The 72089-nt window shown below is 42.7% G+C and overlaps 2 long non-coding RNA genes across 2 annotated transcripts; both read left to right on the forward strand.

The window, feature by feature from the left end:
- The first annotated feature begins 32158 nt into the window (after nt 1-32158).
- On the forward strand, nt 32159-37470 carry LOC124506400 (uncharacterized). The gene is made up of 3 exons (XR_006960746.1): nt 32159-32323; nt 32903-33026; nt 34916-37470. It is a non-coding gene; the product is annotated as an uncharacterized LOC124506400 (long non-coding RNA).
- Nucleotides 37471-44765: 7295 nt separating this feature from the next.
- LOC124505516 (uncharacterized) lies at nt 44766-49915 on the forward strand. Its single transcript, XR_006960671.1, has 4 exons — nt 44766-44830; nt 46701-46854; nt 47874-47996; nt 49495-49915. It is a non-coding gene; the product is annotated as an uncharacterized LOC124505516 (long non-coding RNA).
- The last annotated feature ends 22174 nt before the right edge of the window (nt 49916-72089 follow it).

A 72089-nucleotide genomic window follows, 5' to 3' on the forward strand; every position in this document is an offset into this window, starting at 1 on the left:
TATTATTCATCTTTATCAGACATTAACTTCTCTTCCATTGCCTGATCTGTCTGTTTCTAAACCAATACCACACATTTTTATTATTGGTCTTCCAATATGTCTTAAAATCAACGATAGTTTGGTAAGTCGTGAGCCAATGTAAATGTTAGAACATCAAGTTCCTGAAAAACAATCCAACTGGCGTTTTAATTGGGATTGCATTAATTTTACAGGTCCTTACCTGAAGCCCAGGAGTGTTTTTGGCTGTCGGTGACCTTGTGACCGTTGGTAATGGGCCGGAGGCCGTGCTCGACATTAGGGGAAGGGAGCACATCTGGTGAAGCCTGCCCTTCAAGCCGCTCCTCAGGCTCCTGGAAATCCTCACCAATAGGGATGACTCATGGTTTCGTCAAAAGCTGCTGATCTCACCAGTTTCAGAAAAGATTGCATGGCTGGGCAGGGCCTCTCAGTAGATGCAGTGCTGACCGGGTGCCCCTGCAGTAACACCTCACCCTTCTTCTCCTAAGGTGGTGAAATAGCCAGAAACTGGTTCCCATCCAAACCCTGGAAACCACCGTGGGTGAGGTCATTCCACACATGCCAAGACTTTTGTCAGATTACTATCTGCAAAGTCCAGAAAAATCACTTTTCCATCGAACGTCCTTGTTGATTGATGGAGAAAACATTTCTCCAGTTGTTACTGTCATTGTTATTACTAAAGCACTATGTGCTGTATCACACATGCACGCACAGACACACACGTCCAACACACTCAGAGGAAAAGCCCAATTATTTCATATTCAGGAAAAGACCGCCCTTCTGAACAACAACAAAAGGAGAAAAGAAAAAGAAATTCTAGAACACCACCACCAAGATAAATCCATACACCCAGAGATCATCACTGTTAAAAATCATGATTTTAAGGGCACCGATGGCTCATTTAGTTAAGCGTCTAACCCTTGGTTTCAGCTCAGGTCATGTGAGATCGAGCTCTGCGTCAGGCTCTGAGTGGACAGTGGGAAGCCTGCTTGGGACTCTCCTTCTCTCCCTGTCTCTCTTCCCCCCACCCCAGAAATGAATAAACTTTTTAAAAATCTTGATTTTACTTTTCCTTCTGACTTTTAAAAATAATTGTGGATATTTCAAGCATATAGAAATGTGTAGAGTGTTGTGGGGTGTTTTTTTTTGTTTTTTTGGGGGGGAGAAAATAAAAGATTACAACAACAAATAACAGTTGGAGACCCCTGTGTGCCCTACCCCTAGTCCTATTTTCTTTCTTGGTTCCAGAGAGATAAGTACTCTCCGGAATTCCCATGCTCAATTTTATACTCTTGCTCTCTGTGTATCTATTCCTAAGCTGGAAGTAGCAGTTTTGCACATTTAAAAACTTTGTGCACATGGCCTTACTCTGTCTGGATCATTTTGTAACTTACGCTTTGTCCATATGGGTCAATGTCGCTCACTCATCTTCATTTTAAGTGCTGACTAGGGTTCCATTATGTACATAGATCACCATTTACCCATTATGCTTCTATTGCTATTTAAATATTTCCCAAACTGTTGCTCCCACGAAAAAGTTGCAATCACCAGTCTTGCACATACCTCCTCAAGCACATGTTAGAATTTCTCCCGCATGCTATACTAGGAGTATGGGTGTCTTCTGTGTTCCTAGAGTAATGCCGAAATGTTTACCCAAAGCAGTGATATCAGGTGAGCTTCCTACCAGACGACGTGAGTGTTACCGCTATGTCCTCACAAATACTTGGCATTGCCATAATTCTGAATTTTTATAAATGTAATGGATGGGAGATCATATCTCATTATTATTATAATTTGCATTCCACAAAAGTTAATGAGGTTGAGCACACTTTCGTGTATTTATTATCTTCCCAGTTGTTCTTTCTTGGAAAAAATGCCTGTTAATATTCTTGACCTATTTCATTGAATTGATTATTTTTCTTATTGCTTTGTATGAATTTTTAATATAGTCTGGATATGGACTGTTTTTGGCTACATACATTGCATGTTTTTATATTTAGTAGATGGCTTGCCTTTTTAAAAAATAAAGACCAAAGTTTTTTAGAGCAGCTTTAGGTCCACAGCAAACTTGAGAGGAAAGACAGAGTTTTCTTATCTACTTCCTGCCCACCCCCCATGCACAGCCTTCTCTACTACCAATATCACCCACCAGAGCGTACATTTGTTCCAGCTGAGGAACCTACATTGACACATTATCACCACCCAAAGCCTATAATTTACCTTAAGGTTTATTCTTGGTGTCATGATTATTAGATCATATGCTAGGAGTATGTTGAGTTTGGTAAGAAAACACCAAACTCTTCTCCAAAGTGGCTATACAATTTTGGATTCCCACTGGCAATGAATGAGAGTTCCTGTTCCTCCACATCTTCACCAGCATTTGGTGTTGTCAGTGTTCTGTACTTTGGCCATTCTAATACGCGCATAGTAGTATCTTGTTTTAATTTGTATTTCCCTGATGACATATGATATGGAGCATCTTATCACATGTTTATTTGCCATATCTTCCTTGGTGTATTTGTTAAGATTTTTGTACCATTTTTAAATCAGGTTATTTGTTCTCTTATTTTTGAGTTGTAAGAGTTGTTTGTATATTTTAGATAACAGTTCTTTATCAGATGTGTCGTTTGCAAATATTTTCTCCCACTCCATGGCTTGTCTTCTCATTCTGTTGACATTGTCTTTTGCAGAGCTGAAGTTTTTAATTTTAACACAGTTCAGTTTATGAATTATTTCTTCCTTGGATTCCATCTTTGATGCTCTAAAAAGTAATTGTCATATTCAAGGTCATCTAGGTTTTCTTGTATGCTATTTTGTAAGAGGTTAATAGTTTTGCATTGTATATTGAAGCCTGTGATTAATTTTGAGTTGATTTTTTTAAGAAGTATTTATCTCTGTTAAGTTTGAATTTCAGGTAAACAATGAGCAATAGTTTGAGGGTAAGTATGTCACAAATATTGTCTGGGACATATTTATACTAAACATGGTTTCTTATTTATCTGAAATTCAAATTTAATTGCATATCCTGCACTTTATCTGGCAAGCCTAGTCTTGAAGCAAAGGAAAAAAGATCCTGGTGAAGTACACACTGGCTCTGAAAGCTTCCAACTGACCATAACACTTATTATTCCCAATTATATTTCAAAGACTGAAGAAGTCAAATAGCCAAGCCTAATGTCAACAACTCAGAGAAGTATTGTTATTCCAAAAGGAAGTCAACTTCACCAGAAGCAAAAAATATGTTGAATAGGATTTGAACATGTCACACATATGTAACCATAGGTTTTTTTCTAATAAATTCTAAAGTTAGTCAACACACTGTATGTCTACCCTTTCATACATGAGATTCAGAATTTAGCACATATTAAACTTATTTATTGCAAATTCCTTATCTTGTTTGTGTTCACTGAGTTTTACTTTGACCTGCTAAAATACACAAAATGTAATTCTATTGATTTGTTTATTCATTTATTTATTTATTTAGAGAGCAAGCAGGGGAGAGAGACAGATGGAGAGAGAGACAGAGAGAGAAAGACAGAGACAGAGAGAGAATCCCAAGCAGGCTCCACATTCTGTGCAGAACTGAAAGCAGGGCTCAAACCCATGACCCTGGGCTGAATTCAAGAGTTGGACACTCAATTGACTGCACCACCTAGGTTTCCTGCAAAACACAATTTTAAAGTAACAGCTAGTTAGTTAAATTTATTGGCATATCTTACAGTCTTGTGTTCATCATCATTCTCGTATCTTCTTTATGGATTTGCTTACCTTCTTACTGAAACATATCCTTTAATAGTTCTTAGAGTCTGTGATGTAATTTCTCTTGGTACTTTAATGTCTAAAACATGCGGTAAAATTTCATAACACTAGAGGTAACTAAAAATATTAAAAGCTACTGAAAAGAACAGTCTTAATTTTGCCCTCACTCCTATGTAATTGCTTAACTGGTTATAAAAGTGATTTTTCCTCATTAGGTTGAAATGATTACTATAATGCTTTTGGAATCAATATTTCTAGTGACTTGCTCATTTGTGGAACTGCATCAGAATGACTCGAGTCAAAATTCTATTCTGACTTACAATAGCACCAATGAGCCCTCCATGAAGTGATTCTCCAAAGGAAGCTGGTAGTCTGACATCTACATCTGGGTTGCAAATATTTATCTTTGCCCTCAGAATTTCTTTTTTCATTTGAGTTATTTGCCAACATTTAAAAATAGAGAGATTTTGCATTTTAAAAATATGATTTCTAGCTTCTCTTAAAAAATTCTGAGATCTAGCCACATGCCCCCATGGAAACATTTCACAGGAACATACAGGGTAGTAACTGCTTCCTCTAGACAAACGCTGGGCCTTCCATTCCCCACAGTCTCCATGCAGCCATTTCTTTTATATACACTATTTTTTATACTCCAGTAGTTGAATTCAAGATCTCTTCCCTAAAGGCTAAGCACGGAACTTCTTGATAAAGATAGAAAAATGAAGCAATATCATCCTCTTCCCATTACTTAACAAAATGAATACAAAGGAGATTTAAAAGAAGCAAAAAAAAATCAGTAGTTATAAATAAGAATATAATATCATATTAGAAAACATACATTATAAAATGTAAGAGGTAGAGGCAAGAAAAGAAAGAAAAATTCCTGAACAGCTCAGCATTATTCTAAATGTTACCCCTGCCCTGAATAAACAATTCTGAAGAAAGGACGTGAGCAGACACATTCTTGGGATGTTTTTACTATGATTCTTCAATTTAGGAAGAAGCAAAATGGGTCAGTGTAAGACAGTCTCAGGAAAGTTATGTGAAACACCAACGAGAAAAGAGGTCCCTGTCTGCCTCTGCATAATCTTAGGACATCAGGAAAGGCAAGTAAGCTCATAAAGATTCACCATTTTTCAAGATGACACATTGACCTGAGAGAATGAATTCTGTACCTAGAACTCATGTAATGATAATAACATGCAACAAAAAGAAATAAAAAGCATACAGAGTGGATGGAAGTTGTGAAAACTGCATTTTAGATGAAAATTTTTCTTACATAGGGAATCCTAAGAAATCGACAAAATGACCATTATAATTAATGTGACTTTAGCAAAGTCACAAGATACTAGGTTTATATACCAAACAAACAAACAAAAAGTGTTTTATATAGTAAGAACAAACAGTTGGATAATAACATTTTTTAAATTTATTAATGATAACATGAACATAAAATTCTTAGAACTGAATTTAACAAAAGATGTACAAGAACACTACATCTCAAACTATGTAACACTGCTGAGAGAAATGAAAAAAAATTAAGTACATGAAATTATATACCATGTTCATGGACTGGAATCTCATTATTGTTAAGACAATCCTCCCCAAAGTGATCTGTAGATTCTGTACAATCCCAGTCACAATCCCAGCAAATGTTTTTTTGTGTGGAAATTGACGAGACAATTCTAAAATGTATATAAAAATGTAAATGATTTAGAATATCTAAAGCAATCGTGAAAAAAATCAAACAACACATGACTGACACAAAGTTTTTAGACTTTATATAATAAATAACAAAATTATGTGTAAGGATTGTATTAGCTTTCCAGGGCAGCTGTAACAAAGTACCATAAACAGTGTGGCTTAAAACAACAAGAATTTATTGTCCCACAGCTCCAGAGGCTGGAAGTCTGAAATCAAGGTGTCAACTGAGCCATGCTCTCTGAAGGCTCTAAAGAAGAAATCTTTCCTTGTCTCTTCCTACTTTCTGATGGTTCCTGGCAATCTTTGGAAATCCTTTGACTTATAGATGCATCTCTCCAATCTCTGCCTCCATCATCACTTGGTTATTTTCTTGTGTATTTCTCCTCCCATGCCATCAGAGGATATCATATTGAAGTGCTGGAAACCACATTACTTTTTGTTACTATTATTTAGTACACAAACCACAGTCCATTTCCATGACACTGCTTTTAGATGCAAGTGAGAGGGGCTCTTGACCCAGGCTTATCCTTTTTGAAGACTCCGCTTTGGCCTTTCTCTGGCTATTACTCTCTCTGTAAGGTGAAGGGGACCAAAGGAAAGAGCTCACCTGAAGCTCATATCCTTCCCTCAAGACCATGCTTCTAGACCCAATAATACTATACTCAAATGATCTTGGACTTCTTTCTGGGGCCTGCATAGACCTCTTCCTTGAATCTATTCTCCTGAGGATGGATGTGTCTCTAGGAGAGGAAGCCAATGGGGACAAATTTGTGAGAGATGGGCCAGGATATCCATATATGTATGAAGGACATTTTTGGTGCAGGATAGAGTCAGAGAAGGGAAGAGAAGGAGAAGCATTCTTGGAGAATGGTGGGGGCTAATTCTTCTTGGGCCACCGTCTTGCAATGTGCTAGAGAATTCTAAATTAAAACCTGGTCTTCTATGTTATTTTCAAGGTATATTTGTCAAGGTAGTAGAGTGGAACATATTTTTTTAACTATATATGAACTTAATTTACACACTTTAAATATTTGGGAATATGGTATGTGGGTCTTCGTTTTCGCTCTTGCTTTGAGCTACCTGAGTGTCCCACTCCAAACACCTTGTCTTCCAACCCAACATGATTTGGAGCAGATAGTCCTGGAGATCCATTCCTTACAGAGAGAGCAGGGAAGGGGTTAACCATACCATACTAACTCCCTACCTGCAAAGTTTAGACAGTTTGTGTTACCCAACAAGGCTAAATCAAGTTTTGTAGTTCAGGGCTTTTTATTTTGTGCCAAATCAGTGGGTTAACAGCGTTAGGGAAGCTTAAGGTCCTGAGTCTTGGCTACCTGTCCAAAACCCTGTGAACCTGTGGTTTGGCATGATTGATTTTTCAAAAATTCTTCTCTTGGTAAACCAGTTTGAAATTCTTTTCTGACGTCATTGCGGTTTCTGGTCTGGCACAATCTGGTTGTAACTTTGCCACAGAAGTAAACTGTGGCCAAAGTGAGATTCTACATAGCAGAAACTTACCAAGCTGAATAAAATATATCCCTTGCCTTCAACGTAGTTCACATACATAGACAGTGGAATTATGAGATCCCAAGGGGGGGGGTAGGGGGAGGAGGCAGTAGTATAAATTCCAGCCCAAGGGAGACTTCATAGACAAACCTTTGGAAAAGAAGTGGGATCTTGACATTTTGACAGAGGTGGTGGAGGATAGCCGAGTAGTGATAAGTGGAGATCAGACAGAGGAAACTGGTTGAGCCTGGGCATCATCGTGGACATGTTCAGGGGACCATGATTGGTTCCTTACTGTTGTATAGAATAAATGAGAGGATGAGTTGTTCCATATGCCCCGGATGCTGTTCCCATCAGCACACCACAACAGTTTGCAGAGCATCTCATAAGGCTTCTGTCTTTCCTTCATAACACGTATCACAATATAATTAAATAATTATATAATTACTTAACATTTGCACTCTCCCCACCCCCCCCTTTGCTAACATACTTCATGAAGGCATAGATTACATTTGTCTTATTCAAGGGGATATTTCCACTATTCGGCATGGAGTCTTCAACATAATAGGCACTCAAAACATACTTGCATAACAAATAAACGTATGAGTGACAATAGATAACTGGTGTATTAATTAGCAATGCATTGATTAATAAGGCTAGAAGAGGAGGTTGCCGTTAGATTGTAGAAATACCTGAATGCTAATGAGTTTGGACTTCATTTGATAAACAATGATGTCTTATTCATTTCCGTACTCAAACTCGAATAAATACCCATTTAACTGTTTATTTTGTGTTAGACACTGTGTTAAATATGGAACATAAAATGATGATTAAAACACTCTGCCAGGATCTTGCAGAACAGTAGGAGGAAGCAGATAAGAAAATAACTATAATAAAAATGTGGGAGATCTTTATTAGAGGTATGTTCCAAGTATATGAGAACACAAGACAATGGACTCATTTATTCTGCTTTGGCAGGTGAGTGGGACAGTGAATCCTCCCCAGAAGAACTGACACCTCAGTGAGTAATTTAAGGATGAATGAGGGTTTCTAGGTGAGAAAAGCTGGGGGAAGGACATTATAGAAACATTAGATTTCCAGCAATACAGAGAACGGAATAGTGTAAAATATTCCTTAAAAAAAAGGAGAAAATTTTAAATGTTGGATAAACTATAAAGAACAAATCTTTTAAGGAGCCTAGCTGATATTTTAAGAAGAGAACCTCTCAGATTCTAAATCTAAAGTTGGACTGCAAACCCATAGACAGAAGTAAGCATGGCAGCTTCTCCAATAATCGACACTCTTAATGTTCTGTCTTATTTTATTTTGTGTTTTTTTTTAATTTAATGTTTATTTATTTTTGAGAGAGAGAGCACCAGCGGGGGGCGGGGGGGGTGGGGGTTGCAGAGAGAGAGGGAGACACAGAATCCGAAGCAGGCTCCAGGCTCTGAGCAGTCGGCACAGAGCCCCATGTGGGGCTCAAACTCACAAGCCATGAGATCATGACCTGAGCCAAAGTCAGAAACTTAACCCACTGAGCCACCCAGGTGCCCCTCATTTTATGTTTTTAACAGCTGCACTTGTAACATCTGAAGATAGGGACAGGACTTGAGAATGCTTAAGGTGGAAGTCAAAACAGAGATTCGTACATAAAATTAAGACCCTGAGAAAGCTATTCTGTCAAACAATGCCTAGGAAAACAAAATCCACTCAGTAAGAGGGTTGGTGAGGAAGGAGGTGTGTCTGTTTTGGCTTTGAGTAGAGAGAAAAATTGCTTAAGAGTTCGTATCTATAAGCAAGTCCTCATATGAAATTGGACTCAAATTCATACTCCCTATGTGGTACAAAATACCTCAAACAAATATCAAAAGTAGTTCCCGAGTTAGTTCTCTCAAGTAACTGGCAGGAGCAAATACTAATCCTCTCTGGTGGATTGCCATTTAAACCCAACCACAAAGAATACCCATAGGTAATGTTTTTATGCTCATATAAATAAAATCCCAATGTACATGAGAAAACAAGCCACAATAAAGGTGGAATAGATCCACAAAGAATGAAACTACTTGCCTCACAGATATAGAATAAAAATTGAATATTAAAAATATGATGGGTGAGCACGCCTGGGTGGCTCAATCGGTTAAGCGTCCGACTTCGGCTCAGGTTATGATCTCGCAGTTTGTGAGTTCGAGCCCCGTGTCCAGCTCGCTGCTGACAGCCCGGAGACTGGATCCAGCTTCGGATTCTGTGTCTCCCTCTCTCTGTCTCTCTCTCTCTCTCAAAAATAAATAAACATTTTTAAAAAGTAAAAAAAAAGAAATGCGTGAATATGATGGCCAGGCCGATACGGATGATAACCAAGTAGGACTTCAAGGAATAAAACAAAAACACTCATAGGAGTCAAAATCCTTACAGAAAGTAAAATCTGCCTGAGGAGTTAATTATTTGACTTGAAGACAGATCTAAAAAAATTCCCCAGGTATATAGCAGAGACCCAAATAGGGAAAACATGAAAGAAATATGAAGAGACATGGAAGGATGCAAAGGGAAATTGAGCCGGTGCAACACTGGAAAATGCTAACATACATCTGACTCAAGCTGCAGAAGCAGAGAAGGATTTGGAGAATATTGAGAACTAAGAATTTTCCAGATTTTAAGAAATATACCCTATTAGATTCAGAAAGTCCAACAAATCACAATCAGGGACAAATATAACAAAATTGACAGCTAACTGATTGTGGTAAAGTGCACAGATCCTAGGGAGAGAAGACAAGATGGACGATGGAAATAGGAAGGAAGCCCCCAAAAGGTTAGAAATGCCAGAAGGGAGCCACACCGAGATTAGCCAAATCTTTGATGATTATAAGGTAAATAAAGTTGAAAACACATAGACAAACGGGCCAAAATTATAAATACCAAAAAACGCAAATCAATAAAACCAGTTTGTGGATGAATGAAAGATCTGAGTTGCTCTGTGAACATTAAAGAAAATAAATCAGGAATTAAAATTTTACCCCCAAAGGAAACATCTAATACGAGATGGTTTTATAGGAAATTACGTCAAACATATTGAAGGAACGCATCATTCTAATCTTCACACAAACTTTTCTCGAGAAAAGGCTAAGATGTGACACGCATCAATTCATTTTACGCAGCGGGTATAACCATTAATACCAAAGTCGGATAAACGCAGTATGAGAAAGGAAAGGACAACTGATTTCACCCGAGTAGAAGCGGTGTTCCAGTAAACCACATGTATAAAAATGATACGACTTCGTATCAGAAATGCAAAATCGGCTTAACATTAGAAAACTGCTAATATAATTTAGAACATTAACAGATTAAAAAACAAGAACTCAAGATAGCCTTCATAGACACAGACTAAGCATCGATGCAATTCAACATATATTCATGTATAAAAGATCTTATTAAATTCAGTCCACAAGGGAAATTCCCTAACCTGAACAAAGTTTATCAGACCTACATCTACAGCCAACATCTTATTCAATGGTCCAATCAGGAACAAGACAAGAGTGCCTCCTGTCACCATCTCTACTGCAATATTTTATGTAGGTAAAAATAAATACATAAATAAACACATAAATAAATAAATTACAAATATTCAAAGACAGAAACACAAATGTTATTATTAGTCTATGATAGGATTATCTACCAGAAAACCCAAAAGCATTTACCAACAAATCGTTAAAATCAATGAGAATGTTCAAAAACATCGCTGCATTTAAGCCCTTAAAACTTTAAAAGATAATACAGGAAAATATTGTATAACTTTAGAGCAGCAGAGGGTTTTTTAAACAAGACACAAAGAGTAGAACCCTTTAAAATGGATGAATTCACTAAATTAAAAAAAAAAAAAAAAACAATGTTCACCAAAGGGCACTTATAGAGTGAAACATAAGCCATGAACTGAGATATCTTACAAAGAACTTCCAAAACTCAAGAAAAAAAGATAAATAACCTAATAGAAAAGTAGTCAGAAGCTATGAAAAGGTGTTTAGTTACGGAGGCCATACAAATGGCCATTGCCTATGAAAAGATGCTCAACCTTATTAGTTATCAAAACAATGCAAATCACAAGCATGGTGAGATACCATTTCACATTACTAAATTAGAAAAAATTTTAAACTTTCACAATGCCAGTTTTGGGCCAGGAAGTAGAGTAAGCAATGGTTCCCCATAGGCCACAGGGAGCTGTATACATTGGTCCTACTTTACCTAGTAAAGTTGAAAATGTCCATCACTATAGGAAACAGAAATTCTATTTCTAGGTATGTAATGTAGGGAAACTCTTGCTCACAGGTTCTATGAAAACATGAATGAAGTATTTTTGAGTAAGGATGGCTTTTAAGGGTTTAACTTTTAAATGAATGGGAATTTGAGAATAACTAGTTTAAAAAAAAAAAAAAGAAAAGGAAGAAGGTACCACTCCACAGCTTTTGTGTGTTATGACAATGCTTCTTTTGTGGCCTTTCAAGATAGGCACATTTGGGTTTGAATCCTAACCCACCTTTTACCACCTGAATGACCTTGGATAAATTGAGTCTGCTCTCTAAGCCTTGGTCTTTGCCTCTGTAGACTGTGGATATGAGACTATCTTAAGATTATTGTGGGAATTAGGCATATTATATGCAAAACACCCAGTGCATAGTAATGTTCCACGGATGTCAACTATATTACTGCTCCATTGAATAGATTGGACAGTGACCCATGAAAGAGAGAAAGGAGAGGAAGGGAGGCAGCTACTAACTGGGCATCACCAGCATCTCAGGCACTCTCAAAGGGAAGGGAAGATAAAATCTTTAGGGCTCGGAAAATTCAAGTTAGAAAAGAGTATTCCCTCCAGGTAAAACGTGAGGTGCAGGGATGAGGGTCTGGTGGAAAGAGCACAGAACTTGGGGACTCAGGATTTGCCTCTGAGTCCTACCACCATCGTGGTTTGGATCTATAACTTTGGGCAAGACTTTGAAGCTCTGTGGGTCCCAATTTCTTCTCTGTAAAAAGGAAATAATAATGGAACAGGCTGCCGTGAAGATTAGGAGAAAAAGTATGCACCCAAACTCCAATCGGCAAAGGGTCATGCAAAAGTCTTAATATCAATAGTAACCATGTTTCTTCCTAATTGTCACCCTCTTTGGGGACAATTCCCCCACTCTGAAACTTTTTTGGTACCCTACATTCTGTTCAAGTCTCATATGTCAAGGTCTTGCTAGAGCGCAGGCTGATTTGATGAACCAATGTGCATTGGTCTATCAGGAGACAGCCATGGATTCCTCCACACTTCTCTCATCTTCTTATAATGTTGGCTATTAAGTAGTCATTTTAAAGATGAGCCCTTAGGAGGGAAAATCCTTTCATGAAAACACTGACAAATGCTCAAAATTTTAGGTGCAGTGGGAGTCTGTTGGGTGAGATTCACTTTACCAAATAAGGCTCCTTCATAGGACACTCCAGAAGCATCTTCTTCCTCTTTAATTCATTATGTCAAGTTTAATGACTTCTCTATCCTCAAATAAAGTTTGAGAAAACTTCCGGGAGAAATAGAGTTTCAGACCTTGACGCTGAAAATCACAGTAATAGAGATAACACCCAACTAGCATTTTATGCTGCGCAAAGAACTTTTGTATGTGATGTCTCACTCAATCTTTACATCAATCCTGGGAGGGGAAAACTGAGATACGGGTTTGTGGTCCTCAGTTTTGTAGTTGAGGAAAGCTTGGCTCAGGAGGTTTCATCCAATATCACACATCTCTCTTGGCTGAGTTTAGTCACATCTTTCTTGGGCTCCTCTTCCCTTCTTGGTCACCAGAGTACTTGGTCACACCTGCCACCTGGGCCACACAAGAAAGGATGGTAGGTGTGGAGTCACCACGGACCAGTTCCTCTTGTTAGTGCTTGGTACTCCCGATTCCTGGGGGGGAGCTAATTTCCACGTCAGGTCCTGGTGAAAGGACCAACGGCCCAACCAGAAGTCCAGAAAGCCCATTTGGACCATTGTTCTTCACACCGCCACCATTGGCCACCATCGTCCCAAGGTTGGTGCTCTGGCTACAGAAAGACCCAGGTTTTCAGCAAGGTTGAGAGCGAGCACTGAGGGCTACCCTTGTATCCCTTCCACCTTCCCTAGGCTTTTTCTTAGCTCTCTCAAGGCTCTTCCCATCTAAAGCAATAGGTGGTTGCCACCTTCCACAAGCAACTTTTGAAATGATAATCAGTCTTCCTAATGACTTAATAATCATGCCTTGCATGTCCTTAATTAGTTCTGCACCTAGGTGCCCCGAGCTGAAGGTCACCTTGATCGCCTTCAGGGTGGGGCTGAGTCACCTAGACAGGACAGGGATCTGCCTAAGGTCACCCAGCAGCACGTGCAGCTCAGCCACCAATCATAAATCAAGGTTATGAGGTCAGTTCTGCTCACACCTTCCTCCCCAGGGTCCAAGGGCCTTGCTCCCCTTCCCCCTTATCCCGGTAAAGCCTCCCATCCACACGCATGTGCCCTGGGTGCCCCGAGGGCCATGTTAAATAACAAAATAGTCCAATGCAATAGTTTACAATTCTGCATTACTAGTTAATAGGCCTTGGGTTTTTTTTTTTTTTTTAAGTTATTATTTATTTATTTTGAGAGAGAGAGGGAGAGAGAGAGAGAGGGTGAGGGGCAGAGAGAGAGGGAGAGAGAGAACCCCAAGCCAGCTCTGGGTTGACAGCAGGGCTCGATCTTACAAACCATGAGATCATGACCTGAGTCGAAATCAAGAATCAGATGCTTAACCAATTGAGTCACCCAGGCGCCCCAGTAGGCCTTGTTTTATTCTCCCCCATAGGTATGTGCATTTGAACAGAGGGTCTTCAGCTCCAAAGCTTTTATCCACTTAGAGATGAAGTTCTAATGGTAGAATTCCAGGCGCTTGTCACCACTGGTAGATAAGCTACTTTAGCAGTGGGGCTTCGGGGGCAGAAGTTCCTCACACAACTCTGCAGGTCAGGTAAGCTTGAGGATCTTGCTGGTGCTGCCCGCCCCCTCCCCACCCCAAGTCCCTTGTCTTGCTCAGGCTTGGTCATTAGATCACTCTCCGGGGACTAGAGAAAGGAACAGCAAACTTGGTTGCAGGCACAGCACATTAACTAAGAGCTGGAAGTCAGTTCTTCCTTAATTAAACCCAACTGAAGTTCCATCCCCCCCACCCCCACCCCGACAGCCAAGCAGTGTGCCAAGCCACCCTTCACCCTGGTGGGCCAGCACGTGGTCCTGGGTCTGGGGATACTCAGAGACATGATTCACACGCATGCACATGAGTGCGTGAGCACGTGCCTGTGTGCGTACACATGTATGCACCTGTGCGTGAGGCTGAGCGGCAAAGATGGCCGACCACCTGGGGGATGAATCCTGCCCAAGCCTTTACAGTTGGGAGGCCTGGGGGAACCAAGTGAATGAAGTCTAACAAAGTGCAAGATGGAGGACAGGGACAGTCGGTTCTCGTGTGCTCTAATGTGACGCTAGGGAGGCACAGGGATGCCGCGGCCAATCTCGAAGCATCGACACAGGGTTTAGGAGCAACCAGTTGGTTACCGGAAGACTTCTTATTTGTGCTCCAGCTCTTATTATTAAAAAGAAATTGGCTGTGATTGGAAATCAAGAGAGTAGGCAGGACTGGGGGTGCCCAGGGTTGGGGAAAGCCATTCTGAATAGTCGTGGGAAATTTCCTTGCAGCTTCTTATCCAAAGGGGAGGCTTGGGGCAATTAACCCCGGGTGGAAACAATTGGCCCCCAATCAGTCTAGCTGCTGCACTAAGACTCAGGAGCAAACCGCCTTATCCTAGACTAGAAACCTCCCGTGGAATATTTGCTTCCCCCCCCCCAACCCCCCACTCATCTTTTGGGGCAGCACTGGGATTGGGTTTTGAATCAAATGAATGTGAGTTCCAATCCTGAACTCCCCCCTTATAAGTTCTATGGGTCGGATAAATGTCTTCCCTCTCTAAGCCTTGGTTTTTTTTAATCCGTAATGATTTGGCAGGGTTTCTGTGATGATTAAGCGAGATAATAATGATTATGATTCTTGTTTATGATCATTATCATAATTGTCAATGTGCATTGAATTATGTTTACATTTATAATACCAGTTTACAGATACCCTGTGAGATACAGAGCAGGAAACAAGGGTTCAGGGAAGCGACACACAGACGTGTAATGAATATTCATTTTCTCAAGATAGTATGTGCAAAGTCATTCCACTTCAGCTAAATTGGAAAGCGTGTGGAGATAAAACAGAAAGGCCATTAGGAAACATGAATTGTGGTTTTATCTAGCTAGTGGTCCACACGTGAACCTTACTTTTTTCTTGGTTAGCAATCTGTATTTTCTAAAATTATTACTCGTTACTTGAGTAGTATGAAAAAAATCATCATTGGTGTGGAGAGCTATGAGCAAATTCTCTCTCTTCCCTTTAACATGCCAGCTGGAAATGTTCAAGATGGCGGTGTTCTGGAAGCTTGCAGCCTCTAGCCATTTTGGTGTGTGGCACAAATGAGAAATAACTGTTTGTTTCAGCCTCTGAGATTCTGAGGCGGTTACCCCTGCATAATTGAGCCCATCGGAACCCATAAAGTTCGTTTTCGCCTTTCAGATCCTTAATGTCTTTGGAGAGGGAAGTAAAAACTACGCACTTAAGAGTCAAAAATACGCACAAAACGTTATATAGAATAGTCATGATGGAATTAACTAAACGTCAATAGCTCGGTGTGTATCCTTCAGACATGCCCACATAAACATACTTATAAATGGGTAAGCCTCCAAAAACTAACTTCTTTTTATGAAGATGGGATCATGTTTTACAGGTTATTTTGTAATCTGACTCATGGACATTCGTGCGAAAGGGCAGTGAGCTGTCATAACACCGTAGAAGGCAGGCATTGTCCCTTCTTAACAGATGAAGAAACTGAGTCTCAGAGAGGTTAAGCCACCTTTTTAAGGTTACTCAGCTGATAAGTGATGGAATTGGGACCTGAAGCCAGGTCTCTCTGGCTCCTCAGAGTCAGGCACCGGAGACAGCGGGCATGGCGGGGACCCAGCCTTGGAGGTGGGAATGCTCCGGAACAAACGGCAGCCCTGGCTGACTGAGCTTGAGGGCTGAGGTGGGAAAAGATGGACTCCAGCTTCAGAAGACTTTGGGCTAGGAACTCAACTCCTACTCCAAGGCTGAGATGAGATGATGGGGCAGAGGGTGGGGTAGGTGGAAGAAAAGTTACAATTCTCCCTTAAAGTGATTTCACCAGCACTGACCTTGAATTTCACTCATCCACGATGGTCCGGTACGTCGGCGTGCACCTAGCGAGACCCAAAGGAAGGGAGACACAGCTCCTGACACAGCTAAAAACAACAGGATCCATTACAGGGCAGTACAAGGTTGATGCTTGCATGTTGGCTATCGGCAGAAGGGGGGAGGGTGAAAAGCAGGCTTGTGCACGTGGGGTGACACAGACCAAGTTCGAACCCCAGCGCTGCTCCTCCGTATGAGATGCCGGGCAAATCACTAAGCTCAATTTCCTCCTTTGAAAAATAGAGTTAATAACGTCTGTTTTGCAGAATTTCAAGGACTGGGAAACAATGCAAGTGGGAAGTCTAGTATGGCGTATGGTGCATAGCACGTGACCCACAAAAGGCAGTGATGGTATCTCGTTTTGAGAATAAGTGGTTGGTTTTGGGCAAATAGTGCCACGTTGCCCAGACTTGAGCATGGCTGCGTGGAAGCTGCAGGCCATCTGGAAGACAGGTGAAATGCAGTTTCGGACCGTGGGGTGGTTTCCAGAATCTGCCCTCAGGTAAAACCTCCTCTACCAAATCAGCACTTTTGGTAAGGGCTTCTGATGGAAGATGACCTCTCTGTGACCTCCAGGCTCAATGCCTGGATGCTTCTTGCAACAGCACAAGCAAGCCCTGACTCACCGACATTATGTGGGCGGCTGGGACCCTTGCGGCCACCGCCAACACTTAATCTCCTGGCCACCTGCAGCCAGGTCTGTTCAAGCCTATGCTACAGAAAGCCAGAAACCGTGAGCTTCTAGAGTGATAAGTACAAAGAGGTGGCCTCTTGGGGAAGCCTCCTTCAAGATTGGCCCTTTCTTCTTTACCCGGGATACTCAAAATAAGTTTTATTGTTGTCTTTCCTTACTACAAAAGCAAAGTAGGATCATCGTGGAAGATACAGGCAAGCAAAAGGAGAAAAGGAGGAAGAGGAAGAGGAAGAAGAGGAAGAAGAAGAAGAAGAAGAAGAAGAAGAAGAAGAAGAAGAAGGAGAGAAGGAGAAGAAGGAGAAGAAGGAGAAGAAGAAAAAAACAAACATTATTCTACCCACCCAGAGATAACCACTCTTAACTCTGGTATTTTCCCTATCAATCTTTTTCTGAATATGTGTGTGTATATATATATATATATATATATACACATACATGCACAAAATAGTGTATATTATAAAAGTCTTTCCACATCAGGGGACACATTGCTTTCAAATAATTTTTAGAGACTGGATGGTATTTCGCTGAATGAGGGTACTGCTCACATGTTTAATCAGGGACATATTTAGTCTGTTTCCAGTTTTTTGTTTCATTGCAGTATTTCAGTAAATATCTTTAAGACTGTATCTTTTTTTCCCACGTCTTTTGTTATTTTGTAATTTCTAGCGGCAAGTTTTCCTATCTTCCATTATTTTCTTGGGATGGATTCTAGCAGTAGTGTTGCAGGGTCAGAAAGGAAACACATTTTTCAAGACAGCAGCCTTTCATGTTGACGAGATTCCTTTCCTGTAATTTCAGTGACTGGTAATGAAAAACACGTCTGGGAACCACAGCAGAAGTGAGTGCTGTATCTTAACGTTACTGAGTCTCTCGCACGGCGCTAGTGTTCCAAACAGCCTTGTTAAAGTGGTATTTCCCTTCCGGCTTCAATGGCAACGGTAACAACTAATATTATTATTGTACTTGCTGCTATTATTACTGTCTTCTGTGCTGTTTTCCTGCTCTGAGATCCCCTCCGGTTGGGCTCGTGAGGGAGACGTGGGTCATTTGCTGAGAGCCCTATTGACCTCCCATGGAGCATAGCACAGACATTCTAGTACATTCCTCACCTGAACAGGTGCGGTAAGCTTTTCCTGACCCCACAGAGCCCCTCAACTCTAGACAATAGGTCTTCTATACTGTTTGCCCAGTGACACCTGCAAAAGTCTGGTGGTTCATTGTTATGCCCTTCTCTTGGCAGGCTCATCTATTGAGTTTGGCTTCTGCTGACTAAAGTCAGGGAAGCTGACCCAGTTGAGGAGAGTAGCTTGAAAGAAAAGTCTTAGTGTTCCTATATGGCCTGAGGGCTCCATGTGAACCTGTCAAAATAAATCCATATGAATTAATCATCCCAAATCAAAACAAGTCCCAGCATTGAGCACAGTACACGGCACATCATATTAGGCACTTTTCTGTGAGTGTTTGCTAAATGAAAATATGGCCAGTGGATGAAGGATGCATTAATTATCTCTTGTCTTATCTTGCTATAGATGGCATGCCATGTATCCAGAGTCAGATATTTATGTCTCCAGAAACCCTCTCACAAGAGGGTTGGAAGATCATGCCTCTTCTATAAAGTTAAACGCATGCCTATTCTTCACCTCTTGGGCAGACGAAGAGCAAAATGCATGCTTGTAACAAGTCCCATGAAGTTTATAGAAAAGAAAAGGATGACCTGCCAACTACGAGTTGGGTGGGCCTGCAATAAAAATATTTTCCGATATGTATGGTCTCAAAAAAATCGCTTCTCAAGCAGCTTTTCTTGGGAAGCTACAGGAGGATGTGTTTTACCGAAAAGGGGGGAGCAAACCAAGCCGTGGAATCTAGTATCCAGGGAGGGAGCCCAAGAGACAGGTGCAAGGGATTCTCAGGATGACTTTGAAAGAAAGATCTTAATTCTAACAGCATAGCAGACTTGCAGAGTGACCTGCTCAGACTGTCGAAGCACGACCCAGGGTCTCCAGGAGGGAGGTATCTGCCCCCCTGCCCCCACAAAGAAACTGGAATCCTTTGATTCCTGGAAGAAGTTTTTTTTTTTTATAATTTTTTAAAAATGTTTATTTATTTTTGAGAGAGAGAGAGAGAGAGAGAGAGAAAGAAACAGAGCATGAGTAGGGGAGGGGCAGAGAGAGAGGGAAACCCAGAATCCGAAGCAGGCTCCAGGCTCTGAGCTGTCAGCACAAAGCCGATGGGGGCTCGAACTCATGAACCTCGAGATCATGACCTGAGCCCAGGTTGGACGCTTAACGGATTGAGCCACCCAGGCGCCCCACTGGGAGAAGTTTTATGGCTCTGTGTGAGAGTTGGGGGATGAATTAATGTTAGGTATGCAACACGGCGATGGAAAAATGAGACAACTGTTAACTATGGGAAAAAATATACAAGTAAAGAAATCTAGCCATAGTATGTTACATGGCTCATCTGTGAGCCACGTTTTCACTGATGTTATCAGGTAAAGAGGATTGGATTATTAACAAAGTATCGATGTGTTGCATGTGATTGAATGGGGAGGCGAAGTGTATGTGTTGTGGTGGGGTGGGGGGGGTGATGCAGGAGGAGCAAAGGAAGGTTGGATAAGGAGCTGGATCCTTACCCCCCATCACAGAAGAACGAAAGATAAATGTCTCCGATTGAAAAATCAAGAACTAGCAGCATAAGCCTGTCATTTCAAGATAGATAAATTCCCAAGAAATAGCTAAAAAAAGTCGAAAGTTAATTGCCTTCTAGGGGAGCCGCTTAAGGGTAGGAAGGAGGAGAGCAGGTGCGGCTGGTTTTCACCGTAAGACTGACTTTCCAAAACCGATGCACATGTATTATTTCAAAAAACTAAATTAACAAAAAGGGCCAGAGGATGAGTAACTGAGAGAGTTGACTCAGACTTCTCTCGGGGGCTTTTGGTAGCTAAGCCTGTGTTTTGAATGATTTTGTTTAGTTTTATTTAAATTATGTTTTCTATTATCACGTTGCTTTGGGGACGTTCACCGAGAGAAAAGGGGTGGCCAAGAAGATGCGGCTCTTCAACTCTTTCATTGGTTTTATGTGTCAGCATTGCTGGTGAGATTTCATTTTAATGAAAAGATCAGTCGCTTTGAGGAGCCTGGGTGACTCAGTCATTTGAACATCCGACTCCTGATTTCGGCTCACGTCATGATCTCACGACTGTGGGACTGAGCCCTGCATCAGGCTCCATCTGAATGTGGAGCCTGCTTAAGATTCTCTCTCTCCCTCTCTCCGCCCCTCTCCCCTGCTTGTGCATACTCTCTCTCTCTAGAATAAAATATTGTTTAAAAATTAAAAAAAAAAAACTAAAAGAGCAATTGCTTTAAGAATTTTTTTTTTTTTTTTGAGTTAGAAGGTACAGACCTAGACACAATTTTCCAGGGATTTCTCTTGATAGCCCAGTGGGTCCATTGCCAACCACAGGGACTCCCTTACAAGATGAATGCATTGTCCTCCACGCAGGAGAAGGACCCCTCTCTCACCACAGGGGCCTTGAGCTTTTCTGTCCAGAAGGAAGAATGGATTCATGATGCACGGTCTGCATCATTTTATGTATTCCTTTCTAGGACCAAAGGTCTGTGTCTACGTCTGGAAATAGGAGCATGGTGTGATTCCAGAAAGAGACTGAGCTACCAGACGGACCTGAGGTCATGAGCTCGCACTCTGCCTCAGTGTCCTACCACCCTACCCAGCTGAGCCACGCCGCTGTGAGTGCAAACCCAGGAACACGCCAACATTGCTCCCTAGCCACAAAAAGCTAACAATCCTTGCATCCTTGTAACTTGCCGGGCAGTGTTCTGAGCACTTCACAAGCACTGACTCCTCTCTTCATCCCAGCACACCAAAAGTGCTATTCCTCTTCCCATTTTACAGATGAGGAACCTGAGGCACAAAGACGATGAGTAACACGCCCGGGTCACGTGGCTAGCAAGTGACAGATTTGAACCTCCTCAGATGAGCCCAGAGCTCATGCTGTCAACAGTTTCACTCCTTCCTCCGTGACACGGGCTCTGATATTCCTTTTCCTTAAATGCGCCCATGCACCCTTTCGCGGAGACCTTCAATGAGGTAATTCTACGCCCTTTCCCTTCTCTCGCCCATCTGGTTGGCTTTTTATTAAGCTGGGGCTTCAGCAAACATCAGATTCACCTACAACCAAAGCCAGGAGAGAAATCCTTCATTGACAAAATGTCTGGCACACACAGACAAGCCATTTGGAGCCACCGGCAGCAACGGGACACCCGTGTCGTAATGGTTTGGAATCAAGAATTTAAGTCTCACGCCCAAGGGCTGACATCCAGAGCAAGCGCTCACCGATCTCTGTGCGTGGTGCTTGGGCAGGGACGTGGGGGGCTGGATTTCTCCTGGAGAGGCCACTGGAAGCCAGAAGCCCCTCCACACACAGAAACCAGAGACTCTCCAACCCAGCCCCAGACATACTTTAACTGAATGGACCCCGGCACTCAGTGAGGGGCAGAGCACTGTGGCTGGGGGGGGGGGGAGGGCAAGAAGGAGGCAGGAGGTGGGCCCTGCCTCCATGATCTCCTGGCATGCCCCCCCCCCGCCATGCCCCTGTCGTTCACCCCAGCCTCGATGAAACCTCTTTGTAGTTCTCTGACATGCTGGGCTTGCATTCGCCTCCAAGGCTTTGCACCTGCCATTCCCTAGGTCTAGAATGCTCTTCCACTGCCTCCTTCCCCTCGCATGGGGTCTCACCTCGATGTTACCTGTTCAGAGAGGCCGTCCTGTCCCCACCAATGCAGAGGAACTACATACTTCTCATGCTTGTTTCTTCCCCATATCCTTTTTTTAGGGAAAAAAGCGCTTCATAGCGCTGGTCACTAGCTGAATTGATTTATTTTGTTTCTGTATTTATTGTAGGCTTCCTCCTCTGCCATGAGAGCAGGGACTTTGTCTTGTGTCAATTGCATTACCGTAGGGCCTAGAACAGCGCTGATAACAGAGCAGAAGTCCATGCCTGTTCCTTGAACGAACAAAAGGATGAATGAGTGGATGGTGTCCACAAACTAGATAGATGGGAAGTCTCGGTCTTGAGCCCAAGGACTCTCTAGTGGGGAAATTACTGTCCTCGTTGGACTTTATCTGTGATCTCCATTTCTAGTCTTCCCTTCTGCTTACCCAGCATTGAAGACCTTGCTTCCGCACTCGGGCAGAGGGTGTGAAGCCTTCTTATTGGGAACGTCTGACTTCTAGGGGATCAGGACTATGACCACGTCTGGGCAGCGTGGGGTCTGAATCTCATTCGGGAGGAGTGAGTTGGGGGTCAAGGCCGTCCTTCATGGATGCCTCCCCAATCTAATGACTATGTAATCCCATGACAACCTGGCCTATGTCGTCGATCCTGGGCTGCCCATTCAGTGCTTTCCTGACTTCTGTTTTTCTCTTCAGAGGTCTCTGGCTAAGGACACCTCTAAGCTGGTGAGCAGGGTCAGGCATCTCTCGAAAGGAGGGCTGAAACTTATTCACATGCGTAGATGGTCCTCTCACACTAGCCCCACAGTGAGAACACTCATCTCTAAGACATTCCCGCGTTGACCGGATTATGGGGACCATGATAGTAGGGGAGTCAAGCCTGGCTTTGGTGGGGCGTTCAGCTCAAGCCTTCTCCTTCCCTCCCCTCAAGCCGCACCCCAGAGTGGTGCAACCCCATCCTAATGGGTCACCGGACTGGTGAAACCTGAACAGTTGGAGGCCAAGGGAAGCACTTGATGACAAAAGGGTAGGGAGGTGAGCCAATGGAGGAGGAGTGGGGGCTTTAGGAGAGGGCCTGGGAAGGGAGCGGGCCAGGGAGAAGAACGGGGGCTATTTATTTTCAAATGGAGATGGATTTTATATTTCAGCCCCACTGTTTTTATCATAGTGAAATCTTAGGAGGTTCATGTGAACGGGGCCCTGTATTCATTGTTATGCTATTTGGTTTTGATAAAAAGTGGCATTGTACAAGATGTTCCTTGGCCACGTCAGACCTCGCCGCGTAGCTAATGGTGGCATAGAGCCATACCACAAGTTGTGCAAGGCAGGGGCAGGGAAAACAGAGCTGCTTCTGAGGGATTAAGGCCGGTATTTCAATTTGAACTTTAAGAAAGAGATTGAAGGAACAGGAGGAATAGTAAGAAAGAAAAAGCAAGAGGGAGAAGGGAGAGATGGAAGGAAGGAATGTAGGAAGAAATGAAAGACCAAAGGCAAAAGGAGAATGGTCCCATTTAATGGGGGACCTTCTTGTAAAGGAGGAGAGAGCTGGTAGTTTTGCAAAGAGATGATATGCCTTCGCTCTTTTTGCAACTTTCTTTCCTGCCCACCTTTGTTCCAAAGCACTGCTGTGTCTCTAAGTGTGTTCCTTTCTGAACTTCTTTCCAGTTAAGAGGAGGAGTCAAAAGGTCCGAGGTGCTTCTCTCAGTGTTGTGGGCTTGGAAGAGCCTAGCAGTGTACTTTCATCAGCTCCCAGACCCGGACTTTTCCCCTCACCTAAAGCTAAACCCGGAGCTGGGGTGTTTGCTTGCAAAACTTGTGGGTCATTGTCCTACAAAAAAACGACTTTATTTCTTAACCTGTAACTGCTGATGTTATGCTTAAGCAATGAACTTAACAGTCCCTAAAAAAAAAAATCTGACTCCATTTCTAAGGAAAACTCAACCAAATGTCTTCCCCCTTGTGCTGTCTATAATGACCATGATCTGATTTGGAAAGAAATCAGTCTGCTCATAGTCAAATCCCTAGAAAGCCCTGGAGAACCGTGCCCACACCCATCACACACAACGGAGCTATGATCCGCCAATGTCAATGGCTGGCCGTTGAGTTGGGACATGGTGGCTTCCTCTTCTGTTGTCCCCAGCAACTGTGCAGCATCTGGTGTGCCCCTTCCCTGAGCAGATCAGCGTTTGCTTGAAGAAAACCCGTCCAGGACTTCTAGCTCCTACTTTCACCGGCTCCACTACGTGGTTACAGTCCTACCACCTTGACCTAAGTGTGGCTTCCAGATTAGACAAGGCTTCTGCACACGCCCAGGCATGCTGCGAAAGGCCCCTCTCTCCCACCTCTATCTGGCAAACACCGACGCATCTTCCAGCTTCAATTGCTCCGTGCGGCCTTTCCAGACTCCTCCCTGGAAGAACCCACCCCGTCCTTCTCTAGACCTCGAATGTACCCTGAACAGACTTCTCTCATAGCCCCTGTGCCTCCTTCCATTCACCTGGAAGCTCTTTGAGCTTAACGTCAATGTCTGTTTCATTTCTGCATCCCTAATACCTAGCGCCTTGTCTGGCACCCAAAGCAGATCAAAAATTGATTGTTGAATGAATAAATGAATCAAGGAAAGAGATCTTCAAAAACATCTACTGAGATATTTAAAAAAGCGAGAGGCCAGTTTTAGCATTGAGTTACTTTACCTTTGTTATAATCGCAAAATCATTTGAACTCTCTTCTAATGAATAACCAGCACCAGCAGGAGGCAACAGTCCTTGCCTGTATGTTGTATGTTTCAGTAGACATCGAAAGCTAACCAAAGCAAGTCTGCCTTTCCATTCCAGAGGCAGTAAGTAGGATTCTAGAAGTTGGGAGTGTGAAGGGTTTTAGCGGAGCATCCAGTCTTACTCCTTGAATTTACAGATGAGGAAACTTAAGCTCAGAGACATGGAGTCTTGCCCCAGGTCACCCAGCAGGTGATGGTGGAGGCGGGATTCAACCTCAAGTTGAGAGCTCAGCCTCGTGAGGCTGCAGGACAACGGTTTCTGAGCAGTTCAAGGCCAGCCCACCACAGTGTCTGGGTCAGGTTTCCGTGCGCGTGCAGAGGCTAGCACCAGAGGTTGAGGACAAAAGCAATTAAAGAAATTTCCGAAATCAAGCAACTTTCAGCTGATTCTGGGAAAAGGGAGAGAGTAGCTGCATATATGACTGGCCCAAGTACTTTTTTTTTTTTTTTTACCCTCTTAAACAAATACTTGTGCACATCCAGAAAACACTATAGATGAAATTGCCATTTTAATTCATTACCCATCCCTTATTTTTCACTTTGGTGTTAATATGATGGTCTTTTAAGGTGCATTAAAAGATTATGCAGTTATTCTAGTGAATTTAGTATTTCCTTTGTCATTTTCCACTAAGTGATAAATATTAAAACAATTCATGAAGAAATTTTCAATTTAAAAAAATTTTTTTTAATGTTTATTTAATTTTGAGACAGAGACAAAGCATGAACGGGGGAGGGTCAGAGAGAGAGAGAGACACAGAATCTGAAACAGGCTCCAGGCTCTGAGCTGTCAGCACAGAGCCCGATGCGGGGCTCGAACTCACAAACTGCGAGATCATGACCTGAGCCGAAGTCGGACGCTTAACTGACGGAGCCACCCAGGCTCCCCTTTTTTTCAATTTTTTTTAATCCAGTGTTTTGTAGAATTCTTGTTGGCTGTGGGGGCACCTGGGTGACTCCGTTGGTTAAGCGTCTGACTCTTGATTTCTGCTTAGGTCATAATCTCAAGATTCATGGGTTCAAGCCCCACATCGGGCTCTGTGCTGAGCATGGAATCTGCTTTGGATTCTCTCTCTCTGCCCCTCCCCTGCTCATGCTCTCTCTCTCAAAATAAACTTAAAAAAAAAAACCCATAAACGATTTCCTTTTCTTAAGTCAGTTTTATTGAGATAAATTTAAATACAGAATTCACACTTTATAGGTGTGCATCTATAGAGTTTTTGAGAAATATATACATGTATATATAAATACACTACAACCAAAATACCAAATATGAAAATATTTGTATACTCTGCTCATGGTCCTTTATAGTCAATCCTGTGCTCTCAACCCCAGGTGACCACCAATCTGTTTCATGCCCTTTTCCAGAACGTCTCACAAATGGAATCATACAGTACATAGCCTTTTTGTTCTGGCTTCTTTCACTTAGCGTAATGCTTGAGAGATTCATCCTTGTTACTTACTTTTGTGATCCCACTTCACATAATGAGGAAACCAAATTCCAAGCTGCTTAAGTGAGTCACTCGCTCTTGTGAGCAGTGGAGTCAGAACTCCAACCCAGCCAGCCTGATTCCAGCCCTGGTGCCCTCACTCAAACTCCACCCCTCCGCGCCTGGGGTCAGGGCTCTCCAGTATGTCATCACACACTGCGGGGTCTTGCTAAATGCTTCACTCATTCGGATTTTCCCCCACTGTACAAGCACGATGTCTGTTTTACATACGGACGCCCCAGATGTTGTGCAGAGACATGAGCCTCTTTTTTTTTTCATTTTCAGGTTTGACCAGAAAATGTTCTAGTTATAAAGCCGCGGTGGAACAACTTGGTCAAGGAAAATGAACTGTTCACTTGCTCCTGTAGGAGGGGTGTTTGCCCCCTGGCCCTGGAGTCTGATTCCCAGGCCTTAGCCCTGCCTGCCACGCAGTTGGAGGTGAACGAGTATTCACCGAATGGTGACGACTATTCCTATCCAGTGATTAGCTCATTCAGTCCCTTGCTAGCTGGGTGACCTTGAGCAAGTAACTTAGCCTCTTGAAGTCTCTCACCCATAATATGGGGCTCAAAAATGGGGTGTTGAGTACTAAGTGAAATAAGGCACATGAAGCCCAGGGCCCAAAATCTAGCAATAGATGAGGCCCCCAGCATGAGGCCCTTCTAATTTTCCTTTTGTCACAATGGCCACTTGAATTGAATTAAAGTTCGGGTATGGGGGCGCCTGGGCGGCTCAGTCGGTTGAGAGCCCGACTTCGGCTCAGGTCACGATCTCACAGTTTGTGGGTTCAAGCCCCACATGGGGCTCTGTGCTGACAGCTCCGAGTCTAGGGCCTGCTTCCGGCTCTGTGTCTCCCTTTCTCTCTCCCCCTCCCCCACTCTCTCTCTCTCTTTCTCTCTCAAAAATAAATAAACAGATACAAATTTCTTTTTAATTGAACAGCAAGTGCTGCCAGGGGGTGGTCGCCATAACGCACAGCTCCTAGGATATACCATTGTCTTGGCTGTCACTTCGAATCATAGCCCTGGAGAGGTGCAGGGCGGGGCACGCACAGCCTATGGGACAGCCCCGGCTGCCCAGATGAAGGCGAGGGCTCTCCTTGGCAAACTAGTCATCAGAAAAGAAACGCTTGACACCAAGCAGGTTCCTAAGAGATAGTTGTTGAATTTTTTGTTAAATGAGCTTGGCTTTCTGTTGGTTCGAGCACTCACCCAAGAGTTTACAGTCTGAGACCAAGACATCTGTGCTGGAGAGATAGAAAACAAGCGGTCACTGTAAGAGCTGAGGTCACCAATTCCACCTGAGCTCAGCAATGAACCCCTCCTGCCCAGGCAGAGAGCCGGTGTTGCTGAGTTTGAGTAAGATGAGGAGGAAGGAAGAAAATCACATGACTTCCTCTTAGTCACAGGGGGCTTCCTAGAGGAGGTGTGCTCCTCAGAGAGCTACGAGAGTGGGGGAAGGGAGGCACTGATGAAGCCAGAGAACTTTTCAACACAGAAACACAGTGGCAACTGATATGATAATTTCAAAAAAGGAGAATCGTCCAGGATTCCTTTATAAAGAAGAGGACTCTCCTTGTGAAGAGGAAGAATGAAAGAGAATTCCTCTACCCTTCTTCCACTTTGTACACGTAACCTTCCCTTTCTGTTCATTCATTTCTTCCTTCAGTCAGAGATTCTCAGACTTTTCCGCGAAAGGGACCCTGAGTGTCTCAGTAAGCTTTTCAGTGTCCTAAGGCAAAAGAAATACCTCACAGTTAAATTACAAAGTAGTTAGGCACGTGTAACTTCATAAACATTTATGTGCTAACAACCTAGTAGGTGTTCAAAAAAATCACACACATACATTGAAAGAAAAAAATGTTTCATTCTTTTTTTTTTCTTTTAATCTTTATTTATTTTTGAGAGAGAGACAGAGCGTGAGCAGGAGAGGGGTAGAGAGAGAGGGAGACACAGAATCTGAAACAGGCTCCAGGCCCCGAGCTGTCAGCACAGAGCCCCACGCGGGGCTGGAACCCACGAACCATGAGATCATGACCTGTGCCGAGGTCGGACGCTCAACCGACTGAGCCACCCAGGAGCCCCCCAAAAATGTTTCATTTTCACAATTACTTACTGATGAGATGTATGTGCCTTTTAGGCACGGCACAATTTCTCAAACTTGGGGATCAGATAGGAGGCCACCCCCCGAATTCTCTATTCCACAATGACTTCCACAAAACCCAGAGTATTGTACAATCTCAGATCTCCCACGTGGAGGCAAGACTGCAGAGATGGGGGGGCAGGGGACTCTCCTGACCTAACATCCATAGGAAAGTGGCTGCAGGCATTGGTCCAGAACTTCAATCACGTTAAGACTGTCGAGGTGATTCTTTTGTCCTTTTCTTCTTGTTTGTAAGCTGGCTGCTATGGTCCCAAATATCAGAACAAAGCGGGGAAGAGGGAGGAAACAGTAGTGTCAAACTCATCTGATCCCTTTAAACAAGGAAGCAAGAGGGGCGCCTGGGTGGCGCAGTCGGTTAGGCGTCCGACTTCAGCCAGGTCACGATCTCGTGGTCCGTGAGTTTGAACCCCGCGTCGGGCTCTGGGCTGATGGCTCAGAGCCTGGAGCCTGTTTCCGATTCTGTGTCTCCCTCTCTCTCTGCCCCTCCCCCGTTCATGCTCTGTCTCTCTCTGTCCCCCAAAAAATAAATAAACGTTGAAAAAAAAATTTAAAAAAACAAGGAAGCAAGAGCTATTTCAGAGATGGCTTCCCACCCCAGAAGATGTCCCCCAGCAGACCTCCTGGGCCAGGAACTGTGTCGTATGCTCATTACTGACTGCAGGGAAGGCTGAGTGAGTCAGCATTTAGCTGGGTACAAAGTACTCCAAGTCAGGGCTCAGTAGCAAGGAAGGAGGGGTGGCTATGGGGTGAACGAACAGTCTCTATGAGACAGACACACTTACTCCTCCAAAGATCAGTAGGATAAGAATGAATTCCTACTCTCAGTCACCTCAGGTCTAACCTGGAGACAAATGTGACCTTCTCCAAAATTTTGACTACCATACAAAGTGATAAAGAGGCACCTATTGCTGTGGGAAGGTACTCGATTTGCCCGGGAGGGTCAGAGAAAGTTCTAGAAAGCAGCTGACCACACCGTAACAGAAAGACACTGAGGAGGAGGAACAGCAGGCACAGGGGCCCAGGGATGTGAAGGAAAAGATGTAACATGATCTGAGTAGTCCATGATCTGGTGTCCAGAGCCCAGGAGGGATGGCGGGAGGATGGCGATGGCAGGAAATGGTATGGAACAGATCATGGAATCAGCGAGGGCTGTGCATGCCCCTGGCTCTGTGGAGAATAGTGTGAGAAGGGTAATGGACATCTACCACTTTTCTCTTTTCCTTTGGGGAAATGCTCCTCGCACACTCTGCGTGTCTGTCAATTACATGCTTCAACCTTCCATTTCCTGCCAGTGGACCTCGACCCAAGCAGAACCAGAGTCGTTTGTAGGGGGATTGATATGGATGCTGAATACGACTCCATCCTAAGGAAGATATAAACCTGGAGCTGCTATAGCCATATTTTGCTCCTGCAGAGAGAGCTTTGCCTGGTGGGGGCGCCGGGGGATGGAGGCAGAGACTGGTGAAATCGCTCTAACATCCGGCCGGGATCGAACAGAACTAAAACCACCAGGAGTTACTTAAGCTAATAACATGTCTGTTTCTAGGTAAGCCAGCTGAAGCTACTTTTTAGGAGGCTAGTTTGAGTTAGGTTCTTATCTCTTGGCAGCTGGAAGGGTGTTGACAGAAGGACTATGATTTGGAAGCAGGACAGCGCATCGGGAGGCTCTCCCCACATTCTCTTCTCATACCTGGCTACAGGCTGTGGGGTTCACGGGCTTCAGGGCCAACTGCCCTGGCTGCCAGGGAGAGAAGCCTCGCTTCCCCGCAGATTTCCACTGTCCCCATCTCAGCCTCCATGTGCAATCTGACAGAGGCATTGATTCTCGCCCAGCTGGCTAGATGGCACCCACTTCCTGTCCTGCAAACCTGGGCTGCCTTCCTGGGCTGTTATCTGACTCCACTATCAGCCCGTGGCGTCCAGGAACACATCGGACTTCTAGGAAAAACCATGTTCTACAAGAGCAAGCGCATGCAACCAGAGCTGACGGTAACTCTAGCAGCCGCGCACACAATGAAGCCCTGGACTTTATTCATGGCCTCTGGTGTTCAGGAGCCAGGCACGAGCTCTGGCAGTCAAGATTAACCAGGGCGTTTCTGAGCTGGTAACTCAAACCGTCCCGGTCCAAGGCTGTAGGTAAGACCTATCGTTAATTGCAAGGGGTTTCACCTGCAAGGTGTAGCGCGTGCTTCGTTACGTCCCAAACCGGCCACTTAGTAGCTGAATGAGCCTGGGAGAGTCACTCCACCTCTCCAAGTGTCCACTTGTTTCATTTTATATCAGCATGGGAACAGTGGTGGCTAACAGAATTGAGCACCGACTAGGTATCAGACATGCTAAGTACTGCACACGCAGTCACTTCCCTCTGCAAGGACTGGCACATTTTGAGATTTTAATGTGCGTTTGTCATTGTTACCTGTGGTTCCATGGGGACCGACAGCTTCAGTCTTCTCTGTCAATGAGGAAACTGACATCAAGAAGCAGTGACTGACTTGCCTAATAATCATACGGCGTAATCAGTGACAGAGCAAAATCCAGAACCCAAGTCTCATCCACATTAGGGTACATATCAAAAAGCCACAAAAATTATAGGGTATCTAGAAATTATTTGATCTAGAATATACGTGACTTCTATGGAGAAAACTTTATCTCATGAAAAACATAAAAACCGATGTGAGTAAGTGGAGAATGGAGCTATTCTATGCTCTTGAATGGGCAATTTCACATTATAATGGTAGTAATTATTCTCAGATTAATTCTTAAATTAAATGCTAATCAGAAACCAGTTGGGCTTTTTGAGGAACTTGAAAAAGGAATTTTAAAATGTCTTTGGAGGAAGAGAGGGCCATGAATAGCTAAGTTAACTTTAGAAAAGAAAACTAGGGGAGAATTGCCTTAACCAGTCATTGAGATGTATTGCAAAGTGATTGTAATAAAAAGTAGTTGGTATTGGTACAAGACTGGACAGATCGGTGAAACATTGTAGAGAGGAGACATTCAGACCCTAATACATGGCACAGAAGCCATTGTAATCCTGTAGGGAAAGACCAGATTGTGTAGCAGAGGAAACTCGTTCCCTATTTGGAGAAAAATAACATAGGGTCCCTACCTAAGATGGTTCTGGGTGAATTAAAGTTCTAAGTGTGGAAGTAAAAATGTCAAATGTTAGAGAAAAAAAAAAAAAGCGAAACATTTTTGTGACCTAGAGGAAGGAAAAGGCTTCATGACCAAAAAGAAGGATTACTTTTCAACAAAGAACATGTGGACAAAGTCACTAGACAGATGGCAGGAAAGATAAAGATTTTTGTCGTGTCTAAAACTGAACAGGCATTTACAGATAGCACTATGATTTCCTGCTACCCAACGAGATGAGGAGAGCAGCCCCTGTGGGCAAATGGGAAAAGATTGCCTAATGGGTAATTAAGAAGAAACCTTACAAATAAATAGATAAATGAATAATGCTCCAAATCATAATAGTCAGTAAATGAAAGTTAAAGCACTAAGATGTCCCTTTAACCTAGTGACCAAAAAACGGGAAAGCTGTAAAATGCAAGTGTTGTATAGGTACAGGGATAAAGGAACCCACATGCACTGATGTGCACTGATGAGAGTGTTATCTGGATTAATCTGAGTTATTTAATGAAATTAGGGCTATGCATGCAGCCGGCATCATCCAGCAATCCCACTCCTGGGCATAAATCCCAAAGAAATTCTTACTGAGCTCTGAGAGTGGTAGACTTTATTATTATTTGCAATTATTTGCCGCCTTTCCCCATACAGGGTCGTCCACTCACCTCCACACGCTTTCCAGCGCCTGTCTGCAAGACGCTGTATTTCTCCGCTTCCGGGTCAGACTCAGCCACGTGACTTGCTTTGGCCAGTGAACCAGGCGTGGAAGCTCTGCGTGCCGCTTGAGGCAGAAGCTTCAAGCGCTGTTGCTGGTTTCCTCCAACTCTTTTGCTTTTTTTTTTTTCTTTTTTCTCCTGCCAGGATTAGGGCTTGTCCTAAATAAGGGCTTTCCTCAGTGTGGACGCTGCTGTGAAGACGCAGGGAATAGGAAGGAGCCTGTTGCCAGCAGCAGGAACCTGTGGCGTGACCAAGAAAGGAACCTTTGTGGTTGGAAGCCACCGAGGTATTTTGTTTTGTTTTCATTATAGCAGCAGAACTGACTAATACAGGGATCTGTGAGCTAATTGTTCATTGTGGTGCGGTCCCTCGTGGCAGAGAGTTGGGGGTGGCCTCGGTGCGTGTCGCTGATCAAACGGGGCACACACTGTGGGGTATTAGGCGGTCGTAACATGCAAGAGAGTATGCGTTCCCATAAAAATATGGATGAACCTTAAAAATACAGCGCTTGGTGAAAATACGAAGAAATGGGATCCTATGTGACCAAGGAACATAACACAAAACTACGTACTTCGCACAATGCACCCAGATGAAACGATGAAGACATTGGCGTGATGTCTAGGGATGAGAGAAAAATGGAAGTGGGATGTGGAGATAAATGTCTGATCCGTTACAAATTTTAAAGAGTATCATGAAAAAAACAAAGAAGGAAAAGGGATCCACGGCGAATGACAATCTGTTCAGTGCTTTTTCTCTCCTATTCTATTGCTTCATGTATTATGCACGCTCTCAGAAAAGCAAGAATACCTTAAATCACAAATTGCTTCATGTGTTTTAACCTCAAATTTTCCTCTGACCCCTAAAGGACTCCATAATACAAGGACAGCGGATGTCACACTTCTCATTTAACACACTTTTGAATGGGGCTAGAGTATCCGATGGTTTCGCTGGAAAGAGATTAATAGTGACTCACCTCGACGTAGCACACGGTATGTGACAGGTATTCTGAGCATTTTGTAGGTGTTAACATATTTATTTTTTTAATGTTTATTTGCTCATTTTGGAGAGAGAGGGAGTGGCTGAGGAGCAGAGGGAGAGGGAGAGAGAGAATCCCAAGTAGGCTCTGTGCTCTCAACATAGAGCACCACACGGGGCTCGATCCCAGGAACCGTGAGATCATGATCTGAGCCAAAATCAAGAGTCAGACGCTTAAGCAACTGAGCCACCCAGGCGCCCTACGTATTAACACGGTTAAGTCTCACCACGATTTCCGGGATAGTTCCTATTACTATCATTGTCTCCATTTTACAGCAGGGGAAACCAAGGCACAGTGCAGTGACTTGCCGAACAAATAGTATGTGGGATTTGAGTCTGGACATTCTGGCTCTGTAGTTAAGATGATATCATATTTAAAACCTAAACTGAGGGGCGCCTGGGTGGCTCAGTCGGTTGAGCAGCCGACTTCGGCTCAGGTCACGATCTCGCGGTCCGTGAGTTCGAGCCCCGTGTCGGGCTCTGTGCTGACCGCTCAGAGCCTGGAGCCTGTTTTGGATTCTGTGTCTCCCTCTCTCTGACTCTCCCCCGTTCATGCTCTGTCTCTCTCTGTCTCAAAAATAAATAAACGTTAAAAAAAAATTAAAAAAAAAAACTAAACTGAGACAGTTTTTTTTTTATGTTTATTTATTTAGTGTGTGTGTGTGTGAGAGAGAGAGAACACAAGTGGGCAAGGGACAGAGAGAGAGGTGGGGGGGGACACAGAATCCGAAGCAGGCTCCAGGCTCTAAGCTGTCAGCACAGATCCCGATGTGGGGCTCGAACTCATGAACCGTGAGATCATGATCTGAGCCGAAGTTGGAGGCTTAATAACTAGGGTGTTATTGCTAATTAGTCCTGGACTGTATGTGTGCACTAAGATATCCTGGAAGAGCCGGGACACATGACGCCCCGTCACACCCAGCTTCCAGATGCTCTGCTGTGCTGCCTCGCAGAAGAAGGTACAGGCTCCCTGAATTCATAGGCAAGTGCCCTGCATCACAGCAAGACTTTAAAATCTGATCTTGCCAGTTGCTAGGAAAAATAACAGTAGAAGTTGGCACACTGGGTATTTGAAAAATGCAAATGGGGACTGTGATCTGGTTTCAGAGCTAGAAAGTGGTTGAGTTGGGCCCTCGGGGACTTGGGTTAGAGTTGTCACTAGCAGGAGGACAAAGCCCCAGCCAGGTTTTGGCTCTATGTCAAAGGAAAAGAATAAAGGATCTGAAGACATGAGCTTTCTCTCCTGATCTGACGCTAACTGGCCTGCTTAGCAGGAATCACTTTCCTCTAACACAGTCTACTCTGCCCCTGATAAATGAAGATATTTCTATTCCTTTCCTTTCCCAGACAGTCACCTCAGGAAGTATTAATTACACTGTAATAGTTACATTAAGCTGATGCTTACAGAGTGGCAGTATTCATTCATTTGTTCCTCACAAGAACTCTATGAAGCAAGTATTATTATTATTATTATTATTATATCCATTCTACAGATGAGGAAACTGAGGCTAATGGATGTTCAGTGCATGCTGAAAGTTACACATTTTGTAACAGATCAAGGCTTAATCTGCCTTAGAGCCAGTGCTCTAGGATATTGACTCTCTATGTGAATTTAATTCGTCGATTCTCCTCCACCACACAGAATTATATCTGGTAGACAAAATGGGATCAATATTCTTCCTTCTAACCTGTGTATGAACAGGCAGCAGGGGTGATTCCAAATATGAGCTTCATTTCCCCCTCAGTTTTCGGGAAATCTATACACTTTCAGACTTGAAATATTTGCTGATTGGAGTAGAAACAAATATCAAGAGAACCTTTTGGACATTTTTTTTTAATACAGACAAAAGTGGGGATGAATAAGGAAAAGAAAGTCTCCTCTCAGGAGTGAAGAAAAGAAGGTGCCCTGATGTAGAGAAATTGAGTCACCGTAGCTGGCATGAGATCAATGCACCATGCTGGTGAGAAACGCTCCCTCTCACAACCCGGGTAGCTATTGACTCCGGCAGCCCAGAGCCCTTGGGCATGTTCATCAAATTACTGGAATTATTAACAGCTTCTTGTTGGCAGTTCCGAAGAATCTCATGCGACTCCAGTCTGACTCCTGAAGCTCAAGTCTTTATTAACCTGCTTTTGAAGATGGATAAAAAATGAGAGGACTTGACGTGAGAATTTAAAGCACCTTAGGGAGAACTTTTCCTTTGTCAGGCAGCGATGGTCTGCCTCCATCATCCAGGCTGCATCTAGGGAGAGTCCAGAAGCATCTGCGTCCTCTCGCCTGGATGTGAGCCTTTGCTCCCGCGTGATTCACACTGAAGACAGACCTTCGACTCTCAACTCTTTGTTCGCTTCATAATTTTGTTTCACTTAAATTCAGATCTTAACATCTGAGAGATGGAGAGAACTGTGGCGGATTCTAGCTCTGGCCCCATCATCAACTCTAACCGAGTGACTTAACCTCTTTGGAACTCTGTTTCCTTATCTTGCTTCAATAAGAAAAGGAAAAATGAGACTTTTTTAAGGCTCAAAAAAATTCAGGGAGAGCCACTTTGAGAATCCTTTGGTTGCTTGGGGGTGTATAAGATTAGCCTCCTAATAACAATTTTTGGCAGAGTTCCTCAGCCAACTTAACTGAATAAATAGCTCAATGATGTGGTAACGTGGGGGTAAAGTCATGGTGGCCAGAGAAAGTATAGGGCAGCTGCCAAGAAAAACACACAAATTTATAAAGGCAGTACTGACCCTAAGCCATACTGGTAGGACAGAATTATTATTCCTCTTCATGCAACTTAACTTTCATAATACTCTTCAGTGTTGGGAGATTAGCTTGGCAGATGTCCAAGAAGAGAAGAGCAGAGCCAGCTTTTAAGGTATTGGAATTCCCAAAAGGTAGAGCAGAGGAAAGGTGAGATCCCAGGGTCAGAAATACCCCAGAGATAATACTACATCACGGATGCATTTACACCATGGACAAGCGAACTTCTCTCTGAATCACCTACTTAGGGCTACCTTTCTGAAGATAAGACTGTTGGAAGGTACGCTTTATTCTAATGTGGGATTCCGTTGGTTAGGACCTTACTGACTGAAGAAACCTCTCCCAAGGCACAAGCATCCTGTCTCCTATTCTCTTCTCCATTTGCATGTTAATATCTCCAGAGCGCAGGGGCTAAGAAGACTTTGTAAAAATCAAAGTCTTGGATTCTAAGGATATAGCAGGATGAATTTGAAAAATATAATTTATTATTTCTCTTTCCCCAAGCATTGGGGCCATTCATTCCTCCATTGGCTGAACAGGGTTGGGCCAAAATGGGCAGAAACAGCAACAACTTAGATTTATTGAGACTTTCCTAGGTTCCTGGCATTGTTCTGACCCCTTTACACCTAATCTCCTCAACGACCTTATGAGAAGAACTCTATTATTATGTCCATTTCGCTGACAGGGAAACTGAGGCACTGAAAGTATAAATAACTTACCCAAGATCAAAGCTCTGGGAAAGGTGGAGCTCTGAGATTTGATGTTCAGCTTTTGCCTTCCAAACTAGGTTTATCGCAGAGAAGATGGTTATGAAAACAAAAGCATTCGATTTTGTCAGGGAGGGAAGATTCTTCCTCTACACTCATGGTCTTCCAGCTGGACTAAGAATTAAATTTATATGAAACAAGTTTACAGGAGGGAAAAACCCAAAGTTTTATTACGTGTGCGCTGAGGCCTGCTGGTGGACTCAAGGACTCGAGGTTTATTTTATAGCTTTCTTGACTTTCAAGTCCCTATCTCTGGTGATAAGGATGTCTTTTTACTTCTTCGTACAAGGAGGGTATTTTTCATATGGAGATTCGTTTGCTGCTTTCAGTAGGGGTTTGGGGCACAGAGAAGGGTCTGAGTGTCCCTGTACCCGTTGTTGCCCAAGTAGCTTTAATTCAAAATAATCAATATGCCTTTGTGGCAGCCTGCCCTGGGCCCCTACAATTTGCAAGTGCTTGGCTTAAAAAAAAAAAAGAAACCTGTTTGTTGAGTTATAACATTCGCACATACCACAAAACGCACAAATGAACGGTATAGATCGGTGAAGCCTTGCAAAGTGAACAGTCCCATGGAAGCAGTACCCAGAAATCTTCCCTCTGTCTTCCTCCAATTTCTGCCCCTCGCCAGTGGTTTGACTTTTAAAAGCAGTCAATCTGTTTTTGCATGTTTTGGAACTTCTTCTAATTGGAATCATACACTGCGTACTTTGTGTGTGTGTGTGTGTGTGTGTGTGTGTGTGTGTGTGTTTGGCTTCTTTCCCTCATATTTTTATGGTGAAATCCACTCATATCATGGTGTTGTGTCAATGATGTATGGTATTCTATATACACATACAAAAATGCATTTATCCATATTACTACTTTTTTAAATTTTTTCATGCTTATTTATTTTTTGAGAGAGAAAGATAGAGTGCCAGTGAGGGAGGTGCAGAGAGAGAGGGAGACACAGAATCTGAAGCAGGCTCCAAGCTCCGAGCTATCAGCACAGAGCTCGACGCGGGGCTCGAACTCACGAGCCGTGAGATCATGACCTGAGCCGAAGTCAGATGCTTAACCGACTGAGGCACCCAGGGGACCCTATCCGTTTTACTATTGATTGACATTTGGGTTGTTTCCAGTTTGGCGCTGGAGTGAATAGTGCCACTATGACTATTCTTGGGCGTTCTCTTTTGGTGGACCTAAGGACATATTTTGTTGAAAATACATCTAGGAATGGAAGTGCTGGCCTACATGTTATACCTGTGTTCACCTTTATAGATATTGCTCAGCTGTTTTCCAAAGTAATCAAAGCACTTTCTACACCTGCTAGATGTATGTGAGCATTCTAGTTCCTCTACATCCTCACCAACAGCTGTCTTTTCATTTTAGCCATTATAGAGGGCAAGACTGGCTGTACAGTTTGTGGAAACCAGTGAAAAATGAAAATGTGGAACTTCTTATTTAAAATTATCAGGGGGGGCACCTGGGTGGCTCGGTTGGTTAAGTGTCGGACTCTTGATTTCTGCTCAGGTCAGTATCTCACGGTTCATGGGTTCGAGCCCCCCATCGGGCTCTGAGAGACAGTGCAGAGCCTGCTTGGGATTCTCTGTCGCCCTCTCTCTCTGCCTCTCCCCTGCTTGTGCTGTCTATCTCTCTCTCTCGAAATAAATACATAAACTTAAAAAATAAATAAAATAAAATTATTAGGAATTTCAAGGCAGTGAGAGCAAAGCAGTAAACCAAGTGCAGGGTCCTTTTAAGGGCAAGCTCTCTGTGACCTCACAGGTCGCCTGCTCAGGAAGCCATTCCAGGTGATGTTAATTACATTTCTTTGATGATGAATGAAATTGAACACATTTTCATGTGCTTATTAGCCACCTTGATATCTTCTTTTAAGAATAGCCTATTCAATCCATTTGCCTATCTGATTTTTTTAAATTTTGCCTTTTAAAAAATTAATTTGTAGAAACTGATCGTATTTCCTGTATATGAGGTTTTCATTAGACCTGGATATGGGGATGTGGATATTTCTTGGATACGTGGTCTTGTTACACATAAAAATATAAGCCTTTGTGTTTGTGTGTATATCGATTCCCTCTCCCACTCTGTGGCTCATCTTTATGCTTTTCATGGTGACTTTTTTGAATGAGCTATTAATTTTAAGGTATTTTAACTTATATATTCTTTCTTTTGTGATTAGCAATTTTATATCATACTTGAGAAATCTTTGCTTATTCCAAATTCATGAAGACATTATTTTCTGTTTTCTTCCAAAAGCTTTATTATTTTACCTTTCCACATTCCAATCTAAAACTTTATCTGGGGGCGCCTGGGTGGCGCAGTCGGTTAAGCGTCCGACTTCAGCCAGGTCACGATCTCGCGGTCCGTGAGTTCGAGCCCCGCGTCAGGCTCTGGGCTGATGGCTCAGAGCCTGGAGCCTGCTTCTGATTCTGTGTCTCCCTCTCTCTCTGCCCCTCCCCCATTCATGCTGTGTCTCTCTCTGTCCCCAAAATAAATAAACATTAAAAAAAAAAAAATTTTAAAACTTTATCTGGAACTGATTTTTGTCTGTGGTTGGAGAAAGATTTCTTTTTATCGGTACATATGACTATCTAATGACTTTTTATCTGGCATGACTTTTTGAAAAGACCATCTTTTGCCCCTTGGCATCATAGTAATACCTTTGTCGTCTTTGGGCAATTATATGTGGGACTCTTTCTAGATTTTCTGTTCTTTTCCCTCAGTCTCTTTGCTACCCTCCTACCAATACCAGCCTGTCGTAAAAATAGGCCTCAATATTTGGCAGGGTAAGTCTTCCATATTTATTCGTTTTCTCTAAGATTGCCTTGTTTATTCTTGGCCCAGTGTATTTCCATGTAGATTTCAGAATCAATTTGGTGTTTGACTTGGGATTATATTCAATCTGTAGATCTATCTGAGGAGAACTGACATGTCTACAACATGTTATGTCCCTCCATTTATGTCTTTGATTTCTCTCAATAGAACTTTATGTTTTAATGTAGCAGTCTTAGATATCGGTCATTAGGTTTATTTGTAGGTACTTGATATTTTTATGCTGTTGTTAGTGGTAATGTCTTTAAGTTCATTTTTTATTTGTTGGTGGCAAGCATATAGAAATTCAACTGCACTGGCTATAGTATCTTGTACAATGTTGAGTAGAAATTTGGTAGTGTCTTTGTCTCATTCCTGACCTCATGGGGAAAGCTTTCAATATTTTACCATTAATTATGTTGTTTTTTTATTGGCTTTTTAGGTATTCTTTACAAATTAAGAAAGTTACACTTTATTCCTAGTTTGCTGAGGATTTTTTTTATCATAAATTTGTTTTACATTTTATTAAACCTTTTCTATACCTTTAAGATGATCATGTGATTTTTTTCCTCTTTTTTTCTATTAGCGTGTAAATTACATGGATTCATATTCAAATGTTAAACTACACATATACTCTTGCAATAAACCCAACTTGGTGATAGTGTATTACCTTTATTATATAATACTAGATTCCAATAGGTAATATTTTGCTCTGACTTTTTCCAGTTATGTCTAGGAGAGAAAGTAGTCTGTAATTTTTTGTTATTATAAATTCCTTGTCGGATTTTGGTTTTAAGGTTATTGTGATCTCCTAAAAAGAGGTGAGAAGCTCTGTAGAAGAGCAGCTGTAAGATTGGTCTCTTTGCTTCTTAAATGTTTCGAAGAATAAATTGGTGAAGCCAACTTGGGCTAAAACAAAGTTTTCTTAATGAGAAGGACTTTTATAACTGATTTACTTTTATTATATAGGATTGTTTAGGTTTTTAATTTATTCTTCTGGTTTTTTCTAACTCGTGTTTTTCAGTAAATTTGTTCATTGTATTATATTGTCAAATCTGTTTAGAGTGGTTCATAAGATACTGTTAGTGTCTTTCTAATGTCTATAGTAATGTCCCCCTTTTAAGTCCTGATTTGATCATTTGTGTTTTTTTCTCTTATTTTCTTAATTTGATAGAAGTTTATCAATTTGTTAATCTTTTTAAAACCAACATTTGACTGTTGAGTTTTTTCTACTATATTTTTGCTTTCTGCTTCTTTAGTTTTTTTTTTTTTTTAATTTCCTCCCCTCTACTTTCTTTGGGTTTAATTTGTTTTGTCAGCTTTTTTTTTTTCTTTAATGTTTATTTTTGAGAGAGAGAGTGCAGGCAGGGGAGGGGCAGGGGGTGGGTACAGAGGATCCAAAGTGGGCTCTGTGCTGACAGCAGAGAGCCTGATGCAGGACTTGAACTCACGAGCTCTGAGATCATGATCTGAACTGAAGTTGGACCCTTAGTTGACTGAGCCACCCAGGTGCTGCTTATCAGCTTTTTGATATGAAAACTTAGATCACTGGTTTTTAGCCGTTCTATAGTACTTATTAAGATAATATATATCCCTTCTTAGCTATATCTTGAAAATTTTAATGCATATTGTTTTTATTATCTTTCCATTAAAACTATTTTCTAGTTTCTATTGTGGTACTTTTTTGTTTCATGTGTTATTTAAAAGGTATCATTTGATTTCTAAGCAGTTGGGCATTTTTTTTCTTTTTTACTTCTCTTTTTTCTTTTAAAAAGACTTTTGGGGCGCCTGGGTGGTGCAGTCGGTTAAGCGTCCGACTTCAGCCAGGTCACGATCTCGCGGTCCGTGAGTTCGAGCCCCGCGTCAGGCTCTGGGCTGATGGCTCAGAGCCTGGAGCCTGTTTCCGATTCTGTGTCTCCCTCTCTCTCTGCCCCTCGCCCGTTCATGCTCTGTCTCTCTCTGTCCCAAAAATAAATAAACGTTGAAAAAAAAATAAAAAATAAATAAAAAGACTTTTTACAACCTTAACTTCCACTGTGGTTGGAGATTATATTCTATATTAGTTCAGTCATTTGAAATTTCTTTATGACCTAACATATGGTCAATTTTAGTAAACATTCCATGTATACTTGAAAAGAATATATGTTCTGTGGCTGTCTGGTACAGTATACTATGTACTTCCATTAAGTCAAGTTTATTCATTACTTTATTCACACTTCTATATCCATACCAAATTTTTGTCTGCTTGTTCTATTTGTTATCAAAATATATACATTAAAGTCTCCTATCACGGTGAGGATGTTCTTTCTCCCTTGGAGGTAATGCTGATCATGGTTCACATCTGTTGAAATATTTGCCCTACCTAGGGAAATAGCCAGATAAATAGCAGTGCTTCGCAGTAAAGAGGAAGACCGAAGAACAATAAAATGGTGGTAATGGCCAGGGGTGGAGCCTACATTCCTCAAATCCTTCCCTGACTAATTTGCTTTGAGCTGGACTCCTCAGGACACTGGACATCCATTTATCTGTCTGCCTTAGGCACTCTACCTTGCATGTAGTTACATTTGCTAAATATCTGATGAAAAGCCCACACGTGTTTATTCTAAAGGAAAAGTTGAATTATCACCAGTCCATTTCCATTTCCAAATTCCTTCTTACAAAACACTTCTTTTGTCTTCTACTTCCAGACATGTTTGTGGAAAGCTTATTTAATCCTCCTTCCCTTCTTTCCTCTTTCCCTCCTTCCCTCCCTCCCTCCCTTCCTTCCTTCCTTCTTTCCTTTCCTTTCTTTTATAGGGAAGTGAATATGGAACTTAAACTCTAAGAATCAATGGTAGAATAAAACTTACACTCAGCATCTGTAAGAGGAAAAGGTGAAACCATCTTAGTGGTTTCCAACTTGGTTACTCTTGAGTTTTTAGGCTCCATAGATTTAAAAATAATGGTCATTGAGCTCTTGTGATTGTATCTAATGGAAATTATAATAAAACAACACAGGTTAATAGCAATTTCACTTTTATTTGGGGAGCAGGAAACTGCAAGTGTTAGAAACCTCATCCAACTTGCTAAAGCAAAGAAGTTAATTTATTGATTCCCTTGACTAAGCAGTGTAACAACAGACTGTCTTCACACCCATCAAAATCGAGGTGTTCAAATGACGTCATTGGGGATCCAGCCTAGGGTGATCAACCATTCCAGTTAGTCTGGGATACTGAAATCCCCCATCTTGGAAAACTCCTTAGTTTGGAGAAAACTGGAGCATTTGGTCACCATTCCCCTCTCTTCATCTGTCTGTGGTGGTTATTGGTTTTATTCTCATGTAAGTTGATAGCAAAGATGATCACTGGCAGCTCTTGACTTGCACAGTTATTACCACTTGTAACCCCAGAAAAGAAAGGGCACCTGTATCCTAATAAATTCCGACAACTTTCTGGGGATCACTCTGATTTGTCTGCCTTGAGTTAAATGACCTCTCCAAACCAATTATTGGGCCAGGGGGATCAGGTCCTCAGGTGGCCAGCCTGGAGTGGGAGAAGTAAGCCATGTGTTTGGCTGCCTATCATGTAAGATGGAGTAATTCCCAGAAAGAAAGGGGCTAAAAATACAAAAATAAGAGAGATCCATTATATTGAGCCACTTATTGAGTGTATACTCCATGCCAAGAACTTACAATGTGATTTTTACTGAATAAATGTCTGGAAGGTAAAAATCTTTTAAATAACAGAGAATGGGGAACATTTATTCAAAGATGCCTCATTGGTGGAAAACTGAATTTGACCCTGACTCACAGAGCTGTAGGAGAAACCTAGAAGTGAATCCACAAATCGCCAATTAGTCCCTTTAAACAGGGGGCCGTCTAGCACTTCTGTCCGACTCATATGTAAAGGATCAGGGCACTAGGATCTTCCTTTGTATTTTGATAGAGAAGCTACCACATCATGCAAATCAAAGAAGACAAAATGCCAATGTGATCCACCACACGGAAATAGTTTTAAAGCTTCCCAAGGGCCACCTGCCTGAATATTTTTCTCACTTGCTTATAGGCCCCTTGATACTTAAAATTACACTCACAGAGTTAGAAATTAAGCCTAAAAACACAATTAGCTTTAAGGGAGAGAGGACCCTTAGGTTGAAAGTCAAACTAAGGTCTGCATGACTGGTTCTCATCTGTCAAAGCTAGTTTGGCTTGGGGCTGTCAGTGAGGTAGCGTTGAGGGGATGTAGCCGAGAAACCTGGGGAAGGAGTCGAAAGAACTTGGAAAACAAGAGCCTGGGTTGAAGCCAGACAAAGGCAGAAGCAAAGTCATAAGCAGTTCACAGGCCCAAGGACCGGGGCTCCCCAGATCCTTTTGTGGTCCTTTTGTTGTTTTCTCACATCAAGGAGGCTCTCTGATGATTAGCATCCAGATCTAGCAATAAGAAATTCTGATTCTGGAGAATAGGGCAGTTACAAGAAAGAGAGACACGTTGTGATCCATCCTGGGGAAGAAATGTCTACAGAAACCCCTCCAGATGCCCATGATGCCACCAGCCCCGCAGAGGCATGCCTCTAGCTCCCCAAGTAGCCCGGAAAGTCAACATCTCTTAGATCATCACAAAACGGGACCAGGGACTGCGCGAGTGACTTCATGTTTGGCTCGCTTGGTGGCCCGGTCGTGGCTCAATCATTTTACACAATGTAGGGGTTCATACACATTTCCTAGGGGGCTTAGGGTGTTGGTCCAAGGTTGAGTAAAAAACAAACAAACAAACAAGAACGCCCTACAGCAACACTATTTGGATTTGGTCTTATTAATTGTGAGATTTTCTTTAAGTTTTTGGTCAAATGACAGCTTTGCAGTGAAGCATTCACTGAACGCTTGATTGAAAATTGTAGCACTCCACACCCAACTTCCTCTATCCCTCTGCCCAGCTTTATTTGTCTCAATAGCATTGATTTCTGCCTTCGAACGTACTAGATAGTCCATTTGTTTATTGACTTCCCCAAAGGAGTGTACAGTCCATGAAAACAGAGATCTTTGGGGACTTTGTTCCTTGCTCTATGCCCAGAACTTAACACAGTGCTTGGCCTCTAATACATGGCCAGAAAATATTTGTTAAATGAGCGAATGAAATCAACTTATACATGCAAAGCATTTAGAAAAGTATCCAGCACATATTCAGCATTCAAAAATGTTAGTTTTTACTATGTTCTTTGTTATGTTTGGAGTTAACAAAGTAGAAACACTTGTTCTGCGTCATAATGTTAAAACAAATGGAAGTGGAAAATGGAAATTCTTTTCATGAGTTTTAGAAAATAAGGCCAACACTCTGTCCTTAATGCTCTCTGCTGTTCCTGTCTTTATCTCCTCTAGGTTCAGATCACTTTGTTCTTGTTTAGCCTTGATCTCTGATGTATACCGTCTATAGGGAAGGCAAGTTTCTAGGTAAGTATATAGAGAAACTCCATAAAGGCAATAATGGCTTTTTTTTTTTTTTTGGTTATGAGTATTAAGGACATCAGTCAATGACCCATAAATCAATTTCACCAAGGAGGGCTCCAGGTTTTGTTGGTGCCTTAAGATAGTTGCTAAACTCAGGGTACATTAGGAACCAGATAGTGAAATGGACTTATGCACTCTGTTAACCGGACCTGACACCTTCTTCCTTCTAAACCTTATCTTCATTCATTGTCTTCCTGGCTGGTTAGTGATTCTTGGGTACCATGTGAATCCTGCTTTATACACCAAGGGGCTCTTTAGAGGCCTGAGATATCTTTTCTTCCCCCATGAATGCTTCTCTCAAAGGCAAACACAGGGAGAAATCAGGATGTTAAAGTTTTGCTCTCATCCACCACTTTAAAAATTAGCAAACTGCTTCACAGATGTGATCTTTGCCAGGTCTCTCAGAAGTAGATGGTGACAGGAGGTGAGGTACTAAAGGGAGGGGTCCAAAGGCTCTTAACAATGATCAAAAAGGCTCTTAACAATGATCAATGATCAATGATCAATGATCACTGCCTAACAGGCAGTGGGAATATCTGAGAGAGGTTCCTAGTGGGGAGGAAGTGTCCAAGACTCATAATGGGGTGGAAAGTGCCATGGCAGGTGACAGACATTAAGAAGAAAGGACTTCTTCTCTGAAGAAAAACTGGGAAAGATGACCCAGAGTGGTAGCAGTTGAACAGCATCATGGGGCTTTTTGGAGCACAAACCCTGCTCCCTCCCCAGGTGATGATTTCATGGGGGGCCGAAAGGGGGTCTCAAGGATGGAATTGAGGTCAGAGCCTGTATTCGTCTTACACTTGTTGGTCCTGCTGGGCTCCTGCCCATCTTCTGTGGGCATACGTGACCTCCTCTGTGGAAACTAAGGCCTTGGTCCAGGAGTAAGATGGGGCTGAGAATAACTCTGTGGAGCCAGTGCCCTATTGTGGAGGAAGGAAGGTGAGAGACCATAGCTCAATTACTCAATCATGTATTTGCACATATTTTCAGGGCACTGGGCCCGGTGCTGGCGATAACAATAACAATAATAAGGTAATGACTATATGTGCCAGGACTGGGTGAAGTGCCTCCCTTGATTAGTTTATTAATTGTCCCAATAATCCGATGAGGTAGACACATTATTCACATTATACTGCTGGGAAAATTGAGGCTTAGGGAAGTCAAGCAACTAGCCCAAATTCAAACATCTAGTGAGTATAGATGTAGGATTGAAATCCAAGTCTGTCTGACTCCTGGTCCTCTCTCTGCTTTTAACCACCATAAAGATTTGGGTGGATCCCAGCACATATATACATATACGTAGTGAAATGGTTACTATTGTCAATCGAATTAATGTGTCATCTCCTCATATAACCTTTCTGTGTATGATGGGAGCATCTGAAATCTACTTCCTTATCAAATTTCCGGTATTCAATACAGTATTCTTTTTTTTTAAGTTTATTTATTTATTTTGAGGGGGGGGCACACACATGAGTGAGCAAGGGTGGGGCAGAGAGAGGGGGAGAGAGAGAATCCCAGGCAGGCTCCACACCGCCAGCACAGAGTCCAGTGCAGGGCTTGAACTCGTGAACAGTGAGATCACGACCTGAGCAGAAACCAAGAGTCAGAAGCTTAACTGACTGAGCCACCCAGGCGGCCCTCAATACAATATTCTTAACTGTAGTCACCATGCTTGCTATGCATTAGATCTCGAGACTTATTCATTCTATATAACTGCAACTTTGCACCCTTTGGCCAATACCTGCCCCCGCCCCATTTTCCCCACCTCCCTACCCCTGGTAACTACCATTCTGTTCTTTCTTTCTATGTACAGTATTCAACATTTTTAGGTTTCACATATAAGTAAGATCAGGAAGCATTTTTCATAATAACAAAAAACTGGAAACATTTCAATGCCCATCAACTGGTGAATTGATCAACAAGATGTGGAGTATCCATGCAGTGAAATACTACTCAGCAAGAAAAAGGTAGGATATGTGCAACAACATTGATGTACCTCAAACGTGTTATGCTAAGTGAAAAAGCCAGATACAAAGACTACTTCTAGGATTGCATTAACAGAAAACTTCTAGAAAAGGAAAAGTTACAGAGACAGAAAGATCTGTGGTTGCCTGTAGCCAGGGATGGGAGCAGGATGGAACGCAAATGAGTACAAGAGAACTTTTGGGTGATTGAAGTATTTTTTTTTTATTTTTATTTTTTTTTACATTTATTTGTTTTTGAGTGACAGAGCACAAGTGGGGGAGGGGCATAGAGAGAATGAGACACAGAATCTGAAGCAGGCTCCAGGCTCTGAGCTGTCAGCACAGAGCCCTACGCGGGGCTCAAACACACGGACCGTGAGATCATGACCTGAGCCGAAGTCAGATGCTTAACTGACCCAGCCACCCAGACGCCCCAGGTGATTGAAGTATTTTAATCTAGACTGTGGGGCACGATTATATACATTTACTAAAATTCACTGGAACGTCCATTTACAACCAATCAATCTTATGGTATGTAAATTAAAGTTGTAAAAAAAAAAATGATTCCAAAAAGTTCTAAATGGAACAATTTATAATACTTGAGTTTGGGCTATCATTTCCCCTTTGCCCCACTTCTGGAAATAGATGTCTTCCCTTGCAGATTAATTCTGTGAGAGAACAGAGAGGTCACAGAACAGGTCTTTGACCCGTGTGCTCATGCTTTCTGTCTCACCCTTTTGGTGCTAATAAGAACATGGCCAAAACTAAGGGAAGCTTCCCTGAAGTTCAATAGCTTGTGTTCTGAGCTTTCTTTTAAATCATAAGCATAGAAAAAGAATTCAATAATGTCATGCTAACCAAAAATATGTTTGCTAACCTATACATAATGTAGACAATGTTCCTAAACTACGGAAGTGACTCCGGATCTGTAAAAGTAGCCTTTAATCCAAACAGACATTGGCGCCAGGTTGGAGGGACTTGTCACTGAGTAGATACAACAGTCAAAAGTCTTTCATCTCCAGGTTGGTGTATTTCTAAGTGTGATTCCTGGACCACCTGCAAGAGACCCACCTTTTAAAAATCAACTCCTGTGTTTCAATCTGTCAATAACAGATTCCCGAGCCACACTGAAATTCACAAATCAGGTATGGACTGATCTTTGATGTCTGGTAGGGGGTAAGGAGTAATATTCAGTCTCTGCGTTTTTAACAAGCTCCTTGGGCATTTTTAATGAACATTAAAATTTAACAACTCTTGACCCCTGATTTTCTTTACTTGTGAAATGAGGTAATTGAACTGAAATTATTTCTAAAAACTTTTGGACCCTGTTAGTGTCTTTTCCTTTTACCCATATGGTTTACCTTTTTTTTTTTTTTAAGCCCCTAATTTTTCTCTGATTAGATTTTTTAAATTGTATACATTTACTTGTAAAGGGCTGGAACATTCTCACCATGCCTTCATCCTTCACTCTGAAAGGCCCCCTTTGTAATCATTGTCAACACATCAGTTGATCAGTATGTGTTTTTGGGCTTTCTAGAAGTCTCTTCTCTTTTCTACCTTCAGGGCAGGAGCATGAGCTTTGCACTTATCAACGAGTGCTGGTGAGAGTGTGGTTATGTGAGAGCAGACCAAGGGTTCAGATCCCATTCACTCCAGCCAGTGGACTTGGTCACCCAGATCCTGTAGCTACTCCCTTACCTATAATTCAAGGGGCCCTACAGTAGGGTTAGAGTGTGGCCACTAGAGTCCACAGGCCCGGGTTCAAATCCTGGCTTGCCATGAACTGTCTCAGACAAGCTCTTAGACTTCTCTGTCACTGTTCCTCGTCTGTAAAATGAAGAGAAGAGTATCCCTACCTCGTAGGATCTTTATGAGGATTAGGTTAATATTTGTAAAACGCTTGGAATTGTACCTGGCATATAGTAAGTCCTGTGTAATTGTTTGTTAAATAAATGTACTTGTTTGAATTGATTTTAGGCATAAGTTTCCCGTGGGACAGTTTTGAGGTGTCAGGGCAGTGGTTTGGAACACGTGCGAGGCACAAATGTTTGCTTTTGGGTTTCGGTATTAGGGGTCTTAACCCAGCCGGATAGGCATCTCCAAAGCTCTGTTCCGAGGAGACCCAGAGTTACACAGCGTGCGCGTGGATGTGTGTGTTCGTGCGCATGTGTGTGTTTAAATGGGGAAAATACACAGTAAACAAGTAAGTGTGCAATGAGCTGGCTAATCTCAGAGAGTGGTGTTACGAAGTAAACAGAACAGAGTAATGGGATAACCAAAAGATGTTGGCCTTGTTGAATTGTTCCCTTTGTGGCTGTGGCTGTCCCATCCCTCTTCAAACCTACCAACCTCAGCCTACTACCCCGCTCACCCCAAGACTGGACAGCCAGGGCCAAACAAGTGCACACGTGGAGCCTCATCGCCACCCTCGATTTGATCCACGCCTAAGGGTCACGTGGGCCAATTTCCCACATCCCGTGCTTCTCTGTATTTAAAAGCCTCAAATGACTCTGCAGTGACAACCTCGTGAAAAATTTTCCATGAACTTCGGGCTAAAACCTTCCCTTATTTAATTTCACCTTAATTGCATCAATTAGGCTCCTTTTATGTTTGCTCAAGGAATCTTTTGTTTATTTCACTCAGCTCTGCGCAACAGCTGCCAAATGGAGCCTTTGTTCTGAGGGCCTTTTCTAATGTCTTCACACCGATCCTGTTTGTTTTCCTCAGCGGCGGCTCCTAACAAACCTGAAAACGTGTGGCCATTAAGCCTCTAAAGGCAAGCTCAGTTGCCAGCTGCCATTTACCCACATTCGGTTCCTGGAATGAAAAAGGATACCTTTCTTCTGTCCTTTGGAAGGGAGCTATTTTGGGTTATGTGGGCAAAGGTGTCAGAAGCGCTCAGATAACCTGGGTATTCGTCATATTCTCACTATCTGACCATCACCCAGGCTTCAGCCCCCTCCCCCACCCCCAAGCCACTTTTGCTCTTTAAGGATATAGAGATCTCACATTTTGTCTCCTTGCCCGCACTGTCATTCCAATGCACCCCAGTTTCTGGAGCTGTCAGAAGCGGATGATTCTGAAATAAATATGATCATCCCACACCTTCGCTCCATGCTTAAACCTTTCCGCGGCGTCTCACGTAATATCATTAAGGGTAAATTGCTCAGCCTTTAGCTTGCTGCTCCCAGTCCTTTATGCTCAATTTTGTAGTCCCAGCTTCAATTCGCAGCACCCGCTGAGAAAGCTTGTCCGTAAGATAGCTCCCTTTTATCAGATTTCTTCTCTCCTTCTGTATGCAAGCCATTCCCCCGTTAAGGGAAGGAGCTATTTCTCCACTCCCTTTGGATCTAGGCCGGCTGTAGTGACATGTTTGATGATTAGAATACAGAAAAATTAGGTTCTAGAACTTCCAAAGCTAGATCATAAGAAGTTTCGCAGCTTTCACTTGGGTCTCTTGGGGGCACTCACTCTTGAAATATTTCTCTGGCTGCCATGTAAAAAGCCCAGCTACCCCGAGTTCACCTTGTCACGAGAAGACCGGACCACATGGAGTGCCCTGGATAAGGAGAGAGAGAAGCCAAGGAACAGAAGGCATCAGAGATGTCAATGAAGAAGCCATCTTGGAAATGGATCATCAGTCTCACTTGCCCCAGTACGCCAGTGAATGAGATAGGAACCATCCAGCCAAATCCTTTCACATTCCTTACCCGCAAAATTACAAAATCGTTGGTTTAAACCACTAAGTTTGGGGGTAATTTGTTATATAGCAATATATAACCAGAAAATCACTTCTACAGACAATTTGTCCAGACCTTGAAGTCTGTTCAAGGCTACGATGCCTATTCCCATCCACTGTCCTTGTACCCGCTACTTTCTGTAGCTGAAGTACCCTTCCCGCTCCTCTGCATGGCTCATTTGCTTTTTCCTGGAGAACCTAAGTAGCACTCTCTTCGCCTAGACCTTTTTGTAACCTTCCTAGTCTGTGTACAGTGGTTCCCCTCTAAGATTCATTCACCAAATATTTATTAAGCCCCTAGTATGTGTCAGACACTGAGGGTTCCACAGTGAAACATAACCCCAGGACGCTCCGTGCTTTCCTCTTCTATGTCAAGGACTCTGCATTCTGTTGCAATGGCTTCTACCTTTGATAATGAACAACCCCCAGGTAGAGGTTCTGTGTTTCTCTCTCCACATCCTGAGGATCTGGCACAGTGCTTTTCTGTAGTAGGTGCTCAGTAGATTCCAACCAAATGAGCAAATTAACTGTGACCTTTAGTTGGAATTTGTTTGAGCAATTGACTTTAGGCTTGGCTGACTTAGTCCAAACTGATTTTTGCCAAATCCAGCTTCCTCGAGTTGAAATACTGTCAAAAGCCTGAAATGACAATGGCGGGGATAAAGCCTAACGGCAAATTTCCTGGTTTGGGTTCCCTTCAAATGCAATTCACAAATACAACAACACTAAGAACCCAACAATGGAAATTCTATACAAAGAGCATCGGGAAACATCCAGAAACGGACAAGGAAATCTTTCACTTAGGAGGCGAGGGAGAAGATTAGCAGATGAACCATTCACTTCACTCTGGACTTAGGTATATCAAGGAATCTCTGAACTCAGGCTGGCTATCTCTTCTGCCCTGGGGGTAGCAAACAAATAGGCGACTGAGGAGAGCCCCAACTGTGAAGGGTTTTTGTTTTGTTTTGCTTGACTATGAAGCCAGATGAGCAAGAGAACTAGCGCTTAAATCAAAGTCAAAGTCGCGTGCTCTTGCTTGGGGGTAGATTCAAAAGAAAGATTCATCAAGATAGGCTGTTAAGTGTTTATGTCTTTTTGTGTTCCTCATTATCCTGTGCTAAGGAGCCACCCAGAGCTTTTGCAGTGGTTTGTCAATACGGTACAGAGAGGGGAGCCCAGGAGGCTCAGCTGTGCTGACAGCTCAGAGCCCGGAGCCTGCTTCCGATTCTGTGTCTCCCTCTCTCTCTGCCCCTCCCCTGCTCTTGCTCTATCTCTCTCAAAAATAAATAAAACATTAAGAAAAAAAATTTTTAAATACGTAGGACAGAGAGCACAACAGCCTAGAGAAACAACAAGCAGTTTTCATGATCTCGACCAGGCATGATTTTACCTCCTTCCCCCACAGGACATTTGGTGAGGACTGGAGTCATGTTTGGTTGTCACATTGGATGAGGGTGGGGGTCCCCTGGAATCCAGGGGGAGAGGCCAGGGATGCTTCTCAGCATCCTTCAGTGTACTGACAGCCCCCACTGGAAAGAGCCATGGCTCAAACTATCAACAGTGTGGAAGGTGAGAAACCCTAGCCTGGAGCACTGGTTTCAGACTTCAGTGCACATTAGAATCACCCAGAAGGCTGGTGGGTGATGCAATTACTGATTTGGTGGCTCTGGAGTAGGGCCCAAGAATTCGCATTTCTACCAAATTCCCAGGGGAAACTGGTGCTGCACCCCCCCACCCCCCCCACCCCCCACCCCCGCCCCAGAGCCACACTTTAAGAACTGCTAGTTTGTGGCCTCCATTCCCTGGGTGGGAGAGTCAAGACAGCATGCCTCTCACGGAGGACTGGTGGGAAAATCAAGGAAGGGAGGCTCCATGCAGGCCTTTTTGGGGACCTTTCTGACCTCCCGGCAGGAATCCTCTCCTTGGGTCAGTGAACTTCATTCTAGTTCAGTCCAAACACTTACTGAACTGATCAAAACAACAACAACAACAACAACAACAACAACAACAACAACATGTCTGCAAGAAAAAGAGCAGCCTGAACAGGGAAGGAAAATCAGCCATGGCTTGGGTCAAGGTTTTGACGTGTTCCATGGAAGGACTCACGGAGCAGATAACAATGTCCTCTGGAGGGGCAGCCAGACCAACAAAAGTTCAATTAGTCAAGTCTTGGCAAATAAAGACGACAAACAGTTCGGCGAGAATAAATTAAGGCCAGGCTTGGCTGTCATCCAGGGTCGATACTGTACCCCTGCCAGGCTTTGTGAAAGGGTGGCTTTGAAAGCTTCTGAAAAGGGTCCATTTCTCAAACAATTCTGGCTTTTGTTTATGGCCACTCTGCTCTTCTCTCTGCTCCTTCCTTCACTTACGGTGAAGGGCATGTCCATGAGCATTAGGCTTCTGCCCTCCCAGAGGTTTGCCAGCTCACTGTGTTTCTTCCCAAGATGATACAAGAAGTCCACTGCCCACATCTGCTGTCACCTATGGAGGACACCCATGGATGGGATGTAAGGGATGGGACATTCAAAGAAATGAGCTTTCTAGTTTAAAGCCTCCATTTCCAGGAAAACAGAGAACAAAGGCCGCTCGCACTTAAAGACATTGTTTCCATTTGGAAATGTGTTTTTAAGGGTTAGGAAATGAAATCATTTGGTGAACCTGGTGAACACCTTAAAACCCTGCAGAATGGGGTGCCTGGGTGGCTCAGTCAGTTAAGCGTCTGACTCTTGGTTTCAGCTCAGGTCATGATCTTGTGGTTTGTGAGTCTGAGCCCCCTGTTGGGCTCTGAGCTGACAGCGTGGAACCTGCTTGGGATTCTCTCTCTCTCTCTCTCTCTCTCTCTCTCTCTCTCTGCCCCTCTCCTATTTGTTCTCTCTCTCTCTTAAATAATAAATAAACTTTTTTTAAAAATTTTTTTTTTTCAACGTTTATTTATTTTTGGGACAGAGAGAGAGCATGAACGGGGGAGGGGCAGAGAGAGAGGGAGACACAGAGTCGGAAACAGGCTCCAGGCTCTGAGCCATCAGCCCAGAGCCCGACGCGGGGCTCGAACTCACGGACCGCGAGATCGTGACCTGGCTGAAGTCGGACGCTTAACCGACTGCGCCACCCAGGCGCCCCAATAAATAAACTTTTAAAAAGAGAAAAAAAAACCCTCATAGAACAGAGTGTGGAGTTCATGTTCCTCAAGGTTACCTGTGTCCCCTAAGATGTGGCTGATGGCATTAATGATGCCATTATTATTTTAGTATTCCCATGTAGGGGCCAAGGGCAGTCTGCCCCCAAATGTCTCACTTTGGCATATGGATTATTATTTTTTTTAAGTTTATTTATTTATTTTGAGAAAGAAAGAGAACATGTGCATGGGGCAGAGAGAGAGAGGGAGAGAGAGAGAATCCCAAGCAGATTCTGCACCATCAGCACAGAGCCCAACACGGGGCTCAGACTCACAGACCATAACCTGAGCTGAAATCAAGAGTCAGAGGCCACCCAGGCGCCTCGGCATATGGATTATTTTAAATGAAAGTCACCTGAGAAACAGCCAGTGCATGCGCACTCAGACCCTCCTGTGTCCCCGAGAAAGGAGGAAACAAATCACCCATGTGAAAGCTAGCTTCTTTATACTAAGAAGCGAAAAGACATCTTTATCACCAGAGACAGGGACTTGAAAGCCCAGAAAGCTGTAGAAGCAATCCTTGTTACTTTTTTCTAACTTACTACCTTAGCCCAAATTTCGCTTAGAATTCGTTACTAATTAAAGCTCCCAAACATCTATTTTCTTTATCCTGTCAGTTCCTCACAAACGTACTGTCTTTTTGTCTAAAAGATATCAAACCTGCCTGTCTCAATCATTTCTTCAGGTCTCGTTTTTATTATTGGGCTGCTGTGTGCACGTAACGGGACTTTGGGTTTTTCTCCTGTTAACCTGTCTCCTGCACATTTCATTTTTAGTCCACTTGGAAGACCTGGAGGGGTAGAGGAAGAATTTTTTTCCTCCCTTTCACCTGTTTTAGAGATGAGTAAATAGAGGCAAAGAAACATTAAGTCATAGAGCTAGAGACTGACTAGTGTCTCTGAGATGGGCATAGAGATTTTATTTCCTCTGTAGAGAAATGTGATCTGACTCTAGCCAGTCTTACAACTGTTCCTTTGCTGGGTGAACGGTCTATAACCTGTGGAGGTCTCTGCACCAATGGCGCACTCTCGAGCAGATCGCTCTGTGTGATTTTATGTTTGACTGTAGTGATCTTCAAGGTCACTTCTCCCCTGCCAGTGTTCCCAAAGGGGCAACGGAGGCTCCAGTGATGCTACCCAAGGACGCACAGCGAGTGGTATAATAACACTAACAGACCATCCGTCCTGTGCTCTTTCCATCATACCCTTCAGCGTCGTATTATTGGCAGATTAGTGGCATGAACCGTGCGGAATGTCTGGACCCAGTGGGTTTGGGAATTTTCCCCAAATCACAGAATCTTAGCACCCAGAGAAATCTCACCTGGTTTCATCTCCTACCTTCTAGGAGGCTAGAGTGAAAGCCGCAGTTACATCATAGGTGGGTTCTGGAGCCTGCAGTTAGAAGTATGAGCTCTACACGATGCAGCATTGACTATCCACTTAGTAAACTGTTTTTGAGTCCCACTGTGAGCCAGGTACTGCCATGAATTACAGAGTCCAGTAAGATGAGACTTTCTAGGCAACAGTCCGACAAGAGCTCAAGATCAAACAGAGTTAAGTCGCCAGCTTTCAGAAAACATCAAGGGAGCCATAGGAAAGGGAGTTGAAAGGAAATTGTAAGGGGTCTTGAAGGTCAGGCCAGGCAGGCTTGATTTTACTTGGGACACAAATAGGGGGGCCACTGGAGCTTCCTAAGTGGCCTGCTGACATGGATGGAGTTCTGCTTTCGGAAAAGGAACTTGGCTTCATGGCCAGATTTGGGGGCTGACACCAGGTGGCATCATGACAGTTAGGAGAAAACTGTAGCCATCTAGACAAAAAACTAATGTGGTGGCCCAGAAATTTTACACTTAGGATGTATCGTATAGAATTGAAAGGCCCATAAAAAGGCTATGCATAAATGTTCATAGTAGTTCTTTTCACAGTAGCTGAAATAGAAGCAACCCAAATAAATGCCCATGAGTAGGGGAATGGATAAACAAGTTATGGTTTATTCATGCCATAAATGCTACTTGGCAATATTAAAAAATGAGCTACTGGTTAATGAAACAACATGGAGGAATCCCACAGACATTATCCAGAGTGAAAGAAGCCAGACACAACCGAGTACATACTGTATGTTTCCATTTATATAAACTTCTAGAACAGCCACACTAATCTAAGATCAAAACTCAGAGGGCACCTGGGTGGCTCAGTCGGTTGAGCGGCCGACTTCAGCTCAGGTCATGATCTCGCGGTCCGTGGGTTCCAGCCCCGCGTCGGGCTCTGTGCTGACAGCTCAGAGCCTGGAGCCTGTTTCAGATTCTGTGTCTCCCTCTCTCTCTGACCCTCCCCTGTTCATGCTTTGTTTCTGTCTCAAAAATAAATAAATGTTAAAAAAAAAAAATCAGAAGAGTGGGTTGCTTGGGGGAAGGGAGAGATTGGTCAGGGACACAAAGAAAACTGTGAGATAAAAATGTTCTAGATCATGATAGAAACGTGGGTTATGTGGATCTCTCCAGTTTTCAAATTGCACAGCAAAGATTTGTGCTGTGTAAATTTTGCATACGTTTTACCTTACATAGACAATAGCTGTAAAAATACAGTAACAATAATTAAGCAGGGGAGGGAGGATGTCATACGGCTGATAATTGCAGAAACTGAGTGATAGGTATCCGGAAGTTCATTATACTATTCTGTTTACTTTGTATATGTTTGAGATTTTCCATAATAAAATATTAAAACTAAATAATGAGCCTGGATCAGGTCAGTGGGAGGAGAAAAGCCAGAACAGTTGAAAGATACTGTAGGGTGAACTTGGAATCCCTGATCAGCTATTTGGATACAGGGAGCAGTTTTCAAAGGCCAATGTTGAAAGTGATGTAAGTTTTCGGGGGGCAGAGCCTTTAACGAAGTGGGAAGCGGGTTTCACAAGGAGTGGTAGGTTCAGGGTGAGAATATACAGAGTCTGAAATGCTGGTAGAATGACTGGATGGAGATAAAGATAGAAAGACGTAAAGGGAGGAGAGCGGTGTCCTCTCTTGAGTGTCCTGTAGATCGGGGGATGCCTCAGTTGCTGCAATAAGTTGTCCCACAGGGCTCTATGTCACTAAACTAACCGCAAATAGCAGATGCGTGACAGGTCCCCATAATTATCTATGATGGATGCTTAGCTGAGCCCTATATCCCAGTGAAGCTACAGCCTCGTGAGAGAGAAAGGTGAATGAACATAAATACAACAAAATGTTGAAAGGTAACGGTAAAGGTATGAAAATCATGCTATAGAGGCTCAGAGTAGGGTCTTTTTGGCCCAGCCTGGCTGAGAGATAGAGGACAGACTTAAAGCACTGTTATCCTGGAAGAAGACCTCTGAGCTCAGCTGGAAGCCGTGGCCAGCTGGTGTTTCTGGAGTTTGCAGACTTCCTGGATGCTTAGGAAATGCTAGGCTGAGAGGCTTATACTTCCAGATAACAGACCACTTGGGCAAGAAGTCATGCAATCATAGAAATCTGGAGGCGAAATGCACCCCGAATTAAATTCAAAGTATTTATCAGGGACTTGCTACATCAAAGACATTGTGCTAGGTACTATGGAGGTGTTCAAAAGGGAGATAAAATACAGTGCCTGAGTTTAAGAGGCTCCCGTGGGGACAGAGAAACACCTGCTGCACCTGCTTTTCTACCCCCTCTTTAATGTATTGAACCCTGGCTACAAGGTGCTCAGAGGGGATAGAAGCCATTGCTCCTGAGTGTGAGACTAATGGAATACACTATAAAATTCAACCTGGGACACATGGCACCATTGACTTGCTCTTGTAGGCAGCCAATCTTGTCATCAATAAGGCCGTTTACATAATCACTGATTTGTGATTAAACACAGTTTTAAAATGCAATTAGTTATGGGCCAGAGCTACAGGAAGCCTTTGAATCATAATTGGCTGATTGTTTCCAGAAAATTAATCAAGAGAACAATATCCAGTTGGCTCCACAAGCCTCACCCCCAGCACACACCCTAATTCCTGCAGCTGCCCAAGGTTAAAGAGCCTCCTTGTTGAGTGGGCTTCTCCTCACGTCTCCAACCCTCAGTTTTTCAAAACATATATGGGATTATGTCACTCCCTGGCTCAGAATCCCTCAGAAGTTCTCCATTGTCCTCGGAACAGCTTTTGGCATGGCCTGTGAAGCTCTTCCTGCTCCGGCTCCTGGAACCCTCATGGAACCTTGCTCACTGTGTTTTGGACCCTGACCTTTCAGATCATGGGATCTCAGTAATATATCCTGTTAGCAAACCTGTATTCGTTCACCTGTTGTTTTGCTCGTTCGTTGATTCAGTCTGTGAATATATCATGTGACTTGATTAGATGTCAGCCCCAGTGCTAAACAGTGGGGATTTACATGATAAACTGGGGAGTCAAGGAGCTATAATGCAGAGAGGAAGACAGGAGTCAAATTATCACACATCGACATGATTACGCGTTGCGAACATACAAAAAGTTGGAGAAAGAACATTCCAGGCAAAGGAAACAGCCAGAGCAACAGTGCCAGGTTTGGGGAAGAGCCCAGCAGAGTGGAGGAACTGACACCAGCAGCCTGATGAAGGAAGAGAAGCAGGAACTGAGTTAAGTGAGGGAAATAGCAAAGGACCAATCAGGCAGCGCCTTATAGGAAGAGGTAAGGCATTCGGATTTTCCCCAGGTGGCGACATTTCAAGTAGTGAGGAGTGGGGGGATGACACATCCATCTATGATGTTAAAGCGATGCGGGGGGCTACTGGGTGGAGAAGGAATCCAAAGCAAGCAAACCTGGGGTCTGGGGGGCTTGGGAGGAGGCTACTCCAGACAGCCAGACCGGCGGAGAGGTCAATGAGCCTGGTTCGCCTGTAATTCTGGAGGGCTCCCTGGTGGCAGACTTGTGGTCCTAAACCTTAGAAAGTCCCAGGCAAACCTGGGGAGATTAGGCACCCCCTCCCACCCCACCAGGTAACCCACGATATCTCAAATGACAGAACGCTAAGTGAAAGGATATGGATGGTCTGGAGATGGACGACGTTTGGTGATGGACTGGACAATAGGGCGAAAGCAAAAGAAAAACTCTCAGGTTCTGGCTTTTGCAACCAGGTGGTAGAGCCTGCTATCAGACTGATTCCCACTTCTCTGTCTGCCTCAGGGTTTTCTGAGCAGAAAGCAAGCGGATCAAGAAGAACAGAGAGAAGCCACCATTTCACTGGGTAGTAACTTCCAGGATTTTTAAGCCAGAGCCACGGTCAGTCAGGAGTTTACTTTGTGTCTTGTTTCTCCAGGCGATCAGAGCAGTTTATAAACTTGACGATGATCTTCACAAAGTCTCCGCCAATTCAGAGAGAGGCGAGAGGACAAACAAAAGGAGATCAAATGATCAGCGTTATCGCTGGTCAAGTCAGTGCCTCATCGTGCTCCTGGAGTAACCGAAAGCGGATGAGAAGGCACCTCCTTGCAGAGAGCAGGTTCCTCCCTGAACAGAGAGCCTTGTGGTGCAATGAACGCAAACTCTGGGCTTCAGTCCTACCTCGGTCACTTGCCAGCTGCGTGACCTTGGCCAAGTTACCTAAGCCCCTTCCTTGACTGTGAAAGGAGCACAATACCTACCCTGCAAGTTTCTGATGAAAATTCGAGATAAAGTACGCATTTGCTGCTGTGTAACAGGCTTTCAGTGATGGTACCTACCTTTGCTCCTGTGCCTTACTCCTCATCTGCACAAAGATGATCTCCATTATAACTGCCTCACAGGATTTCTGTGGGCATCAAATGAGATTATCTGTGCTCAGGGCTTAACATGGCCGCTGGCACACAGATGGAACTAGATCATTACTGACTACTTGCTAATATTAACAGCAGCAAAAGCTGCTGCTGGCTCTCCCCACTCTCCCGTTCACTTCCACTCGTGACAATAGGATGCCCGTGGGGATCGAGGGAACCCTCACCTTGCACAGAAATTCGGTTATGGAGGTAGCGTGTAAGGTGAAAATCACAGGTATGCAAAATTCCCCCTGAAAATACCTTTCGGTCCCCACAAAGTCCTGTGTACTTGTTTTTTTTTTTAATTTTTTTTTTTTTAACATTTATTTATTTTTGAGACAGAGAGAGAGCATGAACAGGGGAGGGTCAGAGAAAGAGAGAGACACAGAATCTGAAACAGGCTCCAGGCTCTGAGCTGTCAGCACAGAGCCCAATGGGGGGCTCGAATCCACGAACCGCGAGATCACGACCTGAGCCGAAGTCGGCCGCTCAACCGACTGAGCCACCCAGGCGCCCCAGTTTTACACACAAATTAGTAGCTACGTATAAACGTATCGTGCATTCGGCAATTTATAGGACCTAGTGGAAGTTACAAACGCAAAATTTGCTTTCCCAGTGTCGCACAGGATTTTAATATTTTTGCCGAGCAGATGTAGTTGAATTCTTACGGGTTAAATCACATGTGGCGTGATTCCACTGTGGTTGTCAAGAGCAAGAGTTTCTTTGCAAAGCTTTTCTAACAAAGTTTAAGGGACAATCACTGGAGTAAAACTAAAGAGACGATAGTTCTAGGATTTCCTGATGACACTAGAGTCACAATCAAAGATGTAAATAAGCAAATCATTCAACTAACTAAATACAGAAAAACAGCTATATCCATCAGCATTTATTAAGCCACATGTATTGACTTCTACTAAATCAGCATATAATACATGGCAGACACTGTGCTTAATGCTTTTACTATATTTGCGAGAAGCAGCCCAGCCCTATGTTTAATTGTCTTGAAATAATTGACTGGATTCCAATCCTGACTCCACTGTTTACTTGCTGTGTGACCTTGAACCTATTCCTTCTGAACCTCAATCTTCTTGCCTACAGTATGGGAATAATAACAGTATTTGACTCTTTGGGTTAATATAACGGATCAGTAATAAATACAAAGCGCCTTGAATAAATAGGCACTCACATATCCTCTTTCTTTATCATTACTTCATCTGTACACAAAAACCATAAGGTAGAAACTATTTCTTTCACCATTTGACAGACAAAGGTTTAGGACAGGTTTATATAATAATGTTGAGTTAGTATTTATTATGAACCCAAGATATTCTTAGTGCTTCGCCTCGGTTCCCTCACTTAGTCCTTACAGCAACCTCATGATGTCGGTGCTGGATCAAGCCCACTTTTCAGATGCAGACACCAAAGTTTACAGGGACCACTGATGAAGTCAGCAGAATTCATTTGGAGAAAGGCCCACCTGAATTTCTGAACAAGCCAGAACCAGTGCTCATTCCATAAATAGCCCTTTTCGGTTTATCTCCATTCCGGGTCAGAAGAGATTATCTCCCTCGAAATTTGTTCTGTCTCCTTACCTCTGTGGTTCTTGGGGAACTGGTATGGGGAAATCAGTGGTTTCTTCATTCCCTCAGCAAGTTCACTGACAGCCTGCTGTGCTAGCTGATGGGGATGGTGCGATCGAAGCTCTGCTCCCTGTCTACACCTGCACTAAGCACATTAGGAGACTAAGAGAGAAGCAATTTCCCATATATAGCACTTATCTGCACTCGAGCTGCCTGCTGGGGGACAGTCCCCCCAGTAATCAGGAATCATAACTCAGCCCCCAAAACGTTGACCATGTGAGCTCTTCCTAACAGTTAATTGACCCAACTGGCTCTGATTAGTTCTCTGACCAGGAGAAGACTGTCCAACCACGACAGGACATTTGCAACAAGGGAAAACACACCTAAGCAATGACGCGTTAGAACTTGTGGCAGAGGCATAATCATTTGATTTTTCTCTACTTCCGCAGAATGATTTTTTGATATCTTCAGGCTCAACTGGTTCACCTGACTTGTTCTGATTTATGTCTACACCTCAAGATTATTGACTAACAAACAGGTCAAAGCAGCCGCACAAAGTTCTGGTCAACCCAGAGGTGTCAGGAAAATATCTGAGATTTTACATAAGTGGTATTAGTATTTTCCCCGAATCTGTATGTTGTGATTGTTAGGACACCAAACCAGAAGCTCAGAGAGTTCAGCTGAAATCTCGTTTTGCCTTAAAAATTCACGTGACACTACGTGGACCTTTCACCACCAGCAGTTTTAAGTTTGGTCTTTTCTCATCAGAATCGGTTTGCTGTTGGGTCCCTTTCAAGACTGATACTCTCTGTGATTCTCGAATTTGATTTCTAATAATGTCCTGGTGCCCCAGACACCCCCCCCATATCTTCCCCAGTTTGATCAATATCAGTATTCATCTCGCAAGGATAAGACTAAGCACATTGAAAACCATTAGCATTTCCCCACAGATGAGGCCCCAAAGCATAGGAGATAATTCAATTTGTTGCCACTGGATTCTGAAAAGGGACAATCTCTCAATTTCTGCCAAAGGAAACAAGAAATCTCTCCTCCTCAACTCTCTTTATCTCCTGCCAAATAAAACAGTCATTCCTCTTCCCAAACTTTAAACTCCAGGGTCAAGCCTGTTTGTGATGAACATAGCAGTTTGTAAATTTGAATTTCAAGTGGGTTATTCGTGAGTCAGTAAAAGCAAAAGGATGAACCGAGTGTTCTGCTTCTAAATGACATTGATGACCTTGGTCCACGGGGGTCTTATGATCTGAACTATATAGGGTATAGCAATTAAATGAAATTCAGGTTGTAAGCATTAATCTCGTCACGTAAATATAGGTTTTTTTTTTTTTAAAGATTAAAACAGTGACTGTTGGCTCTAAATAAATGTCAACAGAAAAACCATTAAAAATTATACCTGTGATGTCTTTTTTTTTTTTTGTCATGAGAAATATTAACTTGGGGTTAGGCAACAGTGTTATGTGACTGAAAGACCACAATATTCAAAACTTTGGTACCAGGCCAGCTCTGCAAAAACCCGTGGTATGACCTCAGTTAAAATAGAATTTTGGGGGGCTTTCTTTGCCCTTTATTAATATGGAAATAAAAGATTTGGGCTGGAGAGTTTCCAAATTGGCTTTAAAAATCTGTTTCGATAACTCTATTTTAATTATAACTGATGCCTTCGTCACTGCCCTTTGCTCTCAGTAACTGTCACTTAAACTAATCCTGACCCCATCCCAGACATTGATTAAAATTCTTTTTTGCTAACTCATCCTTTGGTGTATACTATGAACAGGATAAATTTGGGACTTCAGGTCAGCTTAATAGCGAAAGCCCTTCCTAATGACATTCTCTCAAGATCAGAGAGCTTCTAAGAGCTCCTGGGAAGGGCACCTTTGTTTAAGTAATCATCCCTGCATTTATCTGCTCTCCTTCCCTAGCTGATAATGAAACTATACAGAGGAACTTCAGGCCCCTCCCGGCCCCTCCTCCCTCCCCCCCCCCCAACAAGGCTGCAAGGGAGAGGGACTGTCAGCCAAACAGAGATACAGAGAAAGCAGTGGACACATAGGAGATATTGATCTGCCCTGCAAAACTCAACGACAAGTTTTCCAATCGTAAGTGGGAACAACTTTCTACTCCTTTTTAATAAAGAACTATTGTTAGCTTTCCAACATGTCTTCAACCAGGAGCAGTTGGCCAGGTATTCAATGAAACAAATATAGTGGGTGTCTCTTAGAATGTATTTTTAATCTACAAGCTTAAAAAAAAACCTATGCGTAGAAGAATATTTCTCAGAAGCTGCTCTCAGAAGGAAACTGCCATATCTGTGGCAATATCTTTTAATATAACTTTTTTCCTAACGTTGTAATTCATGCTCACTATAGAAAAATTTTTAAATACGAAAATCATGAAGAAGGAAAATTAAAATGACACGTACCCAGAATTGTGGGTTTGGTTTTTTTTTTTCCGAGCAATTTGGTGTAAGTGCATGTATGTAGGTGTATTTGTTAAGTATGTTATATATTTGTAGTTAAGGTCATGCTGGAACTGTAGTTCTCAGTAATTCAGTAATGACATGTCTGTCCATATCCTTCAGAACATCCCATCAAGCAAGGCTTGTTGCTGCCACATTAGGGCTGAGAGTGTGGGGACCACTGTCCATGGGTGGCCATCCCTGCAGAACATCCTTGTGCCAGGTGCTTTGGTAATCTCACAGATTTCACTGCAGCAGTGAAAGGGATTCTACTTGCCACGATGTCACAATTTCCCATGCTTCCAGAACGGGTGTAATGCTCCCTTGACCCCTTCGAAGACACATTCCTGTGTCTCCTTTTGCAAGTGCTTTCAAACCTTTTCTGAAATAGGTTCCTGACAGCTTTGCAGGTACAACTTGGAAAAACTCTTGTTCGGTCACAAAGATTTTCCCAACCCTTCTGCTCAATGCGTATTCAAAATGACTTAGGACTATGTCATAGGAACCAGTGAAGAAACCTTAGAGACAAAAGCACTTGCCTGAGGATCACAGCAGAACGTCAGGGTTAGAATGCAAACTTCAGGGTAAGTTGCCAAGTCCCTTGCTCCATTCAACCCTTGGGAAACATCCTAAAGAGTTCTGCTCCCTTTCTTTTGTTTATGAAACGTTTGCATTTGACTATTTCATTAATTTCAGAAACATTTATTGAGAGCCTAATATGAGTACAGTATATGAAAAGTAGTTCGCGTAGTCTGGAGCTTTGACATGTATAAACTGGGTAGAACTGAATTCAAGCTTCGGTTGTAGTTCTTATTAATTCATTACCTTAGGCAAGAGAAGGTCTCTCTGTGCCCCGGTTGCTTCATCTATAAAAGGGGAATAGTAGCAGAATAGATCCTTTAGAGTTATTTGTTATTGTCATTATTTTTTATTATTATAACACATGCTAGACATCATGAATGGTACAAAAAAATGCCACCATCAATCCGGGGAGAGTAGACTCCCTATGAACCAAAAGAAATGAAATACCAAGTGAGCTGCTGTGTGCTGTATGCATTCAGAGAAGGGAGACAGTCTTTAAGGGCTAGGGTGATCCAAGTAAGTTTCATGGAGAAGAAAGGACTTCAGCTGTGTTATGGAAAAGAATGTCCTGTGAGCACAAAGATTCGGTTGAGAAAAGTGTGCTTGGATGACGTAAGCGTGGATATAGCAAGGAATAAGCTTGAAACCAGGCTGGGGAAGGATTAACTCTCCAACTGAGGAGTTTAGATTTCCATTCATTCATTCATCAAGGATTTATTGAGTAATTACTATGGTTATAGACATTGTTGCCTTGGTGATACATTTGAAAGCAAGGCATGGTCCGTCTCTATAATCTTGTGGAAATACACAAAGACCAACCAAATGAGAAAAGCAAAGGCTGTTTATTGGGAGCTGGCTATATAGCAAGGGAATCAGTCACATTTTGGCATAGCCTCAAAGGCAGGCGGAGGAGTGGGAAAGCTTCATAAGGGAAAGAAGGGAAGGCTTCAGGTGTGCCCTGACTGGGGGTTGTTGGCATGGGGAAGCTGTGGGCACATAATCTAGAAACAGGGCATCCTATGTGATTGGTTAGGGGTCCCTATCTGGCTTTCTCTGATTAGTCCCAACATGGAAGTAGGGTCATAAATTAGGGACGCTGTCGGTAATTAATCAAGTCTTGGCCAGTTGGGGTCAATTGTCACAGAAGTTATTGTCTAGCTTCCTGGATTGTCATTGGAGATAGCAATCTGGCTTTCTGCAAGTCTGGCTTACAGCAGGCTGACTTCCTGGTTTGTTTATTGTAGATAAGGGGGTTGGTTTTCTGGGGGAGGTTCCTGCCGCTTGTGAGCCAAAGTTCTATTTTTACATATGGTCTGGCCATTGTCCATTTGTACACTCAGTGTCAGCGAAGCAGAGAAATACACTAAAAGAGATTGTGGAGACGGGAGCAAAACAAAAGAGATGAGAGCATTAAAGGGTGATGAGAGTGGGGTTAGGGGAAGCCGACTTTACATGAAGTAGTCGGGAAAGGCGTCTCTGGAGAGGGTGACGGCTATGCAGAGATCTTAAAAATAAGAAAGGGCAAGCCTTTTGAGTAGTAGACAGAAGGGCATTCCGGGCAAAAGAGCAGAGACAATACTCTGGTCTAGATAGAGCATGGGATGTTCAAAGACTCGAAAAAAGGTCAGCGCAAGTAGACAAGAGTAAGTACGGGAGAGGGCATGAGAGGAGTTTTGAGAAGCAGACAAAATTCAGCTGGGACAGAACTGTGAATGCCATAGCAAAGAACAGATTCTGTGGGTGTAGGGAGCTTAAACGAGAGAAAATTCAGGAACCTGTTGCAACGGTCGGGTGAAGGATGATGGTGCAGTGGTCTGGATTAAGGCAGTGGGAAACAGAGATGAAGAGAAATGGTCAGTTTCTGGAGATGTCCTGAAGATACAACAAACAGGACTTGCTGATGGCCTGCATATGGATACGATGAGGGGTGGGGATAAAGGGAGGAAGCAGAATTCCAATGATCGTGGCATTTACTGAACTGGGGACACCTGATACAGAGGAAAATACGTTTTGGGGGGGAAAACCTGATCACAAAGTTACTGGGCAGTTCCGCTGAAAAACAAATCAACAACAAAAAATGAAATCGTTTGACGTTGTGTGGTCCAAAGACCTGGTCTGCTGCCTGCACATGAGGTATCCCTTATCATCATACACATATAAAATCCATTTTACACGGGTATATGAGTCTATTTCTGGACCCTCTAACCTGTTCTTTTTTTCCGTATACCAATCGTCAGCCCGGAACCCATTGTTTTAATTACTATAGCTTGACAGTAAGCCTTGAAATTCGGTAATGTAAGTCTTCCAATTTTGTTCTTCTCTTTAGAATTGTTTCTGCAATTCCATGTCCTTTGCTACTTCGTATACAATTTAGAATCACATTTGTCTTTTTATGTAAAAATAGCCTGCTGAGATTCTGATTGGGATTACGTTGAGTCTCACAGATCAACTTAGAGAGAATTGATAGTGTGATAAAAATTGAGTGTTCCAATTCACAAACATGATAAGTCTCTGCATTTACTTAAGATCTTATTTAATTTCTTTCAGAAATGTTTCATAATTTGCAGCATACAAATCTCGTACATATTTTGTTCAGTAGAGCTCCAAGCATCTCATGTTTGTTGATGTTACCATAAATAAGATTGTGCTCCCATTTCAATTTTTAGTTGTTCTTTGCTGGTACTTAAAAATAAAATTGAGTTTTGTTTTGTTTTGTTTTTTTAATTTTTTTAAGGTTTATTTACTTTTGAGAGAGAGAGAGAGAGAGAGAAAGAGAGAGAGCACAAGCGAGGGAGGGTCAGAGAGAGAGAGAGAGGGAGACACAGAATCAGAAGCAAGCTTCAGGCTCCGGGCTGTCAGCACTGAGCCTGATGTGGGTCTCAAAATCATGGACTGCGAGATCATGACCTGAGCTGAAGTCGAACGCTTAACCGACTGAGCCACCCAGGTGCCCCTAAAGTTGAGTTTTATATATGGATCTTGTATCTTATGACCTTATAAAACTCACTTGCCCGTTTTGCTGGCTTTTGGTTAGATTCCTCAGGATTCTCTACATCCACAATCATGTTGTCCGCAAAAAAAGATAGTTTTCTTTCTTTCCACTCAGTATGCATTTTATATTTTTTTATGGCCTTATTTCACTGTGTCAGACGTCTAGTAAAATGTTAAGTAAAAAAAGTGAGTGTGAACATCCTTGCCTCAGTTCTATATCTATTAAAAATCTTGAATTATTTATGAAAATCCAACCCCTCCCCCACCCCCGCCAAAACTCCATGCTCAGATGGTTTTCCTGGTGAAACCTACCTAACATTTAAGGAAGAAATGAAACCAATGTTACACAAACCCTTAGTCATTGGACATTAACCATTATATATGGGACTATCTGTAGGTTCTTAGTAGCTGAAGAAGTTTCCTTCTGTGCTGAGACTTGAAAAAATAATTTTATTACATTATTTTTCTACATCTATTGAGATGATTGTATGGTTTCTTATTTTTAGCTTGTTAATTGATTACTCGATTCAAAAAAAAAGACTGTTGAGCTAAACTTGCATACCTGGGATAAATCTGACTTGGTAATAATGTGTTATCTTTTTACATATTCTGGATTTGACTTGCTAAAATTTTGTTGAGGATTTTTGTGTTCCTTTGATCTGTAATATTCTTATAATTTTTTTCCTGGTTTTGGTTATCAGGGTAATTCTGGCCTTCAGAAATGACTTCAGACGTGTTCTTTCTTCTTCTATTTTCTGAAAACATTCATAAAAAATTGGCTTAATTTCTTCCTTAAATGTTTAGGAGATTTTTACCAACAAAACCATCTGAGCTTGGAGTTTCTTTGGGAAAGGTTTTAACAATGAACTCAGATTCTTTTTGATATATCCCTATGTAGATTGTGTGTTTCTTCTTTTTTTTAACTTTTTTAAAATGTTTATTTATTTCTGAGACAGAGAGAGACAGAGCGTGAGTGGGGGAGGGGCAGAGAGAGAGGGAGACACGGAATCCAAAGCAGGCTTCAGGCTCCGAGCTGTCAGCACAGAGCCTGACGCAGGGCTCGAACTCACGAACTGTGAAATCATGTCCTGAGCCAAAGTAGGATGCTTAATCTACTGAGCCACCCAGGTGCCCTGATTGTGTGTTTTTTCTTAAGTAATCTATGGTAGTTTGTATCTTTTGTGGAATTTTTCCATTTTATCCAACATAGAGAAAATCAACAAACTCAAAAGTTGTTTGATTGAAAAGGTGAACAAAATTGACATACCTCTATCTACAATGATCAAGAAAAGATGAGAAACGACTCAAATTATTCAAGTCAAGAATGAAAGAGGAGATCCAGAATAGCCAGGACAATCTTGAAAAAGAATGCACACTGACAAATTTCCAAACTTACTGGAAACTACAGTAATCAAGCCCATGTGGTAATGGCCTAAGGATAGACACATAAACCAATGGAATAGAATTGAGGGTCCAGAAATAGAACTTCACATTTATGGTCAGTTGATTTTCAACAAGGCTGAAGGCAATTCAATTAAGAAAGAATAGTCTTGGGGCGCCTGGGTGGCGCAGTCGGTTAAGCGTCCGACTTCAGCCAGGTCACGATCTCGCGGTCCGTGAGTTCGAGCCCCGCGTCAGGCTCTGGGCTGATGGCTCGGAGCCTGGAGCCTGTTTCCGATTCTGTGTCTCCCTCTCTCTCTGCCCCTCCCCCGTTCATGCTCTGTCTCTCTCTGTCCCAAAAAAAATAAATAAACGTTAAAAAAAAAAGAAAAAAAAAAAAGAATAGTCTTTTCAACAAGTAGTCCTGGAGCAACTAGATATCCACTTGCCAAAAATTGAAAAATCAATAGTCCAAATGGATCCTTACCTTTTACTTTACACAAAAGTCAATTCAAAGTGGATCATAGACCTAAATATAAAAAGCCTAAACTACAGACCTTGAAAAGTATAAAACTCTTAAATAGAAGAGTAAATCTTCATGAACTTGGGTTACATGATAGTTTCTTAGAAGTGACACCAAAAAGTACAAGCAACAGCAACAACAAAATAGATAAATTGGATTTCATCACAACTAAAACTTTTGTGCTGCACAGGACGCTGCCAAGAAACTGAAAAGACAATCCACAGAAGAAGAGAAAATATTTATAAGACATACAACTGATGAGGGACATGTATCTGAATATATAAAGAACTCCTACAACTCAGCAGTAAAAAGACAAATAACCCAATTAAGAAATGGACTAAGGATTTGAATAGACATTTCTCTAAAGAAGACATGCAAATGGCCAATAAACACCTGAAGAGATGCTCAATATCATTAGTCACTAGGGAAGTTCAAATCCAAACTGCAATGAGATGCCTTGCACCTCCACTAGGATAGCCATAATTGAAGAGACTAATAGTAATCGATGTTGGAGGGAACGTAGAGATATTGGAATCCACATACACTGCTGATGGGAATGTAAAGTGATGCAGCCACTGTGGGAAAGAGTTTGGCAGTTCCTCAATAGGTTAAACATAGAGTTACCATGTGACTACCATATGATACTTGTAGGTGCATACCCAAGAGAATTGAAAACATATGTCCAAACAAAAACTTGTACACAAATGCTCATATCAGCATTTTTTCATAGCCCAAAGTGGAAACAACCCAAATGTCCATCAGCCGATGAATGGATAAACAAAATATGGTATATCCATATACTGGAATATGGTTCAACAATAAAAAGGAATCAAGTGCTGATGTATGCTACAACTTAGATGAACCTTGAAAACGTCATGTTAAAGTGAAGGAGACAGTCACAAAAGACTACATTTTGTATGATTCTATTTATATGAAATATCCAGAAAAAGCAAACTATAGAGGCGTAAAATAGAGTCGTGGTTGCCAGGGTCTGGAAGGGGAAGGATTTCCAGGGTAGACATGGGACTGACTACTAATGGGTATGGGGTTTCTTTTGATAGAAATGTTCTAAAGTTAGATTGCAGTGATGGTTACACAGCTCTTTAAATATACTAAAAACCACTACACCCTAAATGGGTAAATTATACTAATAGTGTGTGAATTATATCTCAATAAAGTAGTTTAAAAAATCATTTTTGACTCCTTTCTTTCTTTCACAGTCCAAGTCCAGCATATAAGGAAACCCTGTAGGATCATGTACCTTCAAAATAGAACCTGAATCCAACTACCTCTTGTCTCTTCCACATCTCCTGCCTGGTCTAAGCCACATTGTCTCTCAGGCACTTCTGAAGCAGCCCCTAAGAGATTTCTTTTCTTTATCCTTGTCCTCCTACAATCTGAACACAATTGGCAGTGTGATCCTTTTAAATCTAGGTCAGATCATGACCCTCCTCTGCTCAAAGCCATGCAATGATTACCAAAATCCAGCAGGGGAAAAACTATAGGTCAAATTGACCAAGTACTTCGGGAGGCACCTGGCTGGCTCAGTCAGTAGAGCACGCAACTCTCAATCTTGGGGTTGTGAGTTCAAGCCCCAAGTTGGGAGTAAAGTTTACTTAAAAAATAATAATGACAAATTGACCCAGTGCTTCAACACTTAAACTAGAAAAGAAAGAAAGGGATGAGGAACCCTCAGACTAAAAGTGACTTATGAGAAACATTAGGATTAAACTCTCGCGATCAGGGACGAGATGCAAACATAGAGAAACCTGGCAAAGTAATCAACAGAAAAGTCAGGAGAGTGGTTACATTCAGGCAGAGGCAAGAAACGCCGATTGGGACAGAATCCATGGAAGGGCTTCTGAGGAGACTGGCAAATGTCCTTCTTGACTTGGAAGGAGGTTAAAAGAGTAAAGACCTCATAATTTGAAAAAAAAAAAAAAACCCGTATATTTGTTTTGTGTGGGATGCTGTGTCTTTTATTTTAAAATAAAAGTGTATTTGTGTTTAGAAACACAAACTCCGTCATGGTTCCCCATATCCGTCGGTGAAAAGCCAATCTGAAAACAGTTCACAAGGCTGTACGGGACCTGGCCCATGGCTGCCTCTTTAATTGTTCCTCAGTTCCACCTTGCTCCTCGATGCCTGCCTTCCCTCACAACGCTCCGACCAGCATCATCCCCTTGCCTTTTATTGAACATCCCAGGCATGTTGCTCGAGCTCTTCTCTCTGCTAGAACATCCCTCTGGATGTTCTAATCCCCTCAACCACGTCAAGTCTTTGCTCGGATCTCATGTTCTCAATGAGGAGTATTTGGTCACCGATTTCATGCAGCCATCTGCCTCCCTAGCTTAACCCTTTACTTTTACTGTTCTCCACAACCCATATCACCTTCTATTATAAGATAGGCTTCACCTATTTGCTGTGCCCAGTGTTATGGTCTGGGATCCCAGCCTCCCCCCGCTCCCCGAATGGAAGCTCCATGAGAGCTTTACTCACTGGTGCATCTTATGCAATAAGGTAAGGCTGAGGTCAAGACCTGAGTCACTTGACTGGTTAAGGTACACTGAGCCACTTCTAGATTCACACAGCTTATTACTTACAAAGTGCAAGGGAGAATAAGCCAAAGGGGCCAGCTCCCCATGACCCTTGTCCCCATAGGCCAAAGAGGACGGATGGATATAATATGAGTTATGGGATGCCCTGTTGCTGAGGACCCGATTCTAGACTGCAGCCAAGTGGTTTTATATTTTGCAGCTCTATTCTGTGGAGGGTATGGCTGGAAGCCCTACATGTCATCAGAACCCAGGAGGCGATAAGAAATGATCTCCCGATAGCCTCCCATAGGGGATAGAAAGGTGAGGGGAGATGGCCTCAGAGCAGCTCTTTGAAATCCTCCTGTGCTCTTGCATTCCTGTAGAACATTCTGTCCTCAAGGCATTCTGTCAAGACCCAGATAAGCTGCACTGGAGCATGTACCTGCGTGGCCTATGTGGATCCGTGCAAAGCTGCCTAGGCACCAGGAAGAGCTTTTTCCCTGCAAG

Source organism: Lynx rufus, unplaced genomic scaffold (genome assembly GCF_022079265.1).
Source record: "Lynx rufus isolate CCGP_SWC_20201006 ecotype Redwood Valley unplaced genomic scaffold, mLynRuf1.p SCAF_9, whole genome shotgun sequence".
NCBI lineage: Eukaryota > Metazoa > Chordata > Mammalia > Carnivora > Felidae > Lynx > Lynx rufus.